This window comes from Acaromyces ingoldii, assembly GCF_003144295.1.
Source record: "Acaromyces ingoldii strain MCA 4198 unplaced genomic scaffold FA10scaffold_12, whole genome shotgun sequence".
NCBI classification, from domain to species: Eukaryota; Fungi; Basidiomycota; class Exobasidiomycetes; order Exobasidiales; family Cryptobasidiaceae; genus Acaromyces; species Acaromyces ingoldii.
Genome location: NW_020290258.1, coordinates 1 through 61,476, shown reverse-complemented (window position 1 = coordinate 61,476; position 61,476 = coordinate 1). Strand labels below are relative to the sequence as shown.

Genomic DNA, 61,476 nt, shown 5'->3' with positions numbered 1-61,476 from the left:
AGGAGCAGGCTTGTGCCGTTCTTTTCTTTTGCTCTTAGTTCTGATAGAGATTTGCAGAAGTCTCTCTCGAGCGACAAAGATTTGCTATTCTCATCGGAACTGTTTGTCATGAAGGTGTTTCGCTCGACTAGTTCAACAGAAAACAAAAGTCCTTCTCCTCGTATATGATATCGGTCCTTTCGATCCACATTTTGAGATTTAAGCTTTCGATAGGGGAGAAATGCAGATGTAATGCAGGTGAACATGCCACTAATATCCCGCAGAAGCCAGAAGTATGATACACGGAGTGAATTGTATTGCGGAAGGTCCTGCGAGCTCGCTGAGAACGGCAAGCGCACGAGCGGGATCCACGGCGAGCTGAATTCGACCGTAAGGCCCAAAGGATTAAATAAAAAGATTTTCGTCCATTTTTGTCTCGTAGATGAGACATGATTCACGAACGTCTTGCGTTTGCGACGGACTGCACGTGAAAACGAGAGGATTAAAGAATTAGATTAGTGGAGAACATCGAGCATCGCATCATCGATGTACAAGATTGTCGCCCGCAGAGATATATACTTGAGAAGCGTTCTTCGGAGTGACTCCAAAAGCAAAGTGAGGCTTTGCTTAGGCTTTGAGTCGTGTAAAGATTCAAGGTCCGGACCCATAAGGTTACGCCCTGATCTTCCGTGCTGGTGAGGCCATTGCACAATCATCATCAATTTAGAGGTTGGGCAAGCTCCTCGCTGAGCTATCTGCCCATTTGAAGACAACTGCATGAGGCTGATGAGCTGACACACCAAGGCCACTTGATCAAAGATGAGTTTTGTTGACTCAGGCTTCTGCAGGCACAAGCATCTTTAGTCTACTAAGCTGACCGCCATCACTCTTCAGAATTCTGAAGCCCAGAAACCGCTCGGAAACGATCTGGAGAGTTTCCACTCACGGTGTCTTGCAACCTGGCGACCTCAAGAGCCACTTGAAACGAGGAGGCATTGGGATCGTCATGACAATATGCATTCTGCAAGACCTTCCTCTGCTTTTCCATGCTTTCTTGGGCCACCAAGAGATGCATTCTCAACACACAATGTGCCCAAAAAATCTCTGTTCGGGCGACTTTCCTATGGTGAAAGCCGGACTTGGGGTTTTCTCTGCGAAAGCTTTCTTCAAAAGAAGATACTGCTGGTATTGAGCCAATAATCATCAAGGTCGTCGTGTTTGCAGTAGATTATTAGGTTTGCAATTTCAAGACTTGCGTGAGCAACAAAATCGCGTGAGGAGAATTTAAAGACTGTGAGTGTAGCGACAGCCTGACTTTGAAACTCTCATGGGCGTCGTTTATTTCCGTATAAGAACAAAATGGAGAAGTTGAGAACCGGTTCCACAGAACCTTGCAGAACTGACATGCTGATGAAGTCACCAGTTTTTGCTGCGGGAATCACATGACTAGGATATCGCTCCTGCGATGCCTCTCTCTGCTATATTTTCGATCACACTGATCAAAATAATCATTTTTGGCTTAGACTGCATCGACGAGGTAGAGGTGCTGATGTCAACAAGGAAGTGGCTAGCTACGTATCGTATCGGAGCCAAGAAGACAGAATACGGTAGTAGAAAATAATTTGCCATTGAGTCTAACAGGTGCGAATACCTAAAAGTGTGGCGAAATGATGTAAGGATTAGCACATGGGTGAGAAGTCTCAACAACAGAGAAACAGGACAGTTTCAAAAAATTGTTCCTTATACAAATATGGTGTCGTGAGATTTATGACCTGAACGAAGTCGTGAAACTGTAAAAAGTCGTACATAGCCATCCTCATACAGCACATGTCCTTTCCTTGAGATTGAGCTCACTGTGACGCTCACAGAGATCAGAGTGGAATTTGAATGGTTGCATCACAGAAGTGCAGAGACTTGTGGAAAATAGGGGTTGTAGCATTATGGATTTTTTTTTGCTCTCCTTTACTGACGAGATCTTTTCAGATATCCAGTTCCACAACAGGAACATCAAGATACTGGAGAGCAAGACTTCAAATCATTCACAATCTGCAAGACAGATGGTGAGTTGTGACAACGATGAAGCTTAATACAATAATAAATCGCGCACAGGCACGAGTTCCTGTAGACCGTCATCGACTACCAGGACGACCTCCTCGTCTGGATGAAGGGTAGCATCGTTTGTTAGATACATCTCTAGAGTGTTTTCCAGTGCTGCGACCTCGGCAGCAGATGGTCGATTGAATCGCCTCCAATCGGACTGAAGGACTTCTTCCAGCACAAGAGCGTTTCGCACAACGCTCTCGGGGGCTCCGATCATGTCGGCGATCACAACTGATTTTGGATACGCCTTCGTCTCCTGCAATGTCGATAGAAGCGCATGAATTGCATTTATCCGCCGAATGGTGGACGAGAGGATCTTATAGTCGCCAAGAATGTCGCTGATCTTGGTCATGTCCAGAAGTTTGACATTGCGGCCCCTCTTCGCCCGCTCAAGCCTCGCTTTCGCAAGATAGCCCATGTATTGTGGTCCTTGCTTCGTCTCGACCTGAAAAAGCCTCGGAAGCTCGGACCCATATGTCGTTCTCTGCAGGATCATCTGAAGGCGCAGCGCCAAATATGCCTGTTGACGGAAGTCGGTCGGTAGCAGTCCGATCAAGTACTCAAGATAAGGCCGAGTAACCTCATCAGGAAGCCTGAGGATGTCTCTCGATTTCAAACATTTCACGAAACATGATGTCACCCTCTGCCAGACCTTCTTGTGCTGCTCGAAAGTCTTGTCCTGATCTTGTCGTATCGCTGTTGTGGCCATCATGGCATGAGCATCCTCCTTTGATTTCCGGTAACGAGTCAAAGCTAGCAATCTGCGAAAGTAGAGTTTTTAGAGATCTCGATTCGTAGCTTCCTCCAGCAATGGAGGTTGCCAGTCTCCGGACCACCTTTCTCCAGAGCTTTGGGTACAGAGCTGCCCTCATGCCTCTTCGCAAGAGTATCGCTAGACTCGACTGAACCTCGACAACCTTCGAATGAGCTCCTGCTGTGTAATCTGTCTCCCAGTTCCCGTTGACGAAAGTTGCGACGACCCGAGAAAGCGATCCCCTGAGTTTCCCATCAGGGCAGGCCATCACACGGAGGTACTCGTGGTAGCTGCGATCAGTCAGGAGCTTCTTTTCTTGGCCTTTGAGCTTTGCTTTCTCGGCCACGACGTTCCAAGCCAACGCTGAACCGTAAGATTCATGCTGCGTGATGATGTCGTCGCCATGACAAAGCCGCCAACTGACCGAGGGCGAAAGTCCCATATTTGCGCACGAAACGTCCACGACTTTTGCGTACGCGATGTTCAATATTGTGTTTATGAGAGTGGTATCTCGATTGCCGCTGTAGAGACCACCAATCGTTTGCACGAATGTGTCTGTCTCCGGAACAAAGCAGACTTGGGTGTGAACCGATTTTTCGAGCCAGGCGTAGCCTTGCATGATCAAGTCGATCTCCGCCTGAGGCAAATGACTGCAAAAAAGCACATTTCGCGCGGCCTGGGATGCCTCGATGTAGATGAGGGACATGTGATAATGAGTGTGCATACTGTTAAAGTCGGGGTAGTCGTATGAATTGAAATATGATCCTCTCTTTGCATCCTGGGCTCTTCGTAGCTGATATTCGAGGAAGTTATCGTTTCGAATGTTAATGTCGATAATTTGGTGATCTATTGCTTTCTTGAAAGGCGCCATCAGCCAATTCGAGAAGATGTAGTGCCAAATAGTTACTCCGTATATCGCGCGAGCTTTGACGCCCGTCTCAATCAACTTCTGGTGTAACTTGGCGACGATCTGAGGGCGACTCCTTAATTGTCGGAGGATGTATTTGCGAGAGATTTTTTCCATAACAGACCTTTCGTTGGTCGCGGATGAAGCCCGTACTGTTGCAGAATGATAAATGGAATAGGTGTATCTTTGAAGGCTGACGGCATTCCAGCAACAGAACCGCTCACGAGCCATTCATATGCACGGTCCATAAAGTCATCGAAGGTGTCGATCGCGAGCATCTTGGTTGCAGTCTGCAGAACGTCTCGGAACGTACTCTCTATGATTTGAGATGCGAATGTGGCAGATCACGAATGGCCTGTGTATGCAACGATATCCTCTGGAGCCCTTACCTTATTGATGATTTCCTTTTCCCGGTCGACCTCGACCCCGCCGCGTCCCCATAGATCTTGCAGATACAGCAATTGAGCCCAGCACTCATTGCAATCACAATGTGGGAGTCCATTCTTACGCCAACGGTCGTGAAGTTCTTGAGCTCGAGCGAGCCATGTATCCTCGTTTTCTTGGAAAAGCTCTGTCGAGAGTAAGGCATGCCATGCCTGTTCACAAAGGCTGGTTGCTGCTAGCCAAAGCGAGACGGAAGCGACGAATTCGCCATGATTGCCCCGGTGCGTTTCCATGAACCACAGAGCGATTGCCTCTTGAGATATCTCCGTTTCGAGCAGAACAAGAAGGTCTGCGGTCGAGACATTGTTTTTCTTGGAATTCTCTATCGATCTGTATGGCCATGTAGCAGAATCCTTCTCGGAATTGCCGGCAAGAGATTCTTTGAACTCCTGTAATCGAGATAAAACATTTTCACCTCCGTGCTTCTCGAGATATACCTGAGCGACTTGCGTGAGGTGCTCGCTCGTTGCAGATCCATTTGTCGTTTTGTGCTCCCTGTTGTCAGGCTGTGTAGACAAGCTCGTGAACGTATTTTGAAGGAAACGAGGAAGGCCAGCATCAGGAAAGAGTCTCCGATGTAAGGCGAAAACCTGTGCCTTGGTATGGATACCTGCCTTCCAGCGCTCTATGCTGGTATCAAGAACTCGGACCGCAGTTGGCAGATTGTAGTAGGAACTCTTTGAAGGATCCCGTTGTTTTGCGACCTCTCTGCGCGTAGCCTGAATGTTATCAATCGGACTAGATGGTCGCTGCCGAAGCGTAGGCATGTTCTGCTGATCTGGCAATTCGAATGTCGGACTTTTGCTTCGAGATTGGAGCACCACCTCCCAGCACGCTCCTCGTACAGGAGATTGAGAGGCATTTCTGACGCGTCCGTCGTGAACATTCCAAGCGACGTGTCGCGCAGAACCATTAATCTCTTCTCGCCAATGACTAATGTCACAAGCAATTGAGCAATAGAGCAGCATCCAGCCATTTCCTCGACACCTGCAAGACTCAATTCAGAAGCCTGAGGAACGGCCTTTCGACAAATGTAGGAGCGTAAGCAAGCCAAAGAACGCTGGTCGCGATGTTTCAGTCGCGCAAGGAAAAGAAGGCACCACCATCCGCCGTCTTGGACGTTTCCGGGAATGTAAATCACTTTGCCGTCTTGAAAATCGCCCATCGACTCAGCGTCGCTGATCTTATAATATCGCGAGGACCTTTCCGCGAGGTACTTCAACGCGACAGCGGCGGCCCGCAAGGCATTTACGTGAAGTCTACTTTTCACAAAATCTAGGCGGTCCTCGGCGACCTTTACCGTTACTAGGTCGACCATACCAGGTGTTGTGTGACCAAAGCTTTGCGCCAGCAAAGCGTCCTTTTCAAGTTCTTGAAGCTTGAAGTTCTGTAGTAGTCCACCAACTGGCCAGCGCTCCTTTGTTGTCCTGCTATCAGCGGGATCTCCTGGAGTCCGAGAATCATCGCCTTCCACGTCTCGAGTCGTGTCCGAGAGAGCTGGGACTCTGATGCCATGGTCGAGGACCACACGCAGCTGGTCCCGATCGAATCTGGATACCTGATTGTCTCTGTGCCAGGCCTCTCGAGAATGGGAAAGATGCCGAGATTATGCTCTTCCTGGTCACGATCGCGGTTTGCGTCGCGGAGGAGACCTCATCGTAGCATGCTCATGATCGTCGCCGGGCTCGCGCTGAGGAGAAATTTAGCTGTGTCGAAGCGTGACACCTAAATGCGTTCCCAAGGAAGCGTGCAGCACACGGACGTCTTCACCCAGTGAGGCTGGATCAGTCGTAGATGCGCGGGAATCACGTCTTCCTGCCAAGAAAAGTTCGAAAGCAGCGCGCTCCAGTCCATAACTTCCAGACAGAGATCACTAAGGTAAAGCAGAGAGGGTGTGACTCAAAATTGGCTTGGGAGATGAAAATCACGTTCCACCCCTGGTGCTGATGCTTTCTTTACAAGCCAGGCAGCACAAGATTGTACCGTGTTTGATGAGAGCACCAGGTAGCGCGCCGTGCCGAGAGCAGGGTCACATAGTCGTAGATCTGTGATCGCAGCGCCCAAGGGCTGGCTTGAACGAAGTAACTTGGCGTGTGGACTAGACGAGATCAAACCATGATATGCTGTTTCCGTAGACGGGCGCTCGACCTCGCTTCCAACCCAGTCTGCAGCGTGCAGAGCCATCGACAGGGAGAAGTGAGCATTCGTCTGCACTAGTGTAAGCCACAGCTTGCAATTTGCGAGGCCTCGTTGGCCTGCTGCTGTAGCCCAAATCTATGTATGTAGGTCTCGATAGATTCTAGCGTACAATTTTGTTTGCCAAAGAATGTCGATTGTCGCTGAGCAGAGTAGGCATCGCAGTCGCACTGCACACCTTTAGACACGCCAGAGTACATACGATAATGGCTGACAACAGAAGTCGTCAACGATTTCTTTGAGATACTTCAAGCAAAAATGGGGGGCTGAACGAAAGAGCAGTACACCCAGAACTCTTGGTAGTCAGCTGCGCCACCGAGCACATCGACGATCACTGCCGATGAATTTAGCACTCGCGCCGTCCAGCCAGACACGATGTTGGTGTTGATCACGACTGCCCCCGGCGAGAGTCGATTGTGTGCAGGCACGGCACCTTCTAAAGCTCCGACAATATTGTCAAAGTACGCCAAGTAAGCCTTCACAAGCAGCGCGATGTGCAGATGGTCGACTGTTGTTTGGCTATCTGTTTGTGCTCCTTGGTTGTGCAACTGCTTTGTGCGAGCTTAGATGAGCTGCACTGTTTCTGACAATGCACTCTTGCCTTATTTAGATGGGTGATCTTGGTGTAGTTCGCTCTGTTGTAATGGAGAATTCAAATATGAGCCACCAAGCTTCAACATCAAACGGGGAGGACAATGGAGCACATTGTTCTGCTTAGGACCTTCGCACATTGCACATTCAGGATCGAGTCGCCCCTCTAGACCCCTTAGCAAGCTTTTGCGCTAGAATCTTTGCATGTGGTGTCATCGAGATGAAGTCCCTTCTACAGCTCGCGAAGCACTTTTTTGCACAGCAAATACGATTCACTTCACTTGCACCTTTCGCGCGCAATTTATTGTGAGAAATGAGTCGGTCACAGTAATGAAATATGTCGTCACATCTCTGGGCTGCATGAACATGCCTTTGTGTGATCTATTGTCTGATATTGACCCCGACCAACAATTCCCTGCTCCACTGTTTCGTATCGCGAGACCGTGCAAACCTTCTATCCTCAACGGCAGCTTGCCCTCGCTTTTGGGTCGGAGTTCTTCCTCATTCTGGTTTGATGTTCTTCTTTTTAGGCTAGAACATCGGATGCTGAATAACCCCTAAGGTGCTTGATGGAGCATTGCTTATAATGGAATTCAAGAAGTCGAATGTGTGGATGGTCATTCACCAACTTCCCATGTAAATGGGCAAGAGAGGGATCACTCAGAACGAAGAAGTGCACGACTAGGTCTTTGCCCTAAAGGAGACTAGGTAAGAGCGCGAGAAGAAGACCCCTTAAGGGCCAGTCCAGGGCGCTAGTCTGCACTCACGTCCGCATGGAATGCCCATTCACCCCGATCAAAAGAATGGTGTAGATCATCGCGTTGCAGCAGGCCGTACTGCGGCAGGAATAGATACCCTGGATCGTAGCCTAAAACCTCGGTGTAGTACTGGATGGCTCTTCAGCTCAAAACGTGAAGCATGTCGGCTGGTCTCACATACCTCAGGACGACTTTGTGGTAGAATATGGCTTGCTGTACAATTCGTGTAACTTGCACCTGACAAGAGACAGACAGAATCTCGTGATAGAAGCGACTCTCGAAATCGCGTCTGGTCAAACCAGTCATTGGAAGCTTTGTGGGTGACGTTTCCAGCGGCTACTTCCTCACCTGATTGGCGGGTTGAACGCTTCGAATTGCTCATAAGGCTACCTTCGTCCCCCTCAGCAGGAATTCGATGTTTTATACTTGAATCGTGGACCTTGAGTAGGTGTGAAGGGAGATGACCTGTCGTCTTGAGTGTGCAGGGACGATGTCCACAAGCCGGCGATCTGGTGACAGCGGGTTTAGGGCATGCATATTCGGATAGCAGCGCCCTCTTGTGCGCAGACTCACCAGATTGCCTATATATCACCACTCCTTCCTGAACACTCTCGTCTCCTGACATAATTTCTCCGGATTCGGAGTTGACAAGGAAGCCAGGCTCGAGGTAGCAGTTCTTGAGCTGTTGCAGAACGAAAGAATAGCGTCGTACTCGCCCATAGCGAAGGAAACGAATAGTTAAAAGAAGCAGCCTCTGACCGCTTTCATCGTCAACGCGCAAAGAGCCTTTATCATCCCAATGTACTTGCGCCAAAGGATATCTCTGCATTTGATTCATGATGATGATTAGAGCGTGCGATCGTCAAGCTCATAGAGAGAGAAGTGACAAAGGTACTGTTCAGAATTCGAGAGACCAGCCCCGCAAAAGAGAACACAAATCCACGACATTTCCGGGCCCAGACGAGGGGGCCTACCGCGAAAGAAATAAGCATGAGATGGAGCTCATTCGGAGCAGAAGAGATAAAAGCGCGACGTTGCAATTTCGATTAAGGCGTCTGCACACGGGTGTCCAAGGAAATTATGCTCATTAGGTGCAAAACAGCTGTACTATGCGAAGACCAGATAAGAGAACTTACCGTCGCGTGGCATCCCGCGAACGTTACTAATTGAAAAAAATTTCCGCGAACGCTTTTACTTCGACGCCTGCTGCGGCATCCAGAGTGTGTGTTATAGCTTGTGATTTGGCATGCTAGTAGAACCGTTGAATGCACGCATCCTCTCAAAAGAAGGACAATTTTCACTTAGTAAAATTCTGAGAACAGGCAAGAATGAGAAAATTTTACAGTACTACTCCCAACTGAAAATCCAAAAATTCATGCTGTTGACGTGCATCACTTTTTCTCTGATAGGCAAAGTCAATCAATATTAGGTATGATGCATTCAAGTTTGGAGTGAAGTTGCATGAATACATCGAGTGTGTACTGCCAGGGTTTAAAGGGGATCTTATAATCAGGATTGTCCAGACGATCCTGATCCACTTGCACCATGGTTTTTTGCCTTGAACGACCTCAGCATTTCTTGGCCCTCCGCGTTATAGGTCACAAAGTCCTTCATATACTCTGCCAGGTTCGGTGGATATCCTTCCCAGAGAGGCAGGGTCCTGGGCAGCTGACTGGTGGTCTTTGGAGCCTCCTCCGACGCTTCTGCAGTGATCTCTGCCTCTGTTGCGCGCTGCTTCCCTTTTGCCTTGGATGAAAGGGTTGATCCTGATGCTTTGCGAGCCTGTAGAGTCGCTGTATTCCATCGGTTGGGCTGAGAAACAAAGGTGTTGCTTCTCTTCCTCTTCTGGGAGCTTCGGAGCCCCTCAATGAGAGTGTCCTTGCCCGCATTGTCGAGCTCTGCCCGGAGACGTCCATCAAGTTCCTGCTTGAACATTTTCCGCAAATCCTCTTTGATGTCGGCTCTAAGTCGAGGCAGTTCCAGCAGATTCTTTTCAAAGGCATCCAGCCGTTGCTGTGGTGTTGCTTCTTCCTTTACAGGCACCCGATCCGTTGGTGCAAGATGAATTCGAGGAATCTTCATAGGATTGATTGGCCAGATACCGGTCTTTTCGAACGATTTGAGGATGATACTGCGCCGCATGCCTACTGTACGGGCCTCGTCGAGCATGCTGAGGAAAGCCAACTTGCAGGTACCAATGCTGAGTCTCTTCCGTTCGGCTTTGAGCTTCTCAAACTCATCATTGTAGTTCTTGAAAGCGAGTACATCGTGTGGCTGCATTTCATGGGTGGCGTTTGAGGGGTATGTGATGATCTCAATGTTCATCTCTTCCGCCTTCTGTATCACCGCTGCAGCAGGGTGGAATGCGACGTTGTCGAAGAGCAGCAGTCGCCATCCAGAGGGACTCTTCTTCTTCTCTGTAGCCCTGTCAAAAGAGTCGAGCCAGCGCAGCATGACCTCTGTGTTATTTGAGCCATGCTGATTCCACTCAATAACCCAGTCACCGAGTGTGCTGGCATGCTGGAGTACATCCATCTGTCGGTTCTTGCCATTGAACACAATTGTTGGTGGAAGAAGAGAGCCATCAGCGCAGATTGTCTCAATAACACTGGCCTTTGAAGTATCTGCGGTTCCACCCCTCTGCGTGGGCTCTTCGTTGCGGCCTCCTGAAGCCAATATGCGCCTCTTCTCTGCCCTGGTGGTCTTGGACAGGTACTTGGGGGTCTCATCCATGCCAAAGATGTTTGCTGCGGTCAAGCTACGCTCTGTGACAACCTGCTGCAGCTTCAAGAAATAAATACAGCCTTTTTCAGCATGACCCTTAGATTTGCAAAGCAATAACTCAACTCACCAGTTCATAGTACGCTTCAATCTTTGGCAAGGTCAATGCCCAGATCCTAGCCTCGGTCTGGGCATTGATTCGGCGATAGCTGAACTCTTTGTGTCGCTCCAGGAACCGATTAGCCCATCCTGGGGCAATTGGCGATTTTGCAAGCATGCTGGCATGCTCTTCGAGCTCCTCCTTTGTTGGAGCCCATCCCAAGATGCCCCGCCGCACCACCCATTCACACAGTGCCTTGTCCTCTATGTCTGAGAGCTTCCTTCTCTGCTTCATTGCCTCTGGTGCTGAAGGAATGCCTTGAAGACGTCGAAGGACCTTGTGGCGGTTGACACCGTACTCCTTTGCTGCTTTGAAGGCTGTTGACGCTCCATTGCGTACCTTTTGCACCGCTTCTTGGACCATGGACTCATTAAGAGCAATCTCAGCAAGAGTTTGGCGCTTTTTGGGAGGCATTGGAGGCGATTGGAGAGAGATATGGTGGTTCAGAGCTGCAGCAGAGACGGACGACGCCGCCCAGAATGAGTGTTCGCGGAGTGCAAAAACGCCCCAATTTGACTCGTTTCACGCCATGACAGCAACAAACTCGGTCCTATGACAAGTACATCATAACTTTGTTTTTCTTCTTTGTTCTTTTAGGGGAGCATTGGCCTGTCCAGGGCCCTTGTAATGCCCCCAAAAAATCATGCTATTAAGGATGGCGTAGCAGAATGCTGAGTAATCAAAAAACACGTGCCAAAAAGCGTTCACGGAAGAAATTGGCACGGTAGTACAAAGATGAGATTTTACCACGTGTTTTCTGGGGATGCAGCACGTGCTGATCGAATGGAGCTAGTTGTGACAACTATTGAAAAATAGAAGTGCTCGCTGTGACTTCAAAATTTTCTGCCTTGCTCCCAAGAGGTTTGCTCTTAATATACCAAGACGTGTGGTAACAAGGGCTGCTTGGACATATAGATCGTGTGCTCTTTGCGCGTTCGCCTCAAGATTGCTTGCTTCATGCTTCCTCACCTGGCCAGACAGTCCTGTTGTGGCGCGAAATATCCTGCTCCTTCTTGGACTTGATAGTTCTCGACCTCGTGAGATGACGCTTCCGGCGAAATCGAAAATCTCTTAAAAAAAGAAGTACGGAGGTGAGGCCACCCTGATCACACGGTTAACAAAGTAGCAGCATGGCAATAGAAAAGTCTTAGGAGGGGTCGTGCATGGACAGCGCATGATATCCTTAAAAGGGGCAGCTGAGCCAATTAAAGCAATCTCCATGGAAGCTAAGAAGCGTCATTTCTGTACGGCCTTGTCGGATCACTGCGGACTATCGGGCGTGAGCATTGACAACCTTTGAAGAGGGCACTTGCAAGTCCGAGATCTGATAAAGTGCTCAGTCAAATGTGGGGCAGGTCGAGAGCCTTAGAAGAATCTCAGGATATTATACAGAGAGGGACACGTTGTTGTAAACGCCTCAAGCTCTAGTGGATTCAAACTTCGCTAATGCCTCATCACTAAATTCGCCAATACTTCTTTTTCCCGTGATCACCAGGCGGCTCTTCAAGCAGCCCCTCGGATGGCGGAGTGAGAGATGAGTCGCGTCATTGCCGATTGCGCCGATGCTGGCTAAGACGTACAGAAATCTTTGAGCAAGAGATGAGTGGATCAGCAAGAGCTGAGTGGACATTTGCAGCAAGAGCTCGACAATGCAATGACGCTCTTCTTGGAGGCCGCAGCAGGCGTTGAAATGAAAGCATAAGCGGGACACTTTTTCAATGAGAAGCGTGCGCGGGATCCCACGCGACGGTACTGTTCACAGATGAAAAGCAAGAACGATACGCAAGCACATTCTTCACGTGACTTTGGGAACGTACACACCTTACGCCGCCCTTTTTTCTCTTGCGAGTTCAGACTCGATTCTGCCTTATATCCTCCACGACCAAGGCAAGGCAATTATTATGTTCAGTATTAAACATCTATTCGATCGCTTGGTGCGCCGCAAAGACAACAGTACGATACCAACAAAGTCATTTGAGACCTACCACGAATTGGCGAATTTCTTTGTTAGGCATCTGCCCGATGAGGAACGTACTTTGCTACATATACGCTGCCGAATAGAGGGCAAGGGGCAAATGCGCGTCAGGTGGTGTGAAGACCAGGGCCGGACTAAGGCAGGCACCCGATTCAATGCGACCAAGCGGGTGGTGCGCTCGCTGCGCGACACAGATGAGGCTCATCAGACCATCTGCGAAGCGCTTCAAGATCCCCACGAGAAGTACCAGATCGGACCATACGAGCTTGTCTGGAAAGGCGTTCCCGTCGAGAGCGTCTTTGATCGCTATACAATTATCGGCTCTCTGATGGCAGCTAGCGATGCTCGGGTGAGCGATAAGTGGGGACGACAGGTCAAATAGTCTCACAACGAAAGGCCTACTCAATAATGACTTCGACAAAGCACTGCTCCGAAAGTGAAATTCGAGTGTTGGCGCTCAGGCGAGCAGAGATCAAACACAGCAATGATTTTCGAAGGTGGTGATTTAGTCTGACATTGCAGCTTCGTGTCCACATGCAATGCTTCTCCTTCGGAGAGCAATTCGCACGTGCCCTTATCGTCAAAAGCAACGCCGAATGTAGACTGTGGCGTCGCTGTTGAGGCGGGGCTCCTCGGCCTGACTCTGCAGCCCATTGAGAGCATTGCACGAAAGAAGGAAAAAGCTCAAAGAGAGACTGTCTGCATCCGTGCAACGCGCTATTGTAAGGCAGGGCGTCGTTCGGTACGAGATACCATCTCGGAAGTGTGGGCTTGGCAGCCACTTGACAGATAAGACGGGAAGACTTAGCGCCACGTTAGCGAAATTGGAATTTTGAATTTTTTTTGCAAGGTCCAGCTCCTAGAGTATCCTCGGCACACTTACTTCTTTTTCTGCTCTTCATGGTCGGGATATTCAAGCCGGATCATCTTAATTCGAGCCGGATCATCTTTGAGCAACTGTCTATAGAACTGCTTTAAGAGATCGTCGATCTCGTCGATGTGCGTAACGCTCTTCATTCCGCAACGATGAGCAAGACGATCAGAGAAGCTGTGGCTTCGAGAATTGACGAGATGGCACGGCGAGAAATGGAACAATCGCATCGTTGCATGTTCCCGTTCACCCCGCGTGAGCTGAGATGATGGGAAATTCGACCATTCGCTGGGGACGAGACAAAGGACAAGCAGGTCAATGATACTACGGACGCATCCTCTGACGCTGACCTCTGTAAAGAATGACAAAAGATCGATTTGGCTATCTCATATGAAAGCTTGCCTCCGTCGACGACTTGCTCGATCAGGAACAGAAGAAGCATATCAAGATCTCCTACTTCCGAGACGAAAACCATTGATGGCAAGAGAAATCCTAGTCGGGAACATCCACATAAGCCGGTTTACATAATCGTAGGCTTCCCTTCGACCGTGAAATAAGTGCCATCGTCTCTTTGAAATCTTCCACCTCTTCGTTTCAACACGTTTCAACATGAATCGATTGAATATTTTCGATTTCATGTTTCCCTTGAAGAGGTAATCAACCAAATTCGAATGCTTCTTCGTCAAGTTACAAGCTCAAATCACAGACTGAGTCATATCATGCAACTGGTCGCACTGCTCGGGGGTCCGGAAATCTGACGGCATTGCAGAGACATGAGCATGTCTATGCATGCTGATTGCTTTTCTAGCTCTAACCTACTGTCCTGAGCTTTCTTCAATCGGCTTTGCAAGAAGCTCCTGAGGGTGTAGTCGAACCCCCTCAGGTCACGCTCAGCGTCATCACAAGGGCACCCTTCGACCATTCTAGAGATCAATTGGTATTCTGGACGAATCGCTATTGGTTATCACATCATTCACTAAATGGCTCTTTTGTAAGAAAGCGCTCACTCTTTCGTCTCTCGTATTGCCGGCGAACTTCGACCCGAGCACAACCTCAGCTTTTCTACTGTATGGAGCCGTTGCTTGCTCCCAAGGAGTGCCTCGCGCTATCGAAATTGTATTCGCTAGCGACTCGATTGTGTTGGTGTTGGTGTTGGTATTGACATTGGTTTCTTTTTCTTTTTTTTTCTCGTCAAGATTGCTACCGCAGCCGTCACCACGAGAAGTGTATACCACTGTCAAGCAAAGTAGATATGCTCGAGAGCAGTCGTCAGGCAATACCAGGCTCAACTTATTTGTCTTCTGACTCAGGATGGTGAGGGCGTCACGTACGCCTTCGCCAAATCAATAATCAAATGGTGATTAAATGGAAATGAGACTCGTCCTCGCACAACAGTTTATCATGCGTTTCGACTTTATCATGGAGCCGGCCGGTGCACGTGTCCTTAAAGTTTGAAGTTCTGGACGATAATGCAAGCTCGGTGGGATAAGATATGACGCGTAAAATTCTGAAATCGATTTTCACACTCGCCGCAAGAGCGGCCACGATATCTCAGCTGGAGTAATGTTGAAGATTGACCACAGGTGAGGCACTAAGGTTTTCGAGATCAGATGCAGCTGGTACAGGCGCTTGTCACCACATTACCAGGCAATATTCTACAGTGCTGTGATTAGTTTATGCTTTGTTTCGAAGTAGGATGTGAACTTGTGCGAACAATTTTAAAAAAGCGTTTTCTCCGAGAGTCAAATCTGAGGATTCGCAAGATCACTTCAATATCTAGCGAGGCATGGAGAGACATGCATAGCGAAGCAAGGAACACAAAAAGTACGAAGGGCTCTTTCTCTTGCTACTATCTTACACTTGCAACATGCCAAAAAATCTGACAATTGTGTAGAATCTCATCAGCATCAATTTGGTGGTGAAAAGACTTCTCCCCTCGCTATCTTCTTCGGGTGGGGCCGACTTGTAGAGCTTTATGCTTCGGAGCAAGAAAGCGACTTGAGCAAGACAAAGACGTATGTAAGCATCTCTAAAGCGGTACCTGTAAATGTACCTCCAGAAATCAGAGGAACTTAGATGGAAGTCAGAATCAGACTGCAGGACTCCTACTTCTCCAAAAGCTACAACGACATTCTTTTGAAGTATAGGATAAGCTTCAAGGCTCTCTTAGCAACACATTCCGAAGCGAACCCCTGAGGAGTAGAACGAGTACCTCGAATCCCGTGTAAAGACGATGTCGCGGCACATCTGCTCGTTTTGACCCGCATTGTTGGAGGCTCAAGTGCCTGGGAGGAATTAGTGATGAGTGAATGCATTGACAACGAGAACATCAGGCTTCTTCAGTTATAAGGAAGAATGGCACATTGGCCGGCCTGTAAAAAACGAGAAGGATCTCTGAGCCGTCACGTCCTCGCCCTCGCCGCTCTCTTTCCTCTTGTATTGTCCCTTTGCTGTAGGCGCCGCTTCGCTAGCACTCTCTCTTCCTCTCCTTCGGTCGCTTGAAAATCCACAAATGTCGGTCCTTGAATTCATCGCGCGTTGACTGACGCAGCAGATAACTTCCCGAGCCACCTTCACGCACACTTCCACGGTATTTAATGAGCCCATGGCCAGATCAAGCTGGCGAAATGCCGAGGCAAGGGTCTCAGAACCTTTGTTAATCATCTTGTTCGCACAACAGAGTTTCCATTGACGATTATGGAGTACGCAGTGAGCGCTCAGATGAGACGAATGACAAATCAGAGTATATTAAGTAATATGCAACTCGCGATTGCGCAAATTTAGCGATCAAACTTTGCGACCGAAGACTGGGCACGCCGATGACGTCTGTATCTCTTCAGAGGCGTTCTCAAGGTGGACGACGTGAATCGAGAAACAAAGTCGCCGTAGGAGATGCGTAACAGTAAACTCTTCAAAGGCCGGCATTTTTGAGACTATCTGCGCTGATGGCTCTTTGCTCCCACCAACAGTTGTCTTCAATGGCATCAATAGGCAGCTGGATGTCGTACAGCGCACTAAAGAGCTGGGCAACTGGAACGTTGTGTGGAATCAACGCGGTTCAATCAATGGCAATGTCATGCTGCGTTGGATTGACAGCTTTGACCAGGCTGCAGAGGACGAGAAGAGCGCTATGAAATGGCGGCTGCGTCTCCTGGACAACGTATCATGCCACCTTGTCGACGGGGTGCTTGTGAAGGTTGAAGAGTTGCAGATCGAGATCGCCACATATCACTCAAACGCCACGCATGAAATGCAGCCCTATGATGTCGTCGCCTTCAAGATCTTCAATGGCGAGTTTGATAGGCTCCAAGAAGATCTCAATGAGCGTGACATCCCCATTGAAAAGCTCAGATTCCTTGGCTTGCTCAAAATGGCCCAGAAAAAAGGCCTTAGGGACATCATTGTGCGTAAATCGTTCGAAAAAGTCAGGCATCTGGCCTTTTAATCCTGCAAAAATCTCTTGAATGCACTTTGCACCCACAGACAGGGTGCCTGCATACGTGAGGATCTCGGGACTCATCTCCTCAGCCTTATGCAGCACTGCTGAAAAGAATGGAAAGCGAGGATGCCCAAATGCATCAGGCGCCATCAAAAAGGGCTCTCATTGTTCTCAGTAGCCCTGTTAAAACCATCGAGCCAGCGTATCATGACCACTGTGTTATTCGAGCCATGCTAATTCCACTAAATTAACTAAATAACCGACCGTGCTGGCATGTTGGAGTATATCCATCTGACGCTTAGTGCCGTTGGCTACAATCGATAGCGGAAGGAGAGAGCCGTCAGCACAGACTGTCTCGATGACACTGTCTCTTGAATAATTTGCGACTTCACCTCTGTGTGACGGAAATTCGTAATGGCTTCCTGTAGCCAGAATGCAGTTTTCTCTGTCCTAGTGAGCTTGAATTGATACTTGAGGGGTCTTAGTATACTTCAAAGATGTTTGCAGCTGTCACGTTATGCTTTGTGACAACCTGCTGCAGCTTAAAGGAAAGAACGCAACCTTTTCAGCATGACCTTGAGATTCACGAAGCAATAACTCGACTCAATCGTTCACAATATCCTTCAACCTTTGGCAGTGTCGACGCCCACATCCTAGCCTCAGTCTGAGCCTTAATTTGGCAATAGCTGAGCTCTCTGTGTCGCTCCAGGAAGCAATTACACCATCCTGGGACATTAGACGACTTTGCAAGTATGCTGGCCGGCCCTTCAAGACCTTTCTTTGTTGGATTCCATCCCAAGGTGCTCGGTCGAATTATCTACCTACAGAGTATGCGCTATTCCCGGTCAGAGAGCACTCTCCTATTGCCACAGGCGCCGATGAAATGCCTTGAAGACGTCGGAACACTGTTTGCTGGCAGACACCATACTCCTTCGCTGCTTTAAAGCCGTTATTAGTCCATCAGTCAACTTTTCTGCTGCTTCTTGCACCTTGAAATCTTTTTGAGTGAAGTTTCCAGGTACCTGTAGTATTTGAATGCCACACTTTGTGGATAGAGAGAGTGTTTATGGTTCAGAGATGCAAGATAGATGGGCTGCACCTTCCAGAATGAGCGTCCGCGGAGCAAAAAAAAACGCCCATTTATGACCCGGTACTCGGCACGACTCTGTGACACGTGACAATTCAGTTTTATGTCCGAATTTCCGCTAATGCAACGTGGCAACCGGCCTAGCCTCGATACAAAGATGAGATCGAAGGACTTTTCTACAGACTCTAACAGACGGTTTGATCTACGAACCACCATGTCAGACTCTCAAGACACAAGTTACACTAAGGCTGCCAGTCGAACCTACAGGAAACGATTTCTCGAGCAAGCATCTATCTTTGTCAACCGCCTTCCACAAGAACAAGTGCCTTTGCATATCGACGTTCTTAAGCGGAGCCTGTCCGATCTTAGTCCATTGACGCCAGCCTTGATTGGGGTGGGTCAATTCCACTTATCACGCACGTCCTATGCCGCAATTAATCGACATCTTCCGACGCATTCTAGTACGAACCGACTATGGACAAAATCGCTGATGCTGTGGAAGAAGCATCAGTCTCGGAGCTCAAAGAAGCGATGTCTTGCGCAATCCTGGTCAAGGAAATGCAACCAAATTCTTTTCAGGGCAGGGTGGAGAGCGCATGGATGCATCTTAATCGCCGTATCATGGGTGTGATCACGGAATGCGATGCCTTTCGTTCGAGGTGAGGTACCTCGAGATTTGACGATGACGTCGCGCTGACTCTTTCCGCGCCTATCCGTGGACTAGCGAAGATGTCGCATGGACTGCGCCCGTCGGTCCTATGTCAGCAGATTCGAGACCGCTCTCTATCCCAAAGCCGGACATCGGTGTCGGACTTCGCGTGATCGAGAGAGCAGAGCTGCAAACGATGTCTTCGCGGACACGCGCCAGGGATGAGCTCTTGACTGAGCCAATACTTGGGCAGCTGAATTCGCACGCAGCATTCAGGCTAATCGCGACGCCTTCGACAGGGCTGGAAGAGCTCGCGTTTCCCTTTCTTGTCTATGAGGCAAAGTCGGACTCGAGTTCTCTATTCTTCGCGGAAAATCAGTCTGCAGGTGGTGCTGCCAAAGCTTTGAGTCTTCTGCAACAACTCTGGTCCGAGGACGATGGCACAGACACGCTCCCAGTTTTTGCCTTCGCTTCGTGCGGAACATTGTGGGAAGCTTTCATCGCATTTTACCAGGAACAAAGCGAATCGTACGTGAGTTTACATTCCTAGTTCCGCCCGAGAAGGCGGATTCTGACGAGGCCGCTTGCAAACTTCAGCATCTCTTGCCAATCAGCAGGAAACTCGATCAGACCTGTGACATCGATGTTTTCCATCTTCAAGTGATGTTGTTGCGGATTCGCAATTGGGTGTTGTCGATGTACAAACCTAAAGTTGAGTTGATGATCAAAAAATTGCTCACGGAGTATCGAGGACAAACAAATAATGTTCGCAGGTCGTCGTGAGGCCAGAACTCTTTGTCCGCTCCCTTCTTGGGACGACGAACTTCAAAAGTCAAGCCAAGAAATTTCAGTCATTCAATAACAGGTCCTAATTCCGTCCAAGTAGAAATGATAACCGGAAAAGCTAGGAAATTATGATCGCCGCAACGAAGAATTTGGTCATGCTTGTTCGCGCTAAGCTGAGCTCGCTCGCCTCGAGCTTATCAACTTCAATGGCATTGACAAGAGGTGAAGACAACGAAGAACGGTTGGGGTCTTCATAGCCAGGGTGAGCTCTAGCGTGTGAAGACACCGTATTACTCTCGCAGGGCTCGCGTGCCGCTGAAGGAAGGACGTCGAGCGTACCAAGCACCCCGGCGGCGGATGTAGTGATGAGCTGCGTGGCCAGCTTATATGGCCACCAATGTCCGGCAGGGTGTTGTTAGTCTCATTGTGTTGTTAGTCTCATTTGGCGCCGCCAGTGCCCGTCAAGAGCGCCAATTGATCGACGACGCTGATCTCGTGCGCATCATTTCGCAGCCGCTTGCGCTCGACGTACCCGCTCTTGGCCTCGGCGGCATTGCTGTTATCCATGAATACGTCACAGGCTCTCATGTGGTGAATGTTAAATTTATCGTTATGTCGCAGTCCATGGTGTCGAGCGATGGATTCTAGGCCATTCAGAGAAGCCGTTGGTGAACGCTTAGTGAGATCCTGGCTAGAGGAAAGGTGAAGCAACAAGAGAGCAAAGATGGAAGCACCACAATCTTGATATTATGCAACCCACTTACAGCATTGACATGGTAACGTATAAATCGAGAAGTTCGAGCAGTCTGCTTAGATGGCTCATCTCTTCAGGGACGATTGTGCGCCGCGCGTGGGTCGCTCTTCTCCAAGGAGGAAGAAATCCAAGTCAAGCATTCTCTCTCGGAGAAAGGAATATTACCCAAATGCGCATGACCCTCGAGAGAACCTGGTTGCAGACAAAGTTTGGTGCTCGCCAAAGCTTTTGATCAGCAGCCTCCACACCAAGGAGCGAGACTTATGTCAATGAAGATCTGAATGGCAAGCACAAAATCTCACCCTTTATATAAAGCTTTAGGCAGCATAGGCGTCCCAAACAGCAACGCTGCCAATGTGTGTTAGTAGCTTGAGGCAGTTCGCTTCCGGTTGTGTCGTTTTCACCAATGAGAAGTTGTTCTTGCTTGCAAACGAATGATGTATTGATACAGTGAATATGGTACAGCCGAGTGGTATAGCACTGTAAGCTCAACAAGAAGCATTTCCTTCTTCTTTTCACGTAACTACACGAGCAGCAGCAAGGTGAGAGCAGGACCGAAAGTAGACGCAGTGAGACCAATACCTAAAGTCGTTGACGTCGCATCGCCCGTCTGCGTTGCGTTCTTCAAGTCGGTACTCGTAAACTCCAAAGTGCAGTTCTTGTCACAGCTCACGGTAAAGTTGTCGTAGCCCGCATTGAAAACGGTGCCGTTGCCATACGTCATATACCTCTTAGTCGGAGATGCTTCAGCAATGTTTCAGCGCAAAGCGACCGAGCCTGAGACAGCAACCTACAGTGACTGCATATAAGCCCGGGAGGACAGAGCCGTCTGTGGTATTATCCGTGCTGAGGATCCAAGGGTGGCTAGGGTTCTCGCTCGCCAATGCCCCTGGATACATGTCGAAGAACAAGAGGCTGTCTCAGAGAAAGAGACCCCACTATCATCCCTCCGGGTCATCTATGAGGCGTTGTAGGTATGGTCGACAAAAACTTTGTCCCCCTCAATGACAGGACCTGTGAAATTCAGATACGCAGTCATTCCACCACTCCAAAAAACGAGTGACCCTCAGGAGTGAAGCGCGGCTGCCCAAAGACGAAGCGGTTAGTATTGTTGCGGTAGATTTCACCGGCGTTGAACAAAGATTGAAACGAGTACTGGGTCCGATTGCATGAAATGAGGCCACTCGCCTAAGGAAAACTTGGCGAGCCTCCGCCAAAAACGTCGTAAGAGTGTCCCCCGCATGAACCTCGCTCGAGTTGCTCCTGACCAAAGGCATGTTGTACTGACGACGGCTCATAATTGTTGTGAGCTGTTCTACGGCACCAGCCGCTGTGACGAGAGCGACAAGGGCGACAAGATTCATGTTTGGTGCTTTCGTCGTTGGTAGTAGGGTAGTTGTGTGTGACACCGTCTTCTTGCAAACCTACTTATTCCCGTGCGCTGCCGGCTGCCTCAATTGCATGCTCGAATGTTTGAATTGCTGAACTGTGCCCTAAGTGCTCTGTGACCTCGTTTTTGGTCTGGCTTGACCGCATGGTCACATCCCGCTGAGCTGCTATTCGAGATACAACTTTGTTCCGTCCTTCTACCTTTCCGCTGCCTCGACCGCGTGGTTCAGGCGCCCAGATATCGCATTTCATCCTCATTTTTGGATTACTGTGTTCCTAATGTTACACAAACAAACTCTTAAAATCTCGAACATTAGCGTTAAGCAAAATAAAGTGGTGCCATTTTACACCGTCAGTAGTCGCACACAACTTGTGACAATCTTCGAGAGAAGCTTATTCCAGCTGGCAATTTCCCTGGCAGTGGAGTTCTGGTAACGTGACAGCTCGCTTCTCGCCAATAAGGCTGCCTGTGCCTAAGGAACAGTGTCGGCGGGCTAATTAATATCGAGAGACGAGACTTGCTAGCCGCCATGCTGCCAAGACAAACCTTCTGCTCTGAGATGCAATGCAAAAGGGATGACAACGCTTCTTTAGACATTGACCAAGAACCTCAAGCCATTAAGACCGTTCCTCAAGCAGATGAGTTTTGTTCTAAGTCTGTATCGACACCAGTTGAATTGCAGCACAGCCAAGAGAAAGTTCACAGGGTAGTCGTCAACAAGACGTCGACCTCTGCTTGCTTGAGAGGTCCAGCAGTGTCGTCCTTCTTATTTGCGATGTCTGCTTTGTCTTTGGGTAGTTCAAACAGCATGTCATGAGAATGCGACCCGCAATCATTAGCTCTCTGAGAGATGCAAGGAATTGCCATCTTTGTCTCCTGCATAACGTGTGTCCTTCCACGAGGCAATCTTGGCAGCTGTGTCTTCGCAGGGCCGTGATCATTAGCGATGAGCAGCTTGTTCCTTTCATAACTTCCAACAAAAGAGTCATAAGCACAAAACAAAACACAAAAAAGTGTCGAAAGTGCGATGCCACAGACATCCTCCCTCGCGGAGGCACATATGTTGTCGCAGAATGTGTGCTGGTGGCCCGGTTTCGAAGTAGACTTCCTGTTGCGGACCAGCTTATCTTTCTGCTGGTTCCATATTTCTGCCCTCAGAGTCTCTTCTTGCTGCTCTGCGGTGCTCTAAAAGAACTGTTGTATGGTTGTCCTGGGGCAAGAATCTTTGCGAGGGGGCCAAGCGCGTACATGACCTGAGAATGAGCTGGTGTGAGAACTAGAACACCAGGCTGTCTCATACTTTAGCGGACGTACCAATTGATCCAGGAGAAGAGGTCCTCCCATGTGCAGATAGGTTGCCCTGTCCCAGTTCGCTCTCATCGCCAACCAGAACGTCGGCCGACCACCAAGCTGAAAAATATCGCGCATGTTACTGTGATAGAGGTAGTCAACAGCGCACCAGTTCACCCTCTTTCCATCTCATTCACTAATAGCACTTTCCAGGGCCCAGATGGCGCAGAGCACTCTTTCAAGACCGCTGGCACGCCCTTGATGGAACGGAAGCAATGCACAATCCCAGCGGGTACTACGAACTCTCCGTCGCCGACCTTCATTTCAACGTCTTTTCATCGATGGTTGCGATCATGCGCCCTTCCAGCATCGACCAATGCTCGTCGTGGTCCGTATACCAATGAGGTGGAACACGAAACACAGATGAATCGGATTTTTCATCGTAGATGACTTCCAAGATGTCGCGACTCGATGTCGTCTTCAGTCTCGCTGTTGTCCACAAAGAAGCGGAAGATGGTGCTACTCCCGGCGGGCATTGCCGGCAAAATCTCATGCTCCATTTTCGGTCTGGTCGATGGTGCGGACATGACTCTGTTTCCCGATGGTGCCCGCCGCTATTCATAGGCTTCGGTGCAAGCAAGGCGGCCAAGCGCCAGCGCCAGACACACAGCAACCACGAAGTCCACTTCGGCCGTAACAAGCCGTCAAATAATGACCGGTAGAGCATACACTCTCTGCGCAGCAAAATCTCACGGACTTTGCTGAACGGAAGCTATCAAATTCGCAAAATGAGCATTGCGGGCTGAAACAGCTTCGGAGAAGCACACCACAAGAAGATGAGAAGTAAGATCTGTCTCTGTGCTCGCTTTCCTGTTGTTCCGACGTCTTGACGGGATGCAGAAACCGAAAGCCGGTGGAAGCATGTGTGGCGCGAGCCCTTTTGAAAGGTACTGGGCGCGCTTACCATTTAGCATTCTTGAAGTTGAAGCAGCCACACACCAAAGAGGCAAACATTAATGATGATCAAGCCAGGCCACCACTGTCGAAATCGCGTTCAAACGGGCCACTGTGAAACCTACAAGAGCCCTGGCGCTCTGACCTGACATTGTATTGGATTTTCATGGCTGTATTATTCACCAAGCAAGCTGCGTATAGTTTGAAATACAAGCCTTTGTATCTTACTAGCCTCCCTCATTAGTGAAAGATAAGGGCAAAACACAGGCGAAGCTTGTCGGGGAGCTGCCAACAGTAAATGAAAGGACCCTGAAAGCACAGGTTGGTGTGCGTACATTGCGCTCTCTGGATTTCACGGAATCGACATCGTCTGCGACTAGGTGGTCTAGCAGACGAATCGTTCTTTCATCCTGAACCGACTTCCTGCATCACTGGCAGAATGAATCCTAGAATAGCGCCATTCGCTACAGTTGGCTCTGGAAGCAGCAAAAGTGAAGGGAATCGCCATTGTTGGCCAACAGATGATCCAATCCACCTTGGGGCCCCTGTAGCAACTCTTCAATCTTCGCAGCCATATGTTCGATACCAGCCAAAAGCTGAAGACGTATGCGCCATTGCAGTGTTCGAACAATTGTCCAGAGGCTCTTCAACCGGGGCTGAGCGATCTACTGGTACGCTGGTGATCCCTGAGGAGGATCGACACACGCAAGCGAGCCACACTGGCCACATTGGCTTCATTTCCCACCAGCGCATGGGATGGCACCCAATACCACAATATTCTGCAGCTCTCGACGAATTCCGTTCGATCGAGTTGACCGATACATGGACCTGATCGATGCGCAATCTGTTCTATACCCACCTTGCAGAAAGTTCACGATTCAGAACAATCGCGGCCTTTTCTCCAAACAGCTCGGTCGCGCCTAGAGATGTCTCCGTTACCGACACTCTCAATCAGTGTTCGTCGAGTATGACGCGAGCTTCTGCAAGCATTGGCACGGTTCCCTTGTGCACAGACTCTTCGTTCCCTCCGGATGATCTGGGCAATCGTTTGGCACCTCATCCACAGTTTCCTCCTGGACCCGACCAATCGATCACTGACCGAGTCTGTCGAGCCGACCCCCATTCATCGTTGTCTGATCCTGGATTTCGCTCCGACACTCGCGCTGAAAGTTCTTCGGCCATTCGAACACGTAAAAGAGTAGCTGTCGCCTGTCAATTTTGTCATGATCGCAAACTCCGGTGCGATGGCTTTCAGCCATGTCGACATTGCGATAGGAGACGCATAGAGTGCAAGATTCGCTCGAGGAGGCAAAAATGAAGGGAAAGACGAGCAAGTGACGGACGAAGACAAGTGAGTGACAAGTGATGTTCAGATCTCATCCTATAAAATGACACCAAGGAAAGGTATGCTTGAGGATCAAGAAGGGTCGCGCATTGTTGCCCGAACCGCACGGAAGACGTCACTATCAGAAACCGTGTCTTGTCCATTGCTGTTTCGCGGCAATGACGAGCGTCGTTCCATTTTTGGCATCACCTCCGTCGGGTCTAAGATCGATGACTACATCTGCCTCAGGGATCCGCCCAACACAGATTACATCGTGACTGTGGCTTGACGAGCTTGTCACAAAGCCAAAGTCGATCGTTCTAATACGCCTGCCCGCTGTCTCTACCCCAGCAAATTTGCCAGTTTGCCAATTTCAAAGCTGAAGATTGTATCTAATAGGTCTCTGCTGAGGAGATCGCGGCGAGAAATGCTTCGCCAATGTCAATTGAATACGAAGGATCTAGCAAATGTGTACGTCTCGGGCGCGATCTTGCGCCCGTCATCGTGAACGCAAGGGTCTGACGCTGACCCATAAGGATTGGCAAAATTAAATTACCCTAACGAACTGATATTATGCAGCTGCACTTGATCGCCCGATGCCGTCGATAAGGTTGGTGCGAAAGGAGTCAGGTTCCACCAATCAATATCCTGCCCTAATAAGTCGAGGAGCTGATCGGCGCTGATAGTCCACGGCACCGGACTGTGCCCAGTGATGGGGAGGCCATTGTGCATGCATGATTGCTGTTGGTGTTGTTGTACCTCATCAGTGTGAACAAGCTTCGACAGTACGTCTGCGTGTTCGCAGAGCGCCTGCAGTTGACGAAGAAGAGTCGAGCCATTGTCCGTGAATGTTTCTGCAGCAATCGTTGCTCTGTGCATGGTCGCTATCCAGCGAGGCATCATCTGGCGGTCCATGGGGCGGCAATGACCATTGGCGGAAGCAGCACAGCAGAGGAGAAGAGTGCTGCAAGCCTTGTGTAGGTTTACACAAAGCCCCATCGCATACTTTTGAAAACGGATCTCCACTGCACTGACGCATAGAATAGCATCGCACAGCATCGTGGCGGTTTCGGCGCTGCAGTGGATCGCGCGAATAACATCGTTCTTCACAAATGTGCCAGCCGTCTGCATGACACCGACTCTCAGGAACGGACGGTGCAGCAAAAGACGGTGGAAGGTCCATGCTGTTATACGTTTGTGGAAGTATGAGAAATCAAAGAATGGCAATTTCATTTGAAGAGAAGTCAGACACGACTTTGTGGCGATCGCAAGCGCCCACTCACCGGCGCACATCATCAACCGGGCCGTCAAAGCGATGGAGGACTGTTTGTGACTGTCTAACTGTCTTGATTCGAGCGGATATGGAGCTTCATCCGGGAGCTCGCTTCGTGCGTGACTGAGTCTGGCCTCTACGCGGTCGATCTGAGCTCTCAAGAGCCCGGCTTCCCGTATATCTGCCCCGCTCCAGATTGAGGCGTCCATCGGAGGCAGTTCTACTATCTTGGCCGCTATGGCATCCATGCGAAGAGAATGGGCCAAGTATGGCTTCCTCGTTTGTACAATCTTGACCTCTGAATCGTCTGCCAAAGGGCGATCATGAAGCAGCTTCTTGATGCGAAAGATATTGCTGCTCAGTTGTCAGTGCACAGAATGGCAAGGTCTCCGAAGAGACTCAACTTGTCGATCGTAGCACAAGAGACCCAAAGATCCCGCGCTTCGCCTTCAAGACCTGTCGCCGTAGGCGAAATAAGGTGCAATTTGAGGGCCATGGATATCATGATTGCTTTGAGGCCAAAAGAAAAGGCGACTGCACCTGGGGTGAGCACAAATTGACCAAATGCATTTGCTATACTCACGCCAAAGATTTTGACTGAGGTTGTAAGAGGCCAATAATCGGTAGCAGCGGACCGCCTCAATGCAAGGTTCCTCATTCTCGAGATCGACGACCAGAAATCTGGCAACGGTGTACAAATCTGCCGCCTTTTCGGTGCACAGTGAAGATTGACGCCACATTTGGCTTTCGTGATGATCTGCGGTCGCACTTGAGAGACGCACTTCATAAGCTCGAGCTTCGGCTTCGCGTCGTGACGAGCTTTCCGGGCCTTGCAGCGCGGAGGCGTGCGCACCTGCACCGACCGCCAGTACGACTAGAATATAGACAAGATCCGCTTTGGAAATCTTGATATCACCTCTTGAGGCTCCACAGTACTCGACCAGAGCCGATCGGAGACGGTAGGGTCGCAGGATGGGCAGCATTGGATGGATGAGATCGAGAAAGTCTTCGAGAAAGTGCCAAGCCAGCTTTGTGGGGACAAATGGGAGACGCAAATGTCCTATCAAACGAGCATCACCTCCTGTCCGTCGACTAGGATCTGCTATACTCGGGAGGGTCAGCACACCTGACTGGGACGTTGGCATGTTGAGCAAAACCATAGGTTCAAGCTCCTCAGTATGGAACGGATCAGGTGACCATTCACGGGCATCTCTACCGCCATATCCTTGACGAACCGCCATTTTTTCCCTCCTGCGAGGATGACCAAGGGTCATAAGCCTCGCGGTCTGTCCAACCGTGGCCCTTTCGCTTATAGAGCTGGCTGTCGGCACACTTTTCTCGCCGATGGCACCACGTTTGGACCGCAGCACATCATCTCTCCTACCACTAGCTCCTTTTTGACTTGTCTGGTCGTGCTGGAGAGTCAAGTGCGATGAATACGTGCATTCATCTCCTGTTCGCTTCCGCTGGCACCTTCCACAAGGCAGCTTGCGATCGCACTATTCACATCGTAAGCGACTACGCGTGCCGCCGACCTAGGCTTCTCACCTTTGCCTTGTCCTTCTGACAGCGAAGGCAGCTGTACGTCCTGCGCGGCTTTCCCATTGATGACACGGTCGCCGCCAGCGCGAGTGATTGACTGTACGAACTGACTTGGTCCTAAGGACTGGTGTTCATTTTTGGATTCATGATCAGGCGCGTCTTTCACGCGCCCACTAAATGAGATTCAGCAAAAGGAATGGCTCACTAAGGTTTAAGCTTTTCTAGCACACAGACTTAAAAGAACTCTGCACGTGTAAACTCGACCTATCCGTTTCCAGGTTATTGCAAAACAGAAAGAGTGCTGACCCTTTGTACCTACGGAAAAAAGCGAACGATTACATGCGTGGTCATCTTATACGTGCGTCTCTTCCGTGCAACTCGCTAGATTCTTCTGCGGTCAACATTTCTGTATTTGCTCTCGCCGCAAGGTATCTCGCGCCGACAAATGCGCCTTCCTTGCAACACGAAAGTGTGTAGATGCGCGTGGTAATCGCGATTCAAAAGCTTATAGACGTCAAATCTGCGCGAGAGCTCAGCAGCACAGTGAATTACCTGTGAAAAGAGGGTCACCATCTTTTGGCTGACACCACCTTATGGTATCAGGCACTGAACCTCTTCGCGAACCAAAATGTTATAGCCCCTGTGATCAAGGCACACACCAGAAAGAAAGCTGTAACTGACATGCCAACGCGTTTCGACCAGATGTGTAGAAACCGTCCTGCGAGAATTTCCAGCGCCAGAGCTTTTCGTCGATGCGAACAACCGCATTGTTCTGCATGTAAACAAACCACTTCTTCGAGGCATCAAGGATTTAGAAGTGTATGAGCCATTGATCAATAGTAGTCAAAATGAGTGTACTTCCATTACCTTCGTGCTCTCCCACCGATCCTACACCCATTATAGCTCCCAGAGCGCCCTGGACAATTGGAAAAGTTTCTTGAAGCCTTCGGCAACCTTTCCGCTGCGTTGTTTTGGGTCTGCTGCACCAAAGAAGCTTAAGATAGAATCAGAAAGAATCGATGTCAGGCAATCATCTGCCACCACACAGACCTTCCTCTTACTCACGCGTCGATTGCCGCAGAGATGTGTTCATTGGCCTTGTTGCTAGTATCGACATTGTACTGCCTCTCCCCACGCATTGCTCTGATCCCAGGAACCTTTTTAGTAAGATGGAATGCTGAAGATTCTGCTCCCTTTAGAAGCTATTTACTTGATCCATGAAGAGAAAATGTATAGCAACATGCCGATGTTGTTAGAAGTAGACATCTACCCAATTTTCATTAAGGAATCATTGATGTTACTTGTTTCCATCGTGAGCCAAGCCAAAGATGTGAGAAGAGATGTCTGAGCTTATCAATGAGATCGGAGTTTTAAAAAGTCTCGGAGGAGAGCTGCCGCTTCTTCCACGTCTTTGCGCTCGTCTGCGTGATGCAGGCCACCTGAGTCTGAGAGCTGGAGAGGCTTTTCATCTTTCATTCTTTCCTTTGTCTCGTTCGAAGCTGTCGTCGCAGGGCAACCTAGCTTCAAAACTTCGACGGGCGTGATGATGTTCCACTGCTCCTTGTATCCCCAAAGCTGGCGAACACCTCGCATGCCACCACAGTACCAAGCGCTGGCGCCTAGAGCGACGCAGATGCACACTGCCGGGCAGATGCAAATAGCTGAAGGAAAGTACCACTGCGTCATGACCATCTGGCCCTCTGTCGGGAACAGAGGCCAATGCAGGACGGCATTTTTTTTGCGCAGCAGTGGCGAGAGGTAGAAAAGGTGCTCAAATAGGAAGAGCAGATAGACGAGGATGACGGAGCACGTTGTCGCTCGATGAACGGGCATCTCGGAGGGTGAAGGCTTGGCGACGGAGAGAGACGGAGAAGATAAAGAGACTGGGGTAGCATCGTACCAGAAGCGGATGTCTGTTCTCCGAATCAAATCGCCTTGCGCTGCTTCTGTGTCGGCAATTGCCTGCTTCAAGAGTTCGCTATCGGAAACCGATTCTCCTGCCCCTTCGCTGTCGGCGTTGTTCAAGCGCGAGATTTCAAAGCGATAGACAAAGGCGCAGATTTCGACAGAGATAGCAGCCGCACTGGTCCAGATCAGGATCTGAGCCAGCGCCATGAATTGGAATAGCGTCTTGTCCGATAGGAGGGCATCGAAAAAGTCTTGACCAGGCTTGCGCTCCTTGAAGGCGCTCTGTCGGTCAACAACGGTGGCCTTGACTTCATCGAAGAGGTAAATGAGACCGTTGACGAGGAGGAGACTTGCCATGTACAATCTGTTGCGCAGGGAAAGCTGGCCCGTGGAAGAGCTGACGCCGTAGGTGCTGGGTAGCACGAAAGTTGACCATGATCCCGCGCCAAGTGCAGACAAGAGCGCGCATGCAAGCACTGTCTCAGGCTCGTTGCCGGTCGAGAAGGAGATGACGACGGACATGCAAAGCGAGGCAGCGACCGTGTAGCATAGCCAATTTGGAGCATGCCGATACTTTGATTCTTGTCGCAGACCGACCGCAAGGGTCGCTTTGAGAACGCTGTCTTTCTCGGTCTGAAGATCGACAACGGTTCGAGTCACGAGGGTTTCGGAGCACTTCGTGATGCGGCCCAAGAACATCGCCAGCGAGAAGGCATTGAAAAACAACAACAAAGCAGGCGACACAAGTACCAGTACTTGGCGGATTACGCTCAAAATAGGTCGCTGGCCATTGTCGAGCTTGGTGGTCGCGAACACGAGAACCTGACCGACGAGGAGACCAAGGCTGAACCTGATGGTCTTAGCAGCGGCAGAGCCTGACATCTTCATCTTTTTTGGTACGCCCTGGGCATCAAGAGCTTGGACGCCACGCCATTGCAGAAACAATTGCCGTGTCGAATATGGCAAGAAAGCTAGGACGATGGAGAAAATCACCACAGGCAGAAGCTGCAGGCTTGAGTGAGTCCACCGTCACTGTGAGATTGTTCACCGATTTCACTTACCCTGTCAGCAGCTGCCAGGACCGAGTTGTCTTCGGCCGTAACACACTCGGTGGTCATTTCGTGGTCGTCTACTTACGGCTTGTATGGTGAAGGTGGGAGGAAGGAGGGCGAGCCCGCTCCCGCCAACGCCAAGAACAATGGCGCGTGGGCTCCGGCCGCCAGTGGCTTCACCATATGAAACCCTTCCGCGAGGTTCCGAGCTGCACCATGATGCACATCACGTGATGTTTATCCGCCCACGGAAGTAGTAGCAGTCATAGAAAGTGGTTCGAGCATTAGAGAGAGTGGTAAAGGTATTGAATTATAAGCATGACTATCAGGAATATAAATGCTTTGATTGCGCCAGTATATATACAACCTTCCATGGCATCTGGAAGCCAAGTATGCAGCCCAAGTTGTGCACTTTTTCCTACGGCTGCTAGTAAAAGAAATATCGAACAATGGTAATCACTGTTTCATTTACAAATGGATCAAATGGATCTACGCTAAGTACATAAGAATAATGATAACTGAATTAAGAACATTGAGAACAACCCTACAGAAGGAAAAGAAACATATCATCCACTCGACTAACAATGAGTGCATTAGTAGCACTTTTATTCGCTCAATTTCGTGTGAACCATCCCATCTTGGATGCGGATCGAAAGAGCCTCGCAAGCTGGTATGATGAATTTCCTCAACTTAGGGTCGTCGAGCATGCATTAATAAGCCACGTGGTCGGCTCTGGGTGGCGACTGCCAGCGCGCACATACCACGAGGTTATCTCAAATGATATCGTCATTCGTCTAGCTTCTGCACACAGCAGAGTTCGCATGTCGTGCTCAGTGCTTGTCATAAAAATGTAATTAGATGGGTCCAGCCGTACATCATATCCCAACACCATATTAATCCGAAGCTTCTGACGAAAGCCACAAGCCGACCCTCGACGAAAGCGGACAAAATATTCAGACATGGGGTCAAAGCTGTCACCCTGGCAAGCGGTCGATACGGCCAGTCATGAACGGCAAGTCTTTGAGCGCACAATCTTTGGCTTTGAGTCTGTTCTGGCCTCTTTCAACGAGCATGCCTTTGGCCTTGCTGAGCCTAGCGTAGGCCTTCAAATTGGGTTGAATGACGCATCGATGCAAGGCCAGGGACTGGAGAGAAAGATTTCAAATGCTTGGCTGGATGTCTTCGCCGAGCTTCCTGATCTGGCTTGCACATTGGTCAGACATGATGACAAGGATAGCATCAGGCTGCAGTTCACGCCTCTTTCCGACAGGGCCAAAAAAGATTGGCTGGAACAGACGCTGGAGGTGGAAAGGGAAGATCAATCAATCGAAGATCTTAGAATCCAGCAGAGCACCGCCTTGCCATAAGGTCGCGTCAATGAGCCTGATTCGTACATGATCAAGTTAATCGTCAGCATGTCAACCAGTGCCCATCTTCTTTCGATTCTGATCAGATCAAATCATGTCCTCTTCGATGGTGAGTGTAAAGCATTTTGTCTGAATGCATTCATGCGCTAAACACTCGCACTTAAGGAACTGGCCTGCTCTCCGTGCTCGATCGCTTTCTGGAAAGACTTGCTTTAAAAGGCCATGGTACGCTCGATAACGATCACGTAGCGCCTAGCGTTGACATGCAAAGCCCTCTAAGGCGACTCAGAAGCCATGCTCTAGACGCCGTGGGCATGACGGAAGACGACTACAATTCAGGCGAGCCTTATGGAGACCTTGGCAAGCGGCTGATTGAGGTGCGTTGCTTGATGCCAAATGGGGACTACTGCTCACGCGCATTCTTTCTGCTCTCAAGTCCAAAGTGGGCTTGCCCCTCAACGAGTCATTTGCCGGCAAAATGAAGCCTTGGCCCAGAGACGCATTGCCCACAAAGTCGCATCGGTTCAGGCTTGACAAGGAGACCAGCAAAGACTTCCTTCGAGCATGCAAGGAGAGAGGCTTGACAGCCACCTACGGCATTGGAGCATGTCTCATTTTGGCAACTCTGGAGCTCTTTCGCACGGAAGAGGAAATCTCCATGGGCCATGACGATGCGGTCATGGTGGTCACCTTCAACCTGCGCAGATGGGTGGCAGAGGAGGAGGGCCTTAAGGGAACAGCATCAAGCGCTGAGACGGGCTTGCTTATCGCGTCTACGGGCTTATTTGACTGCATGATAGCCGAAGGAAGAATGGAAGTAGAGCATTGCCTTTGGTTCATCGCCGAGCAGCTCAAAGAGTTCTTCACGGATCGGCTCAAGCAGATCTCTTGCTTCGCAGGCAAAGGCGCCCACGGATTCTGGCATGCCTACAACCAGGAGGCAGCCGCGATGGCAAGCGGTCAGAGCGAAACCCCGTTAAGACTGGCATTGGGCTCAACAGCGTTGGCATCGTAGAGGCTTACCTCAAGCGATCCTATGGTACTGGCCACGGTGGGCAGAATGGCGACCATACGTTCGTTGTACAGGATTGCCAGATCGCCATGCGCTGCGGAGGTTCGGTGAGCCAGCCTCACATCTGGACCTTTCGCGATCAAATCGAGGTGAACATGGGCTATGTGGAAGCAATGTTCACTCCACAAGGGCCAGAGTTGCTGGCGCGACGACTGGTGGAAAAAATGGCCAGAGCGGCCGGGCATGACCCCGGGAGCGTTGTGGCGCGGTGACTAATCGGGCCTGCATTGTGCGCAAAGTCGATAGAGGAACCTTTTGTCAGCAACTTCTCTAAATTCGGTCCCTTCATCTGGGCAATACGGAATAAATCTAAGATGGGCTCTCATGATCATAGGTAATATCTTCACATGTCCATTGTGAAGCAGATGTTGACCGAGATCATGCCAGGACGAGCACTTCGAGTTTGGTTTCTAATGCGCCCCCCCCCCTTTTTATTAGCTTTCTGAATAGAATCCTTAAATTCGACCCCACCGACTACACAGTGTACCTATCTGCTCTTCCAAGTTCCGATGGCGCTTGACAGCCGGAAGGTGGGATGGCTTGCATCTTTTTCACAACAATTAGAGAAGGGGTTGGAGAATCGTGACTATGAACCCGGGGGAAAGATCCGGTCGATGAAGGTTCATCGCTCCGGCTTTGTTGCGCAAGGGCTACAGCAACGGAGGAGCGTCTTTGGCCCCAAGCCGAGGCTGGCGCGACAGAATCATTCGGTAAGTCCGGGGCTTCACGAAATGCCGGCGATCTGCCTTGCAGCGAGAGGTCATGGTGGTATCAATTGCGACCTTTCAGGAGCATGTATTACGGTATTAGGAGGCGCCTGCCGTTTGTGAAGACGGCCTCATCGCTCGATTCAAGGGACTGGCAGATGATTGCACAGTACCTCCGCAGGATTGTGTTATTTGTGTCATTAAGTGAGTTGAAGTGAGAAGGATCAAGCTATATCTATGAACGCTGACATGCCAGCGCACAGTCTCATGCCGGCCGTCGTGCACATCGTCGACATGAAACACCGCACGCACGACCCATACGGCCTCAACGAGGTCCACCTGGCTTCTCCACTGGTCGCCATCGTCTTTCCCATCTTTTTCGTCTAGCCACTTACGATCGTCAGCGTCACCCATCTCATCGACTTGGTCATCAACATCCAGTGCGACGTCGTCGTCGACTCCCATGGCCTGAGCCAGATCGACTACCTCGGCGTCTAAGCCTGGTCGCTCATGTGGGCAACCCAACTTCCTTTTGCCGTCACTATTTTCAATGTATGTGAGCTCACACGCTTCATCACCTCCTTAACTAGCCACACAGTTGGGCACTGCATCGTCTACGCAGCAGGTCGACAGAGTACACAGCAGGAGCTCATTCGAAGGCAGTCGAGGTTCAGTCGAGTCTAGCGATCCTCTTGCGAAGGGGAATGAGGGCAGCTCTGTACCCAAAGCTCTGGAAGGCTGCACTCCGGAGACTGGCAGCCTCCATCGCTGGAGAAAAGTACGAGTCGGCATCTTTAAGAAGTCTACTTTCGCAGATTGCTAGCTTTGACTCGTTACCAGAGATGAAAGGAGGACGCTCATCCCATGTTGGCCATTACAGCGATGGGACAAGATCAGAACAAGACTTTCCAGCAGCACAAGAAGGTTTGGCAGAAAGCGAAATCACGCTTCGTGAAAAGTATGAAATCGAGAGACATCCTTAGGTTTCCTGATGAGTTTACTCGGCTTTATACTACGTACTTGATCGAACTGCTACCGACCAACTTCCGTCGTCAACAAGCACATTTGGCGCAGCGCCTTCATATGATCCTGCAGAGAAAAGCATGTTGGTCCGAGTTTCCGAGCCGCTTTCAGGTCGAAACGAAGCAAGGACCACAACTCATGGGCTATCTTGCGAAAGCGAGGCTTGAGCGGGCGAAGAGAGGCCGCAATGTCAAACTTCTGGACATGACCAAGATTAGCGACATTCTTCGCGACTATAAAATCCTCTCGTCCACCATTCGGCAGATAAAAGCGATTCATGCGCTTCGATCGACATTGCAGGAGATGAAGGCGTATCCAAAATCAGTTGTGATCGCCGACATGATCGGAGCCCCCGAGAGCGTTGTGCGAAACGCTCTTGTGCTGGAAGAAGTCCTTCAGTCCGATTGGAGGCGATTCAATCGCCCATCTGCTGCTGAGGTCGCGGCCCTGGAAGATACTCTGGAGATGTATCTAAGAAACGATGCTGCCCTTCATTCAGACGAGGAGGTCGTCCTGGTGGTTGATGACGGTCTACAGGAACTCGTGCCTGTGCGCGATTCATTATTGTGTTTAGCCTCATCATTGTCACAAATCACCATCTATCTTCCAGATTGTGAAGGACTGATTGACTAGCGCATTGCCCTTCTTGTTCTATATACAGGTCGCAGAGATTGGAGTTTCTTGCGCAGTATTCCCTTTCCTTTTTCGGTGTCCTCTTTCCCTTATTCGACGCCTTCGTCTCTTTCAAGTTTCGGTCTTGATTCCTAACTCACTTCTTACTCGTCATTTGCGTTGAGGCCGGCAAACTAGAAGCGTCGCTGAAAACGTGCCGCGAAGATGTGAGACGCTATTTCTGAAATTGAGAACGGACTCCATGTGGTTTACATGCTTTGCACAAAAAGACGATTATTTGTTCTGAGGGAGAAAATTTGTTTGCAGAACTCTACCAAGATAACGAAACAACGGAAAGAATAGCACCTCATTTCCTCGTCAATGCTTGTAAGACTCGTGTGCACCTATGACAATCGGACATAGAAAATGGCTTCCCTAATACACAATCCATATCAGTGAAGTTTGCAGGACTTTGAAAAGAAACAGGCCTAGCTACGTCTGACAAGCTGCATTTGCTTGCATCAGCTATGCTGGTGCTCTCAAGAGGCCTCAATAATGCTATCACGCGTGTGCATCTCGATCTATGGTTGCTGCTACAAAACCTTACTATTCTTCAGTACGAGTAGCGCGATACTTGCTCTCCAAAATGAATTGCATCGGCAGGCAAGAAACAAAGAGACAAACCTCAGACGAAGCGCGGTAGCAATAAGTCTAGACATTCGACTCGGCAGCTTTCTTTGACATTCGAAAGATTCGAATAGCAAAGGAAAGCACCTCTTTCTGTGAAAGGCAGATTCTCAAAAGCTTTTTTCTTTTCAAAGACAAGGTGTCTCCGGATCACAGTCGATCAACGACTCCATAATGTTTCGCACCAAACAAAGGCAACTCTTGGAATCATTGACAGAAGGTAATTTGAAAGTCATTTAGAACTTCCACATTCAGAGGATCGGCCTCGAGAGGGGAGATACATATGATCACAGCAGTCTTCGTGCTTGTAAAAAGTTTACGTGCCGAGCACTTCAGAGCTGGACTGCCTCTTCTTTATATTCAAGACAAAGCGAAGGAAGGGCAAAGCCGCACAAAGTTCTGTGGAAAACGACCTCTCGGGAACAAAGCAGAAATGTAATCAGCTCCTTTGAAATATTAGATGGAAACCTGTGACAATATGCATTGTGGTACTCATCCTCGGAAAAAGTATTACAGAAGCCAGGAAAGCTCAGTCTATTTCGAACCGCTCATCTTTCGACACATCTTTCGACACGAGGCCTTCAATGAACGATATCATGCTGAAGAGCTGTCAAGAAAGTGAAGAAACTATTTGGTGTTCGCAGGAAGGTGAAAGACTCAGAGACACAACGTGACGGTGCTGAATGAAACATATCGCAATAGTGAATGCGTCTTTCAATATTTTTTAAGCACTAATCAGAGCGGTCGCTTCTTCGCTTATGCTAGCATGACGCGACCCATACTTCACCTAGCCGAAGGACCAGCACGGCAACGGGCCTCGCTGAGAGTATTATCCGTGAAGAAAGCCATAGTCAAGAGAGAAGACATCATTCTAGCTGGTCTGAGCCCGGTTTCATGCGATTCGCCTTCATTTTTCAACATCAGAATCGCTTGAGAAAACGCTGGTTACTTCAGCAATCCACTACGCCATCCTCGACAAATTTTTTCTTTTAGTTCTGCAAGGATTACCAACAAAGAAGAAGTCAAAAGTGCAGGAAGCAACAAAAAATTTGGTCAAAACAGTGACAACAGCCTTTAGAGCAGTAGAAGAGTGGAAATGTCTGCCTCCGAGTAGCGCTCCGACGTCTTGACGTCTTGAAGGCATAATGTCAGAACCAAAGGCAGTGAAGCAGAGGAGAAAGCTCTCTGAAAAATGTGAAAGGACTTGCTTGAAGAGCAGGTGATCCGACGGATGAGCTCGTTTGTGGCTTCGTTGAGTGCAGCAACTGATTTAAAGAGCTGTCGGGGAAAAAAGAATAGAGCGCTTGAGATGAAGCGGCACAGAATTGAGAAATGCGGGGAAAGTATACGTAATTTGAGAAGCCAGACCTCACTGAAAGATCCGTGCAGATTTTTCGGGTGCGACTAATTTCCGTCATTGGCCTCAGGTTCTATGAAAGCCGAAAAAAAAGCCTAGATTCGTACCATTGCCCGAAAAAGAAAAGCCTGGATTCGCACCATTGCCTCGCCTGCGTTGTGATTATCGCCTTACCAGCGAAAAGATTTCATGGCTTGTCTGAAATCTTGTGAGGGTATAGAATTTCAGTCACCTTTCAGCGCGCTGACCTTGAAAAGAGACTAAGAGAGCGCTAGCGCAAGACGAGCGTAATTGTGTGGCTTTGCGAAAGGCTGGGCCTGGGCCCTTCATTCGCACGAAACTTTATAGATAAGGCTTTTCGAAAATGTCAGATGGTACCAGCCTCAAAATCATGGTCGATCCTGCATAGAGTTTGCCGATGCCACAATCCAACATACTCATCTTCGGCGGTGCTTGCTATTTAAAGAGACACAAAATGTCGTTGGACCAGACTGTTACACAATTTTTGCCACCTGCCGAGAATGCTGAGGATCAGCTTTGCATCAACGTTCGTCGCTCTTGCCCTTGCCACTCGTGCCAAATCGTGTTTTGACCCTGGTCAAAACGTTTGTGCTCGCGGTACGCAGCAATGCACGAAAGAGGACGCTCGATACACATTCAATGATGGCACGCCGATCGGAATACAGTCGGGAGTCCTCCTACACTCTGATCTCACGAAGGGCTGCTATTGCCAGTTCGCACATGTAACTTTTTATTCAGGCGATGATCCGTTGTCTTTCAAGAAACCCAAGGCCAACGACACCATAGTGACTAGCTGCTCAAACAACTACGATGCTTGGTGGGACGGTGCTCAAGTCATGAACACGACCGGAGGATCATTGGGCGGCGAAACATTTGACGATAGCTACACAAGCTCAGAATACGACACTATGGCATGCGCAAGTGGCTTGGAGCTTATCGACAGCGAGGCGCCGTCCGTCAAGAGCCACCTTCTGCTCATCGAATGGCCCTCAGTTTCACAAGCGATATTTGAAGCGCCGATCCCAAGTGGTGTCGGCATTTTCGAGGATGGCGACTGTCCTGGTTATGATTCTGGTGAAGGTTACTATCCCAATACCGCGAAGACCCTTGCACCAACGAGACTGAGCAATTGCACTTGCTATACTGACGTTGTGCAGGCTTTGGGCAATTCTGGTGCTGCCACCGACTATGCTGGCACGAAATATGCGACTATCTGTGACCAGAAGCAAATAGTCTACTGGAACGGTATCGGATGGCGAGACGTCAGGCACGATGTAGCTTTTGGCCCACACAGCGTCACAGATTATTGCAGTCAGCGCTTTGAAGGACAATCTTACGATCGCGGCTTACTATACGTTGTCGCTGAAGGACTTAATATGGGCGACAATAGCACGGACTCGACGAAGACCAGCGGAAGTGCGCAGCAAGATGGGGCGCTTCCGCAGATCCGGAGAATCAGCACCACCACGTCTTTGATCGGTTTATATTTCATAATTCCCATTCTGTCGTTCTTGTTGTTATAATTGTAAGCATACAGTACTAAGCGTACAGTCTATTCGCTAATATCCAGGAGAACCGGGATGCCGCATTTACGTCCGTGAGAAGCTGGAAATAGTACCCGTCGGCTCTTATCTAGCGTTCGTGGCTCCAATGTGAGTTCTTTAAAGCAGCAATAATCGCTATGCCGTCAGTAATCAGTTGCCTCACTTCTTGCGATGCGGTGTATGTGCAGCAATTGCAGTCTCCTCTGGCCCTCACTACTGGCTGCTGGCTTCAGAGAATGTTCCGCGGCGCAAGAACTATTGCACATAATTTTAGATTTTCGAGGTGCGTTCAGGCGGCAAGAATATGCCAATACTTCTTTAATAATCTGCGTATTGGGTAGCGTAAGGGCTTCCTTCGAGCTGTAGCTCTTCAGAAAATGCCGCTGGTCAGTATAGTGCAACGATCAAAGCGACTGAAGTCCATGATTGCAGCGACCTACACTCTGTAATCGCGACGCCGAGAAAATCGAGGATGTAGGCTGAGCAGAAAGTGTGTCGAACGTAGGTATTTAGTTCTTTACTGACAAGCCTGACCGGTACCTCACCGGCACCGATGACAATGAATATTACTCTTCGTGTGGTACACACTGACGATGAAAAGAAATTCGAATAAAGCGCTGAGAGCGTCACTGTGAGAGAGAAGAACCGTTCTTGAGTCACGGAGGCGCAACCTAAGAGCACGAGGGCAACGATGAAAATGAAGATGGACGCGTAGGTCCGTCCGTTCGCTTGTTTGGCCTCGAATGCCACCGAGGCTGCCAGGACAAAGCATGCGAAGTTGACAAGGGCAAGAAAGAGCATGTCGTACGGCACAAATTGGGCCAAATGAGCGATCGTTCCATTTATATACGGCCCTCCTTTCTCACGCGCTTACATCAGTCTTCGACGGACCAAACGAATTTGTCTGTGTTAAGGCGACAGTATGCCGCAATAATTTAACACTGAATGTGTCAGGCGACAATATGATAAGACGAAGGGCGATGAGATAAACAAAGAGGCATGACCGTGCAGGGTTCTAGACCGTTTGTTGTTTTCTAGCCGGAAAGCGAGCAAGAACCTTCGAAAGGAGATATAAGAGTGCAATCTGGCACTACAACATCCCTCCTTTCCTCCCTGAACGTATTGCCGCCCCTCGAGCTAAACACCCTTGAGTAGGATGATCAGACCTCTGAGAGACCAAGCGGCCAAATGGGCCTTGCCTCAAATTCGCTCTCGGACAACAACGAGCCCTGCTATCAATCGATCGGAAGACAAAGACGACCTTCCGTCACAAGAGAAGCTCGAGAAAAGGGCGAGTGTACCTTCCAGCAAGAGAGCGGCCACTTCTATGATCGTACATGGGTGCTAGGCTCCCAAATGGTGCTAATTGCCATATCAAACACTTGCAAGAAAATCCTCTCTTCCGATCCGGCCTTTAAGAGGCTCACAACTTCTCAGCAGTCTGTTGCGTGTACAGCTTTGGTAAATTGTTCTCGAATGTATTTGAAGGTCGACATTGACGCTCGTACAAACAGCCTTTAGCGCTCTACAAGATTGTCCATTGCTTCGATATAGTCAAGAAGGGTTTGTTCCAATGGCAAGCCGGCTCAGAGCAGGATGAATCTTTCCTGGAACGAAGTGGCGTCAAGGCGGCTAACAGACTGAGCCTATCGTTGGCCAGTCTTTACGTCTTCGAACTATCTGTTCGAACGCTACAACCAAAAGTCCAAACATACCACGTTCTGGCATCAGTCGTGACATTATATGTTACCCAGTGTCTCTATCTGCTCCCTGACTATCCGGCGTACGGTAGGCTTGGCATGTCCATGATATTGTTGGGGGCATATGGACACGGAGCAGCCACAGATGTCATCGAATTCATCTATCTACTTTGCCGCCCCACGACGACACACGTGTGTTTGGCTTCAGCTATCGTTGCCCTAGCCGGGGTCTTGCCCGCAGTAAGCTGGACATGGCAAATACGATTTGTTCTGACGCGCTTTCCTTCGCTCGTACAGAGCTGGAGCTGGTGGGTACATTATAAGCCTGCACTTTTTTGCTTTGCTCGCCGCTCACTGAAAAACAGGCGCCGAAGTCTCCTTTTCCCTGCTTTGTACCTGTTTGCGGTAGTGCCCGAATCAATCAACACACTACGTCTCGTGCGGCTATGCACTCGTGTCGCACAAAAGCCTCGTTTCGCACAAAAGCTAGAAAGATAACCTTCTGATTTTGTAGCGCCACAGTAGGATCCGTGAGATTTGCCTGTTTGCAAACGGTCCTATATAATCTGATGCCCCGCTCTCGAATGGCCATTTTTCTTCTTAGAGCATTGAATTCACTGTCATCTTCGAGATCCGAATTTGAACGAAGCACTTGCTCGAATTGAGATGAGAAGCCTCACTGAAGATCTACAGCCAGTGGAAAGTGTTTCCGACAGAGGCATGAGAAGCTTTACTTCGCCCGTAACTTACCGAGCAGCAAGGAGTGAGTCTGCAACCCAGTTGCTCACTATCTTTAGTTTCTCAGAATACTAGCGAGACTTTCGGCCTGTCATTCACCTCTGTCTTTCTTTTAGTCTTTTAAAGTCCTTCCTGGACTGTCACAAAGAAACTAGGCGGACATCCTCGGGGACTACATTGACGTGCTCAAAAGAATTGAGGGAGTCTGCTCCCAACATCTTTCAAGTTGGCGGTTTCAGTCATGGTGGTGCTTCGACACAAAAGCGTTGGAAGCTGGCGGTTGCTGCTCATCGGTCGCTCCCAAGCATGGGCACGATGATGAGGGAAAAAATACACTAAGATCGACAATCGTGCTAGAATTCGAGCTGATGCACGACAAGGTGAGTTCCTGGGGCAAACGTATCGTCCGCCGCTCTACGGGGCTGGTCGATTACCAAGATGGGAGAAAGCGGTACCGTATGACGGTCGGGAAGAGTGGACGGATATCAAGACCCAATCGCGCGAGAAAATTACAGTCGAATGTTGATGAGGCTGGTGAGGAGATGCTCGACGTGTTGGGTGCTCTCGGCCAAGTCAACGAGCATTTCACTGCTCTGAACAAATTCCAGCGCTTTCGCGAGGTGGCCATGAGCGTCGTCCGGGAGCTTAACGGGTTTTCTCGCGTCATCTTCATTTAATTCGATAAGCGGTGGAATAGACAGGTGGTGTGTGAGATCTTTGACTGAAACAATACCCGCAAGCTCTAACGAGGTATGCACTCTCCTGCCACCAACTTTCGAGGTCTACACATGATCAGCGGATGTTGTCTCCTCTACGCTACAAGAAGCACTCTGCGGATGGTGCGCAAGGATGAGAATGAACTCAATTCGCACTTTGACATGATTCATCCTTTTTAACGTCCCATGAGCCCGATAGACGTCAGGTGTCTTGAAAAGATGGGAGTGCCCGCGTTCATGCGCACATTCATCTCGGTTCTTGACCAGCTCAGGAGCCTCACCTTCCTGCATTCGTATGGTTCAAAAGACGAGCACGTCTTGTTCTCGTGCACCGGATCTACCGTCTCCTGGACGAGTCGTCGTTGCGCAACTTCGACCGTTTGATGAGCTAATCCACCAGGTTTCTGCGAAGACGCTTGACACCGACGATAATGCAAGTTGCTACGTTATCTCGAGTGCCATATACTTCTCGCGCCTTTGATGCCCATTTCTTCTCAGAGCCATTGGCGACGAGACAAATATTCTAGACCCGCTGAAAGGCAGTCAGGAACATTTGACAGCGACTTATTATCTGCCGATCAAGAATCCCTGCTGGTCGTCACCTCTGAGGATGCAGCCTTGATTTTTTTTTCCGAAAAGGCCCTTCTTCCGAATTGTTAGAAGGTCATTGCTGGTCTTCCTCTAATGCTTTGGTCCGACCCGGGCATCAACTTCATCACTTCTTGGGAAAGCGCAAACGAGACAAGTCAAATGAATAGAAGGGCATGACAGCATCGGAACACAGAGAACTGCACAAGACCTGGTAGACACAATCATTTGAGCCTACTGAGCCCGGAAGAACGGAAGGAGGAGATAGTGTCAACGCTGTGATTGGTTGACGGCAACTTCATCAACATCTGACTGCAGTGAAAGAAGGCAAAGCAGGGCAACCAACCCCTCAAGCCTTTCCTCCCCAACTCTTGAAAGAAGATGCAGCTGCTACTCAACAAATTCATCACCTACCTCGTAATGGCTCTCGACAGCCAGCTTAGCCTTGAGACGCTCAGATTCGGAGCAAGTTGCACGTAGCATCAAGGGACCCTTTTATTTATCAACGACCTCGACCTGCACTGATCTGGCAAAATCAGTGCAGTAGGGTCTTTCACCAGCTGCCATTTCATGTGTCGATACAATCAGGAAATGTCAGTGAGTTGCAAAAAGGTTCTGAGGTGCAGTGAAAGATGTCAATTTATGGGCGCTCGCAACGAATCCCGGACAAAGCACCAAAATGTTGACTATGCCACTTCTGGCGTTGGTTATCTTGCCAGGAAAATAATGGATCAGAACGCATAGCTTGACCTGAGCTTTGAGGATGTAGCCCCGGGAGAGAATTTAATCCCGGAGAAGAGACGTGACACAGGGTCTGGGATCAGAATGCATAGCTTGACCTGAGCTTTGAGGATGTGGCCTCGGGAGAGAATTTAATCCCGGAGAAGAGACGTGACATAGGGTCCGCCATACCAGATGGTCTAGATCAACAAGGGCCAGAAGAAGGACTAGATCCGCGCTGGATTCCTTACTGGACGTATGCGTGCACAACATGGATCAAATTGGCGGTTTCACAATTAAGCAATAAAGCCTTTTTATCTATAGAGAACCGGAACGGTGTGCTAGCCTGGGATAGTTTCAAGAAGATCTGGGATAGTTTCAAGAAGATCTGGAATAGTTTCAAGAAGATCTAGGCACTGCTGTGGACAGGAGCGACTGTCGACATGAGACTTTCTCTTGTGGATGTGCTACTAACAAAATTTGCTCCTCACAACAATGTTCAAGGTTTCCATCTTAAGCGCCCAGAAGAGTGGTCTCCTTTCCGGTCTGTATTGATGTAGTAGTCTATCATCAGAACTCGATTCTTTTGGTTGCCTGCGCAACGCGAGCATTTTTTTGCACTTCTATTGTTTGTTCTCAAAGGATATGTGAGACATTACGCACGCAAGTACAGTACACATTGCACAATACTCGACACCTCAGCAAAATCACAATATCATCGTCGGACGCACCGTCACAGGTTGAATGCGAAGGAGAAGTAAGATGCAGCTGCAGATGGGCCTGAAAGGACCTTAATTTGTCTTTGAGGAAAGCACATGTGAGACCATCTCTCAATATGAGCTAAGAACCTGCTGATCTAATCTTATCGACGTCGGATATTCAGAAAAAAAACACCTGCTGATCTAATCTTATCGACGTCGGATATTCAGGAAAAAGACCCACCTTACAGAAGAACAGAAGTGGTTGGATCACCAGCTTCCACACCGGTCTGCTCCATTTTGACGGAGCCTAAGTGAGAGGGAGCATCACGTTCGCCACGCCCATCAAATTAAGAGAAGGACTCTGACGAAGACGAGTTTTACAAGTAATATGCTCCGCTTTGCCCGTTCAAGCTCGATCTCTCGCTTGCTCGAATTGTACACTCTCCACTTTAAATAAGGCCCATCGCAGTGACGGCGTTCGTCTTCTTGGTGTCTAAATTCGCTTTCATGTTCCATTCGCTTCCTTTCTTTCCAACGATAGATGTCGCAATCAAGGTCGCGTAGCTGAGTCTCATCTGCCAAGCGTTGCTGCCGAGCCTGAACCTCATTTGCAAGTCGAAGACGCTGGACCAATTCGCTGACGCTGGAGATCTGTAAGGTCACTGGATTTTCCACCCCATCATGGACATGAGCACCGCCTGGGTGCTTGGCCCTGACGAGCTCGACACCAAGCTCGACTACCTGGGCGACCCGTCGTACTTTGTTTTTGACCTTGAACAGCACGTTGCTTCCCCTACACAAAGGCGCATGATGGGCCTGTTGACCTTATAAATACAGACGAGGGCTAATCTGAGATAGTGCTCGTGGATCAATGTTTGCATAAGATTGATGTTGCCCTTTCTTTGACCACTGTCAAAATGGCGAATGATGTGAGCTGCAATTGGGATGGCCACTCTGCCGCCGCAACATCCCTTGAAGCGAGAAGGGAAAAGAAAGTCGGTTTCGTGACCAGATTATCGAAGCGAAATATGATTTAGTATCTTGTAGTATTCAATTGTTGCTTAGCATTGCATCAGAGTCAATCAAGGGGTTGTGTCGAAAGAATGCTAGCTCGTTATACTCTTCATTTCGATTACAACACTCCATGTTTTGTAGGACGCTGCTCTGCCTCTTCATTTGACTCGTTAGAACGGCCGAATGTAGACCTGTGAGGAATACGGAGCGCAATCTTTGCCGGCACGAGAGATGACGTTAAGACTTTGAGTTATTCCTCCTGTTCTCTCAGAGACCGGTGACTCGGATGCTCGGTGAGCTTTGTCATAGATGCCTTTCGTGGTACTCTTAATCTGAAAAATGTGTATTTGTGCTGGCTGCAAGATTTGAGCTTTGAATTTCTTCATTTTACTCACCACAACTGCCATTCCCCGAAAAGAGAAGAAGAGATCTGGGGCTTTGTCCAAGCTCACATCATATATAATGTTGAGACACTGAAACAAAGGCTAAATTTTGAGGTTGTATTACCTTGTCCCTCGTTGCAAGCGTAAGAAACAGTATAAGTAAACCGAATTAGAACGCTCACAAGTCCAGAGCTGGAAATTACAGGGTCTTCGCTGCTTAACATCGGCGTTTTTCTCTCGGCGACTTGCAGCCGACCGATGGGTTTTCGCCAGAGTAAGATTATGTTTGTTGCTCTTGCTGCAACATGATAATCTCCTGTCATCCGCGCGGGTTTTACTTATTCTCAGACAAGGCCTGAGACTCGTTCCACTTTTGAAGTTGGCCTTCGATGTGGACTCGCATGTAGGTGTCTGAGGGCTTCCTGCAGCAAATCATTTTCGCTCAAAATATTTCTCTGTGAAGAACGGTAGGATCGCCGCGCACAGAAAACTAGGACCTGACTTATAACCACAAAGCCCTCAATCGATCCATCATGTACCTTTCCCGACACACGCCAGAATGGATATCATTTGAAGATGAATCTGTTCGCTGATGAAAGCTGCGAACGCCGTCTTGACACAAGCTTTGTTCGTGATTATTGATCATATTTGCGCAACACGTGTGTGCGAATGCGAGCGGCCAGAACGATCGCGGGATTTCGTGTGCTCATGCAGTTTCCATCCGCCCTTCTGCTATTGACAACTTCAGAATGCAATTGAGTAGTCGGACGATACAATCTTCATGTCAGGGCATGCCATTGACTCTAGACGGCACGGTATAATGTCACTAGGTAATAAATTTCAAAAGGACTTGGAGTAGAGTAATTTCATTTCACGGATGCCGTAGTAGTGTTTGGCATCAACCAATCTACGCGTTAGCGTTTTCCGGTATACCCAGATCAAAGACCACTTGAGGGATCACGTTGAGCAGGCCTACAACGGCATTGAAATTGCTGAGAAGTTGCTCCGCAACCTGGATGTCTACTGCCCGTCTTCCTGCTTCGTGAGCTGCTACCAGCCATTGTTCGAGCAAAGCGAAGTCACGAGGAAGTTGAACCTCGATCTTAAACGGTTCCCATGGCCGAGTTTACAGTCCTTCTTGGGCTAGTTGAGCTATTGCGATAATGAGGCTGGCGGATGACCCTATCTCGTTCTCGTATTGGTTGGAGACGCAGTATTGCTTCCAAGATATAATGGCAACAACAATGGCAGCAAGGCCTATGGCGACCGAAGGCACGATGGTTGCAGTAGAGGATGTCATCCACGGTGACGAGTGGTGCGGGACTCGCAGGAGTGTTTGTAAGCATTGCTTGTCGGCCAGAGATCGACATTCGCGATGGGAGCTCTGTGTCGTTTGAAGACTTGATCTGTCATTTCAGAAAAACAAAATTGTCGCGAATACCTCTTAATGTGGAAGGAGAAACGATGGTGCTTCGAACGAAAGTGATGCGATCGATTGCCTCTCGAGCCCTCGCACAATTGTCTCTCGAGGGCAGGAGGCTATTGGGAGTGTTGGGCAACTCAAGATTGCTCTGACTGTTGTCCTTCGACGAAGCCAAGGCCGAGACTCTGATTTTCCGACTCCCGCTTTCACATGTACTTCGATAGATCCATCGCACGTGAGTTTTTTCGCCTGGTCTGTGACGAGCCTCAAGGTGGGTCCTACACGCGTGTCTCACATTTGAACAAGTTCTCCATCTCAGCACACCCTTTCTTTCGACTCCATTTCGACACGGCGCGGCCACAATGGACGACAAAATCTTGCGAAGGGTCTTCAAGCCTACAAGGGATACTCTTCGCTGGCCCTTAAAGCTATTTCCAACGTACGCAATGATCTTCGGACAAGACAGCAGGCCGGCAGGCATCCTGTTGTGCATCTTATTCGCCACGGTCGTCGCTGCAAACGTTGAAGCGAAGGTTCGGCCAGTGAACGCAATCACAGCGTGCAAATGTACAATGTGGTGCTTCTTTGCACTCAGCGCGCTCTCGATAAGCATTTCCTTGCCTATGCCGGATTCACAGCTATCAACCCTTCGATGCTACGCCGTGTTGGCGCTCCTAACCTTGCAAGCATGCTGCTTGGTGGCCGAACTCGAGTTGGACTCGGCTTCAATCCCATTGCATCTTCTCGCCTCACTTCAGCTCCCTCTTCTCCCAGGAACCTGGTCAAGGCTCTCGGAGTTGGCTAGGAACGACTCAGACCTTGCCCTTTTCCTCGTTATTCTGGGGTATTTCGTATGGACCATCCTTGGTATCGTGTGGTCAGGTCCCCCAAAGGAGACCAGCAGCAACGAGGAGACCGTTCATTTGTCCCCCGCTGAGGCTTTAAAACCACTCAAAGACACATCAGACATCGCAAATGAGAAGGATGGCACAGCGTCTCTCAAGCAAGCAGAGGTCGATATCGTGTTGACGACCAGCGCTGTGAACTTTCTCTTTTTAGCTGTGCTGCAATTCTACTGAGATGATACAGCGTCTCAATAAAAGCAATCTGCTCGAAAAACGGCCTCCGGAGCTTCAGGCCGTAGATCAAAGTCTACAGACTCGTTATCACGCCTTCTGGCTTGTAGCTCAACGTAGGAAGACATCGTCGGTTAAATGGTTCGGCGGCCAGCGAATTCTGACATCTGCAGGCACATTCCACGCCAGCACAGTCTCTTGAAAGGGGTTACGCTTCATCGGCGATGTGCCATTACCTACACATCCACCGCCCGGGAAAATGCCAGCTGGAATAAGCTTCTCTCGAAGATAGTCAGAAGTAAGTCGCGTGCTGCTGCCGACTTTAAAAAGAATTACCTCGCTCCCGAGCGCTAATGTAGGAAATTTAAGAATCTGTTTGTGTAAAATTATAAGAACTCAGCAATTCAAGAATTCGGATGAAATATGATATGTGAGCGCCTGACCCACGAGGTCGAGGCAGCGGAAAGTGGTCATGCAAATAGAAAGGACGGAATAAACTTGCTGCTTGTTTAAGAAATTCGATCGCACAGCTTGACCGCGTGGTCACATGTGCCTGCAACTTTCATCCGCTGCATGCGACCGACAAAAGAAGTCGCTGCTCTTTGCTCGGTTGTCGATTCAATCTCTGCGAGATTAGAATCAAGCCAGTATTGAAATAAGAGATAAACGTTTGATATTAATCCTAAAATAGAATGTCCTCATGTACACTTTCGGCACTCCGTCCCACCTGCTTTGTCGGCGTTCCTGCAGCTGTGCTGTGTCTCAAGACCTTGCCTTGTGGAACAGGAGCAGGCGGTGTTACGGTGCAGTAATGAAATTTCCCTTGATGTTGATAGTGAGAAGAGAGAAAAAATGGCGCTTGGCTACCTCTGTTCCTTGGCCTAGCCACTGCTATCTTAAGCAGGGCTGAAGGACTGATATCCGTCCGGAGTCAGCTATTCTTAAATACGAGGCTACAAGCTTGCTGCTTAGAAATTCGAGCTCACACCCTTCTCTCGTCTCACATTCCACATCGGGCTTTGTGCACATCCATTCTAACCTTCAAGCATGAAGGACAACGGTCATGGAGACATAAAAGAGCAAGATGGCTTCCCGACCGCCTTTGACAGCAAGCGACCTGAGGGTAGCCAGAGCTCGAAGGTGCCCACCATGGTAGCGCCCGTAAGGGTTTCCCAGCCCAATCAGGAGGGCATAATCACTGTGCAGCCGCTGAGGAAGAGCGATATGCAGCCTTCCTACGCCCAGGATCTGGGCCTGAGCGACGTCAAGGTAGGAGGGGGTGGCGAACATGAAATCAGGATTGTAGCTGCTCATGTAGTGATCTCTCCCTCTCCCGCAGCACGGCTTCTACGGCTCGCTGATCAATTGCCTCGGTGACACTGCCGGTGCCCTTGGGCAATTTCCATGCTGCCCCTGCCCCAACCCCTTCAAGCAGGTCAGGCAAGGAAGTGTGGGGCTCGTGAGCCGGGTAGGTACCCCAGACTGGATATGACCTCTGTCTCCTTCCTCTCATATTGACAGGATGCAAAACATACAGTTTGGTCAATTCTACAAGAGCGTCGATCCCGGCCTGGTCAAGATCAACCCTTGCAGCGAGTCGCTACGCATTGTCGATGTCAAGATCCAGCTGATCATCGTCCCGCAGCAGCGCGTCACGACGCGAGACAACGTTAGCATCGAAGTTGACAGCGTCATTTACTGGCACGTCTCGAACCCGTACAGGGCGGCGTATGGCATCCAAGACATCCACCGCTCACTCGTCGAGCGCGCTCAGACCACGCTGAGGGACGTCGTGGGTAGCCGGACCATCCAGTCGGTCATTTCCGACCGCACTGAAGTGGCCCACCAAGTTGAGGAGATACTCGAGACAGTTGCTAGCAAGGTGTGTCGCCCTCATGTACGTCCTTTGACGTTTCAGACTTGCTGACAGTGTGCGATAGTGGGGTGTCGTCGTTGAGAGCATACTTATCAAGGACATCATCTTTTCGCGCGAGCTCCAAGAGTCGCTTTCGTCGGCCGCGACGCAGCGCCGAATCGGGGAGAGCAAGGTCATTGCCGCAAAAGCTGAAGTAGATGCTGCCAAGCTCATGCGCCAGGCCGCCGACATTCTCTCAGTGGGTTTCGATCTCGTTTTTTTTTTCATCAATTCACGAAGCTCATCGAGAACGTTTTGCACAGAGTCCTGCTGCGATGCAGATCCGCCAGCTCGAGTCGCTACAGGCAATGGCGAAATCGGCGGGAAGCAAGGTCATCTTTGTGCCCATGAATCTCAACGACGTCAAGAGCTCCGTTCTTGCCGATGGCACTGGCGTTTTCCATCCTGACACCCACGGTGTGGGCGATACTGCAATAAGCCCAGTCTATAAGGAGGACCCGACTAAAGATGTGGCGCGCCTGTCGCAGCTGGCTCAAATGTAGTTGCAAACTCTCGCTCTCTCAGATTTGTCCATTCCTCCTTCTTCTCCCACGTGACGTCGTGAAAGGCTCGCTTTGCTGCTTTGTGCCCTACACTGTATCTCGACGAATTCACAAGAGAAGACTCTTCTGCGTGCGAAGAAGCCAAAAGCCCGCAATCTTCGGTGGCGTGAAGCGCAGAGACACGAGCAGTGAGCGGGACTAAAGTGCGCCTTGAATGTCAAGAGTCTGAATGGCTCTTTCCGCCACGCCGCAAGACCGCACTCCTTTGAGGGTCATCACTCAAAAAGGCCCGATAGATAGTGGTTGTGAAGGGCGGGGTGGTCGACCGCGATACTCTTGCAGCGATCCGAGTCATGAGCTGTCTCGCATTATGTCAGAGGTTGCAGTAGATCTCGTCATGACCTTAAGAGAGGAGCGCGCATTATATACTGGGTTGGTACGCAGAGAGGACGGTTCGTATTGTACATGTACCTACCCACCTACAGTCTTTGCCGTCGAGCGACATCCAGTAGGTACTGCATGTATCTCTTATTGTGAATGTCTTGCTGATGTTTCAATTTAACCTCTGTTACGGACTCTACAGACATTGAAATGCGATTCTTTTGCATTTTGGTTAATGAAATAGTTGGCGCAAGTTCTTAAATCAGATTAGGCTGGCTACTCAGCAGATTGCACAGCACTATCAGACGAAAAACAACGATGCCAATCCGACGAATCCAGAAGATCTTGACAGCATCCATAATTTCTCCTTACAATGGTCTCTCATTCACGCCTCACACCGAAGAAGCGCAAAAAAAATTTATCGGGGGTTCAAAGAGGACTTGGTCACCGATATCTGATAGACCGACGTTGCGGCTCTGTAGCCCCGTCTGTCTTGGCTTCGGCGTTGCCTCAAAGCAGCTCCTTTGAATTGTCTCGAACTCTCTCAGGATTCTTGTATGGACATCCTTCCTGCGTAATCTACGGTGCTTCTCCGGACGTAAATACGAAATGTTTCGACTTTGAACGCGCGCAAACTCGCTCGGACACATTGCAAGCAAGGGCTTCCACGACGACGAAGCGTGTCCAGCCCTACTTGAAATATTGCAGGATTAACGAAATGAGCTTGCAAATTACGCAGGACTTCGAAAACGCGCTGAGCGGGCAAGAAAGTTTCTATCGTAGCGCACCTGTTTGGAGTCTCTATTCTCGAGCGCGCAGAGCTAATCAATATCAGTCGACGCCATTACCTTCGCCATGCTCTCGTCGATTATGGCAAATCATATGGAGATAGTTCAGTGAATCAAGCAGATCGGCAATCACCACTTTTCGTGTCGAAGCGATCCTGTCAGCTAGTGCTTATTCTTTACCCTCTCACTAAATGCCCGGACGTCGTTCCGCGCTACAGGGCTACTACCATTTGCGTGGGGGTCGTCTTGGACACAACCTTTCTTGCGCTGTTGCTTAGAAGGGTGCAGCCTGTGCCATCTGTCGCGAGTGCTTGACATACATGACGTGCTCGAATGCGCTTCAGCTCTTGCCATTGGGCAGACGGCATCCATGTTGTCTTTCATGTACTGGTCGATTATTGGCCCACTTCACCTCTTGCGCACCCATCAAGAGGACAGAAGGCAACTAAGGCTTCTTTTTCTTTCTCGTAGAAAGTGGGAAAGAAACATGCTCCTCAAGGGACGTTTGTAAAAACAAAAACCTGAAAAGGCCTGACAGTCCGCTGGACGCCCCTTAAACATTGGTTCATTAAACCGATACTTGATTCGTTGGATGCCGCTCGGAACCATCTAAAAGCGCTTGCTCGTCCCTCCTCTCACCATTTAAATGATGTTCTAATCGTTTCGAACTTGGTGGCTGGTCGTGGCTTCGGAAGAAAGGCCATTATCCAAATAACGACCGTCTTGCCTGCCTCTTAAAGCGCCATTTCAATCCAACGCTTCTCCCACTTCATGCGTTCAGCCCAAGAGCGCGCTCATTCATGCCGTCACTGGACTTCCGGTCGCGCTGCAAGTAATACGAAGTCTGAAGTGGATTGCGCTTCGTTTTTCCGACTTAGCAATCTTCGAGCCGCTCGGAATCGACACAGCGCCTCGCTTATCAGGCGTACGGGGAGCCCTTCTCTTCTGGCGGCACCTGCCGGCATCTTGAGACCAACATTATTCTTCCAATTGTCGCCAATGAGGCCTAAAGCACATCAGCTTCATAAGCAGCAGACTAGTCGCCCCAGCCGGTAACAGAGCTGTTCAGGACTATCAATTTGCAGCCACTGAATTTCCCGCACTCTTGGAGGCAGCATAGCGACACAGTCAGCCGTCCGCTAGCTTCTTTCTTTTGCTTCGTCCACTTTTGACGCAGTGAAAACGTCGCCATGTCCTGTCTGTTCCCCTTTTGCGACACCATTCACCGCCAGCAACTCCGACGATTCTAGCTGCTAAACGTCGAACGCCAGCAGCAAGGACAGGGAGGCAGAACGTGGCGCAGCAGCAGCAGCAGCACTGACCTGTACCTTAAGGACGAGCTCATTCTTGGCCCCTGACCCCAACAGCAGCAACAACAGCAGCAACAACAACAACGACAACAACAACGACAAGTTCAAAATTACGCCGGCATCAGCAAGCTGTTCTGCGCCTCCGCTCGGCAGGACAGTATGGCAGCCTATAAAGGTCTGGCATCGTGCACGGATCCTGCTGATTTGCATTCGAGGAGCAACGTAGCTCAATTTGGTATGCACCTCTCTCAATCGATGCTCGGGTCATTCACAGAGCCTCCCTCGGCGCATTTGCCGTCAAATTGCTTGACAGACGACTGGGCTCCACCGCCGATTCAATGCCACCCAAAAAGTCGGAAGTCAGCAGCGACCCGCTCCAACCAACTGCTCCAAATATCAGACGTGCCCACAACAAAGCCGCCTCCACTAATCGTGTTGTCGGCAGACGAGCGTCATTCCTGCGACTTCTTGAAGTGCGAAAAGCATTTCAAGCGTCTCGAACATCTCGAACGTCACCGCCATAGCCACACGCAGGCACGACCGTTCCAATGTTCCTTCTCTGATTGCCAGAAATCGTTCGGACGGTCTGACAATCTGCGGCAGCACCTAAAGACGCACTCCATTGACATCAATTGAAGAGTTGCAGGCTCATTCGGGTGTATGGACTCGAAGAGAATTCAGCAGGAGTGATTACTGAGTCATTCAGCTTGCTCCCAACGAGCAGCGGCACTGTTTCTCTTCTTGCTCTTTCGCACCAGAATGGTGAAATTCATCAACACACATACGTCTAGCAAGCCCTCCAAGAACCATCTTTAGGAAAAACACGCCACACAGCGAGGCGGCGGAGCGGATGGGTCTGCATTCAGCAGTCCAGCTTGGTTGAGCAAGCCAGCTCCCGGGTGACAGCATCTCCTTGCTCGGCAAATGCTTTCGCATAATAAAATCCTTTCCCTTTTCTTTCTTTCCTAACAAATCACGTACATTCGGACCGTATTCTCGAACACACGCAATCTCTGTCTATCTCATCGCTCGAAGCGTGCACGGCATCTTGACAACAGGGCAGGGACGTTGACAGAGCTTCTCGCTGCTCTGGTGTCTTTAAGACAGTTGCGCTGATATCTTCGAGAGAACGTTTGAAACTGATCAGTGTTGCGATGACCCTCCCCAGCTGTCGTGTGGCCCAAAAACTTTAGCAACTGAATCATTGTTCTGATCACAAGGTCTTCTACTCCATCCCTCCCGCCTTCCATCGAAGCTTAGCCGTGACAAAAAATGCGTCCATGTAGATAAGCCCCTGGCTTCCTTCAGCCTTCTCATGTCATCGTGCCCTTCTTTACTCAACTATGACCCGGATCTGCTGTTGCTGTTGCCTTCCACCCAGGAAAGTCAAGGCGAAGCAAGATGAGAAGAGTCCCCAGAGTGCGGTGGAGGCAGGCACAACGTGGAGTCGTGCTGTCATGGTGCATGCGTAGCATGCTTGCTTCTTTGAGTTTCAAATCAAGCCAAAGTGACTCCAAAGGTCTCCATAGAGCAAAGGTGAAGATCGGACTGGCCATGCCACGCAATCTTGTGGTTTAGCTTCACTACAGAAGGGGTCAAGAGGTGATCAGAGACAAGTTTGGCAGTCGCAAATTTTGATGTGGAGCGGACAGATGGTGCATTGAATGCGGGCTGCCAGAATGCTATACTCAAAAGGGGCTGCATAGAGACCTGTCATTCGAAATTGAGCTCCTAAAGCTTCTTCTTAAACTTCATCGTAGGCTAAGAAGCTTTGCTGCAGAAATCGATGGAAAGATTCGATAAGGCGATTCGGTCGCTTCAATCTCGGCAGCTAAAAGACTAGATTTGGTAATCGAGTACGCAATGTGTGTTGGTAGAATGTCCTTGCTAGATCAAGCTCCGCGATTTGCGCTTTGGGCGAGCTTCTCACTGCGCTTTGGACGCGCGACCAAGGTTAGCAGAGACGAGAGTCCTCAAAATTTTCATGGTCGCTGACCGTATATACACATGAAGGCAGTCTTGTTGCTTTCATCCGCGCAAGGAAGACAGAGGGGTCTTCGGCTCTGCAACTGTCGTTGTTTGAAAGGGTTGTACTAATCTCTGATGCAGAAGCAGCCTTCACTAACCCTCCTATTCTTTCCACGTATCCACACCTCGTTGGCTCAATCAGTTCATCTAGTCCGATCCATCATCGGCTGTTGCAGCACTTCCTGCCCGGGAACTATCCGCTGGCCTGTAACCGTGTCCGTATGCAGGCCTAGCGTTGGCTAGCAGGTCAGTCATGGTGGCTTCCCCGCCAGCGCCTGGAGGCCTACGACATCCTCTCACTCCTTAACTCTGCCGCCGCGAAAGGTGATGCCAGCATCCGCAAGTTTACCTTTCTCTCTCTAGGAGCATGAATAGTTCTGCCTGCACCGCGACGGGCACAGTTGCCAGAAAAATAACCCTTCTCACTCACCTTTGAAGGTGGCCCTCACTTCTGCAACATCTCTTCCACCGTGCAGAGTCGATTGTTGACCCAACATGGTTGGTTCACATGTCTACTTCGCGAGGTTGCTTTACGTCAGACCAGTGTACGGTACATGAGCACAATAATCGGCATACGACGACCGGTCGAACACAATTCTCAGAAGATGAAATAGCAAAGAAAGAGGAAAGAAGGCACAGGCCCAAGGGTCGGGTAGGTCACCGTCAAAACGGAATGTGAAGTGTGAAGATTGGTCAACTCGACCCTGGGTAGCGCTTAAATCCGGCCGGGGTCATTCAAATTTCGACTAATAGTTCGCTCTTCTATGGTTCGCGTGCTTACGCTTCAGGATAGATTCGCAAGCCGCTGGGTCTGTTAGTAGGTCGAGTGAGCGACCGGCATACTGGTCAACAGGTCTCGCGCTCTTGCAGTTTATTCTTAAAATTCTGTCCTACGCAAAAGATCTGTGGTCTATATCCAGCCGTTGTCGATACTGTCGAGCAGAATTTCCTCCTTGTCTGTGCAGAACGCACGCATGTCCACCTTAGTGACTTGCGCTTCTTCCGACCCAGCGACGACGATGAGAATACATCGTGGAGTTTCATCGACAGCGGTGCTTGTCGAGAAATTAATATACAGATTTTGCCGCCATCGGTCGATGTGAGGGTGGGTAGAATGCTGCGGAGCTTTTGGAGGAGATCGATCTGGATACCTCGTGAACCCTTTTGATGACAACATCTGTACCCAAGTTGTGAGTCTGCCCAGTGGATTGGCATCTCATCAAGTTTTTGACGTTCGCTGCGTTATAAGGAACCCACACAAGTCGGTGAGCTGAGCGCCGGGCGGCGCGATACGAATCGATGACCTCGACGAGACTCAGACAAAGTGGGCCCGACAAGAATCACATTTTTTCGCTGTGTCTGCCTGTGAGGGAGGCTTTCTGATGCAATCCGGCTGTTGGTAAGTTTCACAAGGCGTTGAGATAGCCCAATTTCGAAGACCTGGCCATAATGGGGTCCGTGTCACGTCGAGCGTCCTGAATGGTGCGGATTAAGGCGATCGCATGTCAAATGATGTTGCGTAGAAAGTGAGCAGTGCGCCATTCACGCAAGGAATCTGATTTTGTTGAAGTAAAGCACTCTTAGAAAGAGTGAACCGGACCATTGGGAGAGTTGCACGAAAGACGTAAGAAACTCAAAGAGGGCCCTTTCTGCCGCCATGAAGCGCTCTATTGCTGGACAAGGCGTGGGCCTCGTTACTCGGGACGAAAAACAAGACATCATTGAAGCGCGGGCTTGGTAGCCGCATTCTTCACATGCTTGATCGTGCCCCAGATGAGGCTTAGTAGATTGAGACAAGGAAACATCACGATACCTTGGAGCTCTCCAACTTGGCAGAGGCGACGGCGAACATGGGAAAGGCTCAAGCGCAATGAGGGCGTGATTGAGGGAGTAGCGACGGGCTGTATTGTTCCTGGTGTAGTACAAACTGGAAATTCGAGTGTACCAGTGTACTGTACCATTAGTCTAAGGTAAAATATCTCCGTCTTCCGTACGTACGAAGGACTGACGTCGATTTTCTCAAGCTAGCGCGGCTGCTCCTCACGGCATCGCGAAAGGCCTGGGACGATTTTGCTGATTCCGTCCCGGAAAATGCAGTTGTGCTTTGAATGTTACAATTGCTCGTCAGATGTAGAATTTCTGCCTGTGAGAGTACGACTGAGAGCGGACTCAGAAAGGACAAAATCCAGGCACCGCATGTTCCACATAAAAACTGCCAACCGACTCTAGCCTTTTTCGAACAGCATCACATTGTTTGCGACATGAAGACCCAAGCACCATCGCATGCGCTGACTACCTATGGGAACGGAGACCTAGACACTGCAAAATAAAAGCTCCCACATGAAGATCGGGAACTGCAGCAAACGCATCGGCTCATCGGTCCGGGACTCTGCTCGCCTTTACCTGTCTTCCATTGAGCTTTAGATATGGCCAAACGGCAAGAATTGGACTCGCCCAAAGCTGGTTCAAAAGGCGACGGACTCATTGACGCTCGAGAATCTTCCCTCACTTCCGCCACCTCGCGACTGCAGCCGGCATCGTTCAGTCCGGCAATGTACCTCGCTCGTCGTTACAATGCCAACATTCTGGCCTGGCGACCAGGCTCGGGCGACCTCAAACTGCCCGACGGTGTACAGATCAAGGCTCACTTTAATGAGTTTCTTGGTGCGTTCTTCAAGCTGTGCTTGTCGGACTCCTACTATGTGCGGATCGACATCCACACCGCCAGACTTGTTCTGATTATGATCGTGGGCTTCCTCACCATGTTCAAGCGCGTTCGAGAAGGACGCCTCACCCTCTTTTGTCTGCAAGCCTCGACAGGTGGTGCAATTGTCATCGTCCCCCACAGCACCAACTGCCTGCTGGTGAGTTCATGCAAGTCCTGATGCGGCTCCGCTGTCTAAAGCTAAAGCTTAGCGACCACACCTGCTTGAACCCCAATCTCTAGCTCTTCAAGTTCTTCTTCGGCGCTCTTTGGATCGCCTTCGAGTGGATTGTCGTCTCCATCTTCCATGGCCATGTCAGCGCGTTCATGCTTGGCTACTGGCTCCTATACCCTTGGCTCATCGTATGGTTTGCCGCTTGGCTGTCCGTCTAGGGCATGTTCCAGTCGATTCCCAGCCTGCCCTGGCGACAACAGCAGCCAAACGTAAGCGGACCTTCACTCTATTGGCGATATTTGGCTGCAAGGGCGAGCAATCCTTTTTTGGTACTGGTGTCCGCAGCGGTCTTAGGGTGTACGATTGCCTCTTGGATTCAGTTTGGCCGTCATTACAAGACCAGCGACGAGCGTCGACAAGCTTTGCAATTTGCCTTGGCCACTTCGAAAGGCACGGATCTGGCTGGACCGGAGGAGAACGCCGCCGCCATCAAAGTCTGGGAGTACTTCAAGCTGGCTTGGTGGTGGGGGACTGTCGGCTTCTGCGAGTGGACCGCCTTCGCCTGGCTCACCACCTTGTTCCAATTCATTGTGGGACTCGTGTTGGCCTATGAGCTCATCGTCCGCATGCGCGGGCTCGACAATCAGGAGAACGACGACGACTTGATCTTCTCTGTACCTCTCACGGAGCCTTTCCCGGTCGAGGTGGACGACGAAGAGGACGATCTGGACTTCGCTGCGCGCCTCAGCGTACCTCCGCCAGCGGAGCTCGGCGACAAACAGCGCGAATTTTCTTCGACAGATGTCTCTGCATCTAAAGATGGCGAGGGCCAAACTCCTGACTCAAACCTTTGCTCGACGACCAGATCGCCCAGCCTGAGAGTGCCCGTTGACAGACTCGGACGTCCACGGCGTGTTCAGTCCTCGGTCGTCTAGCGGCTTCGCAATCGCGAGCTGCAGCGCGAGCTGATCAACCTCCTCTTTCTTCTCAGTTATCTCATCTCGGCGCTCACTGCATACTCGATCGTCGTCATCGGCATCACTGCAGTGGACCTCGGCGTGATCAGCAAAAGTCCTGAAGCCCTTGCCCCGGCTTTCTATCACTACAATCTTGCCACCGGCTGGCTTAATATCGTGTGTGGCGGGGGCATCTTCCTGTCTGCTTCCTTCAGTCCTACGACAACTTCCTGTCCACGTTCCATACGTCGCTCAGTCTGGCAGCGAGCAGTAGCGGACGAGGGGCGAACGCAGTTTCGGTTGGACAGTACGACATCCATCTCCAGGAGGGGCGGTCCAGCAACCCACTGGCCGTGCCACGGACTCGTCACGGCTACATGCGCAGAGCAAGCGACGGCGCGGCCGATGAACAAGAGGAGGCTCTGCGACCCGAGGACGATGGCTTTGCGAGCCGCCATTTCTCCAGCCCAACTCGTCTCGTACCTCGATCACAAGGCCGACGAGGACCCGCCAACATGACGCAGACCCAGGTGTCGTCCTTTTGTTGAATCCAAGCCCGTCCTCGAATCCCAGTACAGAGTCGCGGTGCGTCCAAAAAAAGAACTATGGACCACCTTGCTAGTATCATGGACCACATTACTAGTATCTTGATCGCATTGGACGATTACCTGCCTCGGACATGATGTCACATACTCTCATTACGGCAAATCTCAACTTCTTCAGCGATTCTCCCCTTCTCCAATAGCAACGAAGAATAGCACAAAAGATCAAGGCAAGCAAGCATTGCCACTTGTAAATGAAAGGACAGCCAAGCCAAATAAAGCACTTCTCTTTCCCTCTTAGTCTGAGCAGTCGAGGCCATGAATGAGCATGGCGCAGGCAACTTGCAAATTTGTCCGTGGGCGCCGCTTAGGACGCTTTTCTCCGAAAAGAAAAATAAAAATCTTCGGGGAACAAACGCCGACAAGGAGGGCCTTAGCATGCGCTTATACTCGAAAAATTGGGACCTGCGCTTACCCGGCTCCGAAGTCTTCGGCATGTTGCTGGCCTACACAGGATGGAGAGAAGTAAACGGTCAGGAGGGAGTCCCGGGATGAACGAGCTCTCTGCACAAACGTGACGACCCGGGGTAAGAGTAACATCACGCTTTCCTAGAGATTGATGGGACGGGTCTTCTTGCCTCTGCACCAGTATAGGAAATCTTCTGGCATAATCCAGCGTCGGGAAAGCTAAACATGACCGAGCGAATGAATCGGAAGCACATGACCTCTGTGCGAACTTAGTGAGGTCCGTCGAGGCTACATTGACGATATTGATGCTTGCAGATATCGATCGCCTCAAGCACCTCTTCAGTCAGAACAGCTAGGCTTATTGCCCAACCTTCCATTGCATCATTTGTTTTCGTTTCAGACTGATTCAACGGACAGAGCAATGCACAAAATAAGGTTGACCGAGACAGTCCCGTGTGAAAAAGGGAAGCCGTACTTTTCCCTGGAGTCCATCGACTTCGCACGCTTTGTCCTCGCCCTCCTTCTTCCCACACCACTCCTTTCCTTGTGCAACCGAAGATGCCACGTCATTCCACAATCCCCGCCCTGTCAAAGGGCGCACTTCATGCAACTCATTGTATTGTGCTCGGTCTCGCTGCACTGCATTTGCGTTCGTGCTACATCGAGTCGAGCTATCGAAGAAATCAAGATTTCTGTGATTTTGACAGCCCCTTATTGATTCCCGTTCCCGAAGAATTGAATCGAGCGCCGATCTTTATTTTTCGGAAATACACGGCTTTTTGCCTGAAAGAAAGACATGATGAGTTGCAGTTGGGCAAAAAAGGGGAGATAAAGAAGTGCACGCACCTTTCTTCGGGATCCGGGCAGTGATATAAGGTAAAAGAGGCAAGAGGCAAGAGGCGAGAGGCTCGAATGTCTGACGAGCTTGTGACGGACAGGTATCTTTCCCGTCTCCTCAGGCGGTCCGACGGGAGATACGGATTCAACTAGAGTGTTCTCTCGATGCACATGATCAAGACTTCCGACGGGGCTGCGTTAGAAGCGTTTATATTGTCGAAAAAGGTGAAATTAGCGAAGGGGCGTGTACAGGAGCCAATCTATGATAGCAGAATTGGCAAGTAGCTGGGCCGAGGAGAGTCTCTGCAATGATTGTTTTAGCAGAAGCAATTGTGACGGTGACGAGCAATAAAGATGGTAAGTGTCTCAATGCGCTTCCATTGAGAGCCGTACAAGAGCTCACGACAGCTTGAAGAAGACTGTCGATCACATCTTTCTCAGAAGGGTTGAGATTGGCGAGAGCGGCCAAGCTACGACTCCGTGAAATATTTTGATTTCTGTTGACACCACCTTCAT

General features: G+C 49.9%; 15 protein-coding genes across 15 annotated transcripts; 9 read left to right on the top strand and 6 right to left on the bottom strand.

Moving 5' to 3' along the window:
- Window positions 1–10,228: 10,228 nt before the first annotated feature.
- Window positions 10,229–10,973, bottom strand: FA10DRAFT_235587 (hypothetical protein; the record flags this gene model as incomplete). Its single annotated transcript, XM_025519033.1, has 2 exons — window positions 10,229–10,533; window positions 10,577–10,973. Coding segments are annotated over 2 exons (702 nt in total), but the record flags the coding sequence as incomplete, so codon positions are not given.
- Window positions 10,974–16,153: 5,180 nt separating this feature from the next.
- On the top strand, window positions 16,154–16,901 carry FA10DRAFT_291974 (hypothetical protein; the record flags this gene model as incomplete). The annotated part of the gene is made up of 2 exons (XM_025524375.1): window positions 16,154–16,165; window positions 16,374–16,901. The coding sequence occupies 2 exons, from the start codon at window positions 16,154–16,156 to the stop codon at window positions 16,899–16,901; spliced, it is 540 nt and encodes a 179-aa protein (XP_025373699.1).
- Window positions 16,902–18,153: 1,252 nt separating this feature from the next.
- Window positions 18,154–19,433, top strand: FA10DRAFT_55919 (hypothetical protein). Its single transcript, XM_025525576.1, has 5 exons — window positions 18,154–18,376; window positions 18,445–18,641; window positions 18,707–19,163; window positions 19,246–19,342; window positions 19,405–19,433. Exons 1-4 carry the CDS (start codon window positions 18,197–18,199, stop codon window positions 19,267–19,269), a joined length of 858 nt encoding a protein of 285 aa, XP_025373698.1. The 5' UTR covers window positions 18,154–18,196; the 3' UTR covers window positions 19,270–19,342; window positions 19,405–19,433.
- Window positions 19,434–20,986: 1,553 nt separating this feature from the next.
- Window positions 20,987–21,711, bottom strand: FA10DRAFT_55873 (hypothetical protein). Its single transcript, XM_025525575.1, has one exon. It carries the CDS (start codon window positions 21,533–21,535, stop codon window positions 21,173–21,175), a length of 363 nt encoding a protein of 120 aa, XP_025373697.1. The 5' UTR covers window positions 21,536–21,711; the 3' UTR covers window positions 20,987–21,172.
- Window positions 21,712–25,532: 3,821 nt separating this feature from the next.
- Window positions 25,533–26,897, bottom strand: FA10DRAFT_270190 (hypothetical protein). Its single transcript, XM_025523035.1, has 3 exons — window positions 26,807–26,897; window positions 26,413–26,734; window positions 25,533–26,313 (listed from the first exon to the last, which is right to left on the bottom strand). Exons 2-3 carry the CDS (start codon window positions 26,420–26,422, stop codon window positions 25,682–25,684), a joined length of 642 nt encoding a protein of 213 aa, XP_025373696.1. The 5' UTR covers window positions 26,423–26,734; window positions 26,807–26,897; the 3' UTR covers window positions 25,533–25,681.
- FA10DRAFT_55830 (hypothetical protein) lies at window positions 26,586–28,080 on the bottom strand. Its single transcript, XM_025525574.1, has 3 exons — window positions 27,951–28,080; window positions 26,986–27,901; window positions 26,586–26,936 (listed from the first exon to the last, which is right to left on the bottom strand). The coding sequence occupies exons 1-3, from the start codon at window positions 28,005–28,007 to the stop codon at window positions 26,761–26,763; spliced, it is 1,149 nt and encodes a 382-aa protein (XP_025373695.1). The 5' UTR covers window positions 28,008–28,080; the 3' UTR covers window positions 26,586–26,760.
- A 938-nt stretch (window positions 28,081–29,018) lies between these two features.
- FA10DRAFT_304939 (hypothetical protein) lies at window positions 29,019–31,069 on the bottom strand. Its single transcript, XM_025525415.1, has 2 exons — window positions 30,914–31,069; window positions 29,019–30,857 (listed from the first exon to the last, which is right to left on the bottom strand). Exons 1-2 carry the CDS (start codon window positions 30,968–30,970, stop codon window positions 29,298–29,300), a joined length of 1,617 nt encoding a protein of 538 aa, XP_025373694.1. The 5' UTR covers window positions 30,971–31,069; the 3' UTR covers window positions 29,019–29,297.
- A 692-nt stretch (window positions 31,070–31,761) lies between these two features.
- On the top strand, window positions 31,762–32,505 carry FA10DRAFT_55765 (hypothetical protein). The gene is made up of 2 exons (XM_025525572.1): window positions 31,762–32,380; window positions 32,437–32,505. The coding sequence occupies exon 1, from the start codon at window positions 31,864–31,866 to the stop codon at window positions 32,269–32,271; it is 408 nt and encodes a 135-aa protein (XP_025373693.1). The 5' UTR covers window positions 31,762–31,863; the 3' UTR covers window positions 32,272–32,380; window positions 32,437–32,505.
- FA10DRAFT_55780 (hypothetical protein) lies at window positions 32,079–33,365 on the top strand. Its single transcript, XM_025525573.1, has 5 exons — window positions 32,079–32,118; window positions 32,175–32,380; window positions 32,437–32,496; window positions 32,575–32,648; window positions 32,708–33,365. The coding sequence occupies exons 2-5, from the start codon at window positions 32,299–32,301 to the stop codon at window positions 33,284–33,286; spliced, it is 795 nt and encodes a 264-aa protein (XP_025373692.1). The 5' UTR covers window positions 32,079–32,118; window positions 32,175–32,298; the 3' UTR covers window positions 33,287–33,365.
- Window positions 33,366–33,939: 574 nt separating this feature from the next.
- On the top strand, window positions 33,940–34,437 carry FA10DRAFT_304937 (hypothetical protein; the record flags this gene model as incomplete). The annotated part of the gene is made up of 3 exons (XM_025525414.1): window positions 33,940–34,053; window positions 34,154–34,254; window positions 34,314–34,437. The coding sequence occupies exons 1-3, from the start codon at window positions 33,958–33,960 to the stop codon at window positions 34,435–34,437; spliced, it is 321 nt and encodes a 106-aa protein (XP_025373691.1). The 5' UTR covers window positions 33,940–33,957.
- A 3,791-nt stretch (window positions 34,438–38,228) lies between these two features.
- On the top strand, window positions 38,229–39,402 carry FA10DRAFT_270185 (hypothetical protein). The gene is made up of 2 exons (XM_025523034.1): window positions 38,229–38,830; window positions 38,908–39,402. Exons 1-2 carry the CDS (start codon window positions 38,251–38,253, stop codon window positions 38,967–38,969), a joined length of 642 nt encoding a protein of 213 aa, XP_025373690.1. The 5' UTR covers window positions 38,229–38,250; the 3' UTR covers window positions 38,970–39,402.
- Window positions 39,403–41,973: 2,571 nt separating this feature from the next.
- On the top strand, window positions 41,974–42,409 carry FA10DRAFT_263324 (hypothetical protein; the record flags this gene model as incomplete). The annotated part of the gene is made up of 2 exons (XM_025520194.1): window positions 41,974–42,025; window positions 42,090–42,409. The coding sequence occupies 2 exons, from the start codon at window positions 41,974–41,976 to the stop codon at window positions 42,407–42,409; spliced, it is 372 nt and encodes a 123-aa protein (XP_025373689.1).
- Window positions 42,410–46,935: 4,526 nt separating this feature from the next.
- On the bottom strand, window positions 46,936–47,392 carry FA10DRAFT_270184 (hypothetical protein). Its single transcript, XM_025523033.1, has one exon. The coding sequence runs from the start codon at window positions 47,152–47,154 to the stop codon at window positions 46,981–46,983; it is 174 nt and encodes a 57-aa protein (XP_025373688.1). The 5' UTR covers window positions 47,155–47,392; the 3' UTR covers window positions 46,936–46,980.
- Window positions 47,393–49,334: 1,942 nt separating this feature from the next.
- FA10DRAFT_270182 (hypothetical protein) lies at window positions 49,335–50,933 on the top strand. Its single transcript, XM_025523032.1, has 5 exons — window positions 49,335–49,622; window positions 49,693–49,821; window positions 49,891–50,235; window positions 50,294–50,467; window positions 50,532–50,933. The coding sequence occupies exons 1-5, from the start codon at window positions 49,401–49,403 to the stop codon at window positions 50,769–50,771; spliced, it is 1,110 nt and encodes a 369-aa protein (XP_025373687.1). The 5' UTR covers window positions 49,335–49,400; the 3' UTR covers window positions 50,772–50,933.
- A 6,771-nt stretch (window positions 50,934–57,704) lies between these two features.
- On the top strand, window positions 57,705–59,092 carry FA10DRAFT_289677 (hypothetical protein; the record flags this gene model as incomplete). The annotated part of the gene is made up of 4 exons (XM_025524320.1): window positions 57,705–58,142; window positions 58,226–58,297; window positions 58,376–58,426; window positions 58,538–59,092. 4 exons carry the CDS (start codon window positions 57,705–57,707, stop codon window positions 59,090–59,092), a joined length of 1,116 nt encoding a protein of 371 aa, XP_025373686.1.
- Between the last annotated feature and the right edge of the window lie 2,384 nt (window positions 59,093–61,476).

Excerpts from the sequence above, each read along its gene's own strand:
- FA10DRAFT_55919 (XM_025525576.1), top strand. The coding sequence starts at position 18,197 with ATGTCAGACTCTCAAGACACAAGTTACACTAAGGCTGCCAGTCGAACC. Across the intron at positions 18,377-18,444 it reads TGACGCCAGCCTTGATTGGG|TACGAACCGACTATGGACAA; the intron begins GTGGGTCAATTC and ends GACGCATTCTAG. Across the intron at positions 19,164-19,245 it reads AGGAACAAAGCGAATCGTAC|CAGGAAACTCGATCAGACCT; the intron begins GTGAGTTTACAT and ends CTTGCCAATCAG.
- FA10DRAFT_55873 (XM_025525575.1), bottom strand. The coding sequence starts at position 21,535 with ATGAATCTTGTCGCCCTTGTCGCTCTCGTCACAGCGGCTGGTGCCGTA.
- FA10DRAFT_55830 (XM_025525574.1), bottom strand. The coding sequence starts at position 28,007 with ATGGGAAAGCCGCGCAGGACGTACAGCTGCCTTCGCTGTCAGAAGGAC. Across the intron at positions 27,902-27,950 it reads GTCAGAAGGACAAGGCAAAG|TGCGATCGCAAGCTGCCTTG; the intron begins GTGAGAAGCCTA and ends CGATGTGAATAG. Across the intron at positions 26,937-26,985 it reads CCTCAGTCAAAATCTTTGGC|TCGCCTTTTCTTTTGGCCTC; the intron begins GTGAGTATAGCA and ends CCCCAGGTGCAG.
- FA10DRAFT_304939 (XM_025525415.1), bottom strand. The coding sequence starts at position 30,970 with ATGACCACCGAGTGTGTTACGGCCGAAGACAACTCGGTCCTGGCAGCT. Across the intron at positions 30,858-30,913 it reads TCCTGGCAGCTGCTGACAGG|CTTCTGCCTGTGGTGATTTT; the intron begins GTAAGTGAAATC and ends TCAAGCCTGCAG.
- FA10DRAFT_55765 (XM_025525572.1), top strand. The coding sequence starts at position 31,864 with ATGGGGTCAAAGCTGTCACCCTGGCAAGCGGTCGATACGGCCAGTCAT.
- FA10DRAFT_55780 (XM_025525573.1), top strand. The coding sequence starts at position 32,299 with ATGATCAAGTTAATCGTCAGCATGTCAACCAGTGCCCATCTTCTTTCG. Across the intron at positions 32,381-32,436 it reads AAATCATGTCCTCTTCGATG|GAACTGGCCTGCTCTCCGTG; the intron begins GTGAGTGTAAAG and ends CTCGCACTTAAG. Across the intron at positions 32,649-32,707 it reads TTGGCAAGCGGCTGATTGAG|TCCAAAGTGGGCTTGCCCCT; the intron begins GTGCGTTGCTTG and ends TCTGCTCTCAAG.
- FA10DRAFT_270185 (XM_025523034.1), top strand. The coding sequence starts at position 38,251 with ATGCTGAGGATCAGCTTTGCATCAACGTTCGTCGCTCTTGCCCTTGCC. Across the intron at positions 38,831-38,907 it reads TGGTTATGATTCTGGTGAAG|GCTTTGGGCAATTCTGGTGC; the intron begins GTTACTATCCCA and ends GACGTTGTGCAG.
- FA10DRAFT_270184 (XM_025523033.1), bottom strand. The coding sequence starts at position 47,154 with ATGACATCCTCTACTGCAACCATCGTGCCTTCGGTCGCCATAGGCCTT.
- FA10DRAFT_270182 (XM_025523032.1), top strand. The coding sequence starts at position 49,401 with ATGAAGGACAACGGTCATGGAGACATAAAAGAGCAAGATGGCTTCCCG. Across the intron at positions 49,623-49,692 it reads TGGGCCTGAGCGACGTCAAG|CACGGCTTCTACGGCTCGCT; the intron begins GTAGGAGGGGGT and ends CCTCTCCCGCAG. Across the intron at positions 50,468-50,531 it reads AGGCCGCCGACATTCTCTCA|AGTCCTGCTGCGATGCAGAT; the intron begins GTGGGTTTCGAT and ends CGTTTTGCACAG.